Below are 72,089 nucleotides of genomic sequence, written 5' to 3'. Positions count from 1 at the left end.
CATCAATACTAACGAAAATTCACACACGAAAAAAAAAAAGTTTATGACACAGTTTTAAGGATAATTACTTTAAGAAAAGGTACCGCACAGGATAAGTACCGCACAGGACAAGACGGGCAGGCCGACCAGATTGCACAATCACGAGCGGCTTATCTCTACGACCGTCCTCATGGACTGACTGATAAGAACTGACTCATTATTATTTAGTAAATGAAATATTTTGGTACGAAGACTAAAAATACAGTTTTCCAAGATTATACGCAATTTCTTAAGGCGTTACAAAAAATTAAAAATAAATAAAATAAACATAATGTATCTAAATCGCTGGTTTGCTAATTATATACAGGGGAATATTTTCACAAACATTGGTTTCAAGAACGAAATGAATCTAAATAAAAATTCCTGAGACTTTAATAATACAGTAATATTTATTACTTCATAGGTTTCTGGCCTGAAAATACATATCTTAATATCTTAATCGGCCTTAGACAACGCAAATCAAACTGTGTGGCTTTATGAATCCACTCCGCATTAACGTAACAGATTTCACCAACTAATCATTTATTTTGCTATACAGTCTGTCTACGAGTGCAAGCTTGTATTATATAACAGTATTGTATTGTCTTTACAAGAAAAATAACAAAGCGTATGGCTGTTTACTTGTGTTTTATTGCGGTTCATTAAACAAGTGGTGGACTAAATGGCGAAACCACCATCTGCCAAATGACACAGTTAGTAGAGAAAATTTGCACTGCAATATTCAATGCGAAAGACCCGTTTAACAGCAGATTAGGACAGTAATGAGACATGCCCACCCTGTGAGACAGATAATTTGTTTCAATATACGTCAAGGTAGCAGACTGTTGCTTTCTTCTACATGTATTCTTCCTTGAACCCTTCTAATGTATCATGTAAAGAATAATTAGTTTTCAGTCAAGAATCTTTCATGACATATTCTATATTTAAAAATACCTTATTTCTGTCTTACAAACTAAATAGGGTAATATTTTTTTGAATATCGATGAAATAACCTATGAATTCCTATATAAATAGTTAGTGTTAACATATTCGGGTAAGGTGCTGCTTAATAGTACTGATCGAAGTGTTTTAATATTAATTTATCACTTAAGAATTTTTGTAAGAAATAGTTTTATAAACAAACAGAACGTCTCTCTCTCTCTCTTAGGTTATGGAAATAAAATAAAGCATTTGAGCAAATATATAAGGAACGTTTGAAATAAATCAAATTAAAATTTAGCAATTCGTTTTGTCTTGAATGCACAAATTTAAAAAGTAAAAAAATGTCAATCTGGAGTGCTTTACTTTCTTCATTCTTACTATAACAAGTATACTTTGGCAGGGAATTAAGTAGAAGATATTGGGAAACTACACATTTGTAAATAAAACAGGATTTTTCTGGATATTTTCCGTCGTTTAGTGATACAAAGTCATTACGTTTCGAGATCTGCAATCTGATCTCTTTTTCCGGTGAATAACTGACCCTGCACATTAGTACAATCTAGGTATCAGAAAAACATATCATACACATGGGTTGTGACATGTATAAGTCAGGAATCGTAGTGTTTCCTTCCTGGAGCTATATGCTACTGCAGACGCCGATGGGGGTGGCAGTGGAACGACTGGGGGTCAGATACTTGCTTGGGGGTGACATGTTGCTGGCCAGCCTCTACTACCTCCTCACCCCTCTGGCTGTCATCAACTATTGAGCTATGGGCTTCATTATCACCACTCCATCATGGGTGAGGGCTTGGAGAGTGTTCTCAATTTAAATATTCGTTATACCAGTGTATCATGTTGAATAAGTTGTAGAAAGTCACATCCTCTGCTCTAGATTTTGGAAACCCCAACGCAGTAGGTATCAGGAGAAATGAATCATCAATTTCACTAGTGTTCCTGGCATTTCTCTACCCCTGTTTGTCCATTAAGTTCATAGATGTGTGAATTTAAGTGACCAAAACCGGCTGCATTGACTGTAGTACCCCGATATTTTAGAATAGTAGTTCCTGCTGTAGATTGGACATTTAATTCACTAATGAAATAGAAAAGCGGTAATCAAAATATTCTGATAAAATAAATAAATGCAATAACATTTACTGGCACTCACGTTTCTATGTTAATGCTATTAAACCCTGTTACTTCCACAGACACCAAACAAATTAATCATTGCCTACCAATAGGATAATATTTTTCCAGCAATTCATCCTTACAGTTACATTAAGTTCTCTTCTACTCTTCTTTTTGACGAAACAAGAGTTGTGTAAACCATGAATTTGGTTTAGTAACAATGGACATGAAACAAACCAGAGACCGGAATTAAAATTAAAAGACAAAAGTAAACCCAAGGCGATATTATTAAACTGAATATTTGTCACCAGATTGGTTAAATTCGTTCACTAAATCAGATGGAAAGAGCCAGTGGTAAAAGTCATTTAAATATTACTAGATTAACCCAATCCACTTAATCTTTCCATCTTTGAAAACCTTTCGTTCTCTTTGTGAAGTGATTATTCCAGATGAAGAAGTATATTTTATTGTAATACTTTATAAACATAAACTATTCATTATTATTATAAACTAATTATAGATATACACTACCAAGATTAACTTACTGGACATTTATTTCTTAAGAAACCTAAGATATCGATTACGAAAATGTTAGTGGACATAGCTGTAGGGGCTTGTTTGAACATAGCTCTAGGTTTGTAACTTGTGCTTGTCTTCACTGTGATAATTGTGTTGACCTACTAATAACCAAGAATCAATACTGCAGACACCCGCGTATCCAAGCTTGAACGTGATTCTGGCCAAATGGACTCCTCTAAAGGGGAAACACAAATATAAGCAGGTATGTAACATTTTACTATACAAACCCAGTAGTTACAAGTTGTTTTATTGATTTCGTAACTTTATCTGAACAATCCATGCTTACACAATATATGGCCTATATAGTTTTTAGGTAAATACTATATTAAGGCAATATTCAATGTTTCTCATATGTGATCGAATTCTCAATGTATTAGTAAAATTCTATGAGGGTGAGTTTCACAGGGTATTTAATACGCAAGATATTTCGAATGTTCAAAGTAATCTACTGTACCAACGGAATGGCATTTATCTGCAAGCTTTCAAGCCAAATTAAATTAATAAAATACTTCATGTTAAGCTCATTAAAAATCACTCAAATGCTGGTCTAAGTATGTTCCATCGATTTTGGTTCTCCCATTACTGTATTTATGCTAAAATTAAAAAATCACAAGTAACTATGTATAATAAGTTTTTTTATGTTTTCTGATGTATAACTTAAAATTTATTATTGGTTTGAACATGCCTTTGCAGGTATTTTACCACTCACTAAAAATCCAAAATCCATCAAATCCAACTTAAATTGTTACATATCGGCCACGTTAAATATCCATATGTTCAAATACGTACTTATGTCGCTAGAAAATTGTACCGTCATAATTAATTGATTCCTTTTTCCTTTCCGCTCAACGAGGGGAGGAAATTCGTTAACCAAAGACCCCCTTAAATTCAAATTGGTAACAAAAGCTACCATTGTTATCATTGATCAATAAGTGTTCCACAAAACGTGTCCTGTCTTTATAATTATTGATTTATACCTCTTTCAGTTTATGTTTTAAATTTATTATTAAATTATTGATAATATATCTAATAAATTGTACATAATTTTGTTCATAAGAATAACTTATTAAAGCATAGTAAATGCACATTATTTTGTAAACCTAAATGAACATTAAATTACAGATTGTCTTGCGAAATGGGAACCATTCCAGTGTATTGGGCTTGTGAATAACGGATGGACAAGTACTAGCCAATTTTATTTGTCCGAGATTCTGTTTACATTTCAAGGAAAAATCCTAGAAACATTTTACAGGTTCAATTAATTAGAAACCACCTAATATACACATACGCAAATATATATATATATATATATATATGTTATGTATATATACGCATTAAAATTGCTGTTATATTTTGGACTTCTTAATGAGCGATGAGTGTGTGCTATCTTGTACTACTTAACGGGACTGGGTGAATGAAACGACTTTTTATGGATACAATAACGGCCGCGGGCGTAACGCTGACCGGAGCATCGAGGTGAAGGAGATGACTGAGGTATTTGCGGCGGTGGCAGGTTAAGGAGGGGGAGCGTCATCCCTTGGCCAATAGGATTTATTCTAACGATCACTTTTACCAACATATTACATACACCGACAATAATATACCACAGATATCACATCCCTCCCTTCTTAGTTAGAAACACAATTTTGTTACATTAAAAAACAATTACATAAATTCTTAAAGCACTTAACCTATAATACCCTTTTTTAATACAAAATGAGAAGAATATTGTTATATCAACTATTGGAATAAATTATAATAATAAAATATTGGAATAATTATAATAATAAAATATTGGAATAAAACACATTATAAATTCATTATCCGTAATACACTTCTAAACTACTATTACAAATCTAGCCTTGTAATTGGCTTTCGCTCTCGTTGAGGATACCTGCGAACAGGAGTGGAACGAGCAAGTGGTGAACGTTGAGTAATAGGACTGGAGTAGGTAGTGTGAGTATGAGAAGCGTTGGGTGACATAGCTGTACTGGGGCGGACAGAAATAGAATGCCGCGGCGCATCAGCTGTGCGGTTACTGCCTACTGGACTATCGTCTGCACAGTCAGAGCGCGCTGTCTGCTGGCTCTCAGCTGTTATTAACCTCAGCTGTTTGATCTGTCACTGGGAACAGTGTCGACTGCTATCAGCTGGTCAACATGACGCTTGTAAACAATACCAGACGCTAACCTCACTAAATACATTGTTGCACCTAGTTGTTTTACTACACATCCTTCTACCCATCGCTCTTGAGATCTACTGTAATCTCTTACTAACACAGTTTGGTTAATTGGTAAAATACGTGTTTTACTACCTCTAGCATAGAACTTTTGTTTACCTTGTTTTTCTTCAACAACCCTAGATACATTAGGTCTTAAAATGTCTAATTGGGTTCTAAGTGGTCTACCAAACATTAACATTGCTGGTGATTCATTTGTAGTCATATGAATTGAATTTCTATAGTCAAATAATATCCTACTTAAAGCTACTTGAATATTTACATTTTCTCTGAAAGCACATTTCAGTTTAGACTTGGCATAAGCCACTGAGTTTTCTGCTTGGCCATTACTTCTAGGGTAAAACGGGGGCACTAGTTGTATGTTTGATACCATTGTGTTTGAGGAAATTGTTAAACTCAATTGAACTGTACGGTGGACCGTTGTCACTATGCAAAGTGACTGGTATTCCGAACCTTGAAAACAACTCACGAAAATGACTAATAGTCTGACTAGCGGAAGTTGAAACTTGTCTCAAAAACTTCCAACCATTTTGTGTACGCATCTATGACAATTAAATACAATTTATTTCTTATAATAGAAATGATCTGCGTGTATTCTCTCGAATGGTTTACTAGGATAGTGCCAATGGGTGTAACTCACTTTTACTTGGATTCGGTCTTTCAAGAAGACAGGATGAACAACTGTTAGCAAGATTTTCAATATCTTTATCCAGATTTGGATACCACAGATAAGCTCTAGCTACTGCTTTCATTTTTGTTATTACCGAGATGAGAAGCATGGAGCTCGTTTAAAACATAATTACGTAAACTATTTGGAATTATTACTTTGTAACCCCACATCAATATACTCTGCTCAACAGCTATTTCCTCTCTCCTTACAAAGAACGGGTACAATTCTATATTGTCTTTAGGAATATGGCTTTGGCCATCCATACATAGCATAGCCTAAACACTTTTCTTAGTATTGGGTCTTTCTGGGTTTCAACTTTTTACTTGTTCACATGATACTGGCAAAGAACTCTCTTTTTACAAAATGTAAATAGGTCCCTAACCCTAGCAATTCAGAACTGTCTTCTGATTTTGACACTTTCAACGGTAATCTACTCAGAGCATCTGCGCTGTTGTCATCTGATTTAACATATTTTATGTCAAAGTTATAACCACTGAGGTACAAAGAGTAACGTTGAAGTCTACTTGCTTGCGAACACTGGCAAACCCTTTTTAGGTCCAAAAATACTGACTAATGGTTATGATCACTTCTTAACGTAAAGTGTCGTCCATACAAATACTGGTGAAAACGTTTAACACCAAAGACGCATGACAATGCCTCTTTGTCAATTTGAGAGTAGTTACGTTCTGCTTGATTTAACGTACGTGAAGCATAGCTTACCGGTCTTTCCTGTCCATTGCTATCTACAATACTTAATACAGCACCTATACCGTATGCACTAGCATCGGTCGTTAGTATTACTGGAGCTTGCGGATCATAGTGTGCTAACACTGGAGCTGTACACAATAGCTCCTTGATTTGCTTAAAGGATTTTACACATTCTTTATCAAAGGAAAATTCTACATCTTTTCTTAACAGATTGTACAATGGTCTTAGAACTGTTGATATATTTGGTACAAACTTGCCATAGTAAGTTGACTAACCCTACAAAGGATTTTTACTTCTGTTACATTCTTAGGTTCTGGAGCCTCTACAATAGCTTTTATTTTGGCTTCCGAGGTGTGCAGTCCGGTTTTGTCAATTGTAAATCCCAGGAACTCTATTTCAGAAGCAAAGAATTTACACTTGTCTTGTTTTACTGTAAAACCGACCCTTCGAAGTCGTTCACAAACTTCTCTAGTCTACTAAAATGAGTCTCATCATTTGGACCGGAAATGATGATATCGTCCAAAAAAACACTTCACACCTTGTAAGCCTTGTAGAGTTTGCTCTATTACTTTTTCAAAAATTCCTACTGCACTAGCTATTCCATAAGGAAGTCTTTTATAGGCAAACACCCCCTTGTGAGTTGAAATTGTACATAATTTCTGTGAAAACTCATCTAGTCTCAATTGCATATATGCTTGACTCAAATCAATTTTGCTGAACAATTCACCCTTTTGCATTTCTGCGAAAAGATCCTCTACTCTAGGTATTGGATAACGATCTATCTCTAGCTGAGAATTTAAATAAACGAAAGTCGCCACAAATTCTAATGCTGCCATCTTTCTTTGGTACTGGAACTATAGGAGATCCATACTCTGAACTACTTACAGGCATCAAAACATTAGCGTTTACTAGACGCTCTAACTCTTGCTCTACCTTAGCTTTTAATGTGAAAGGCAATGGTCTAGGACTAGTATATTTGGGTTTACTAATTTCCTTCAGCACCAGTCTGATAGGATCACGATTACACTGACCTAAACTCTTTAGAGAACACTTCTGGATACTCTGAAACTAACTTCTTTTACTAAGTTATTATATTTTTACATCATTGTCATTTTTAGCTACAAATAACTCTTCTTTATTCTTGAAAGAAATTTACAACCCCTAACTCCTTGATCCAATCTCTTCCCATGAGTGGATGTGCACCATTTTTAATTACAAATAAACTCAGGACTTTATTTTGACTTTCATACTTAACATTTACTTCTAATCTACCTATTGGAAGTATGGGTACATTAGTGTAAGAACTAAGCTTTACATCAGTAGGTAACAAGTTAAGGAACTTTAGATTCTCGTGATAAAAGGATTCACTGATTACGCTTACAGAAGCACCTGTGTCCCCAATTTCAAAAAAGATACTACTTTATTTTCAACAGTTACTTTAGTTTTCAAGGGATCAACTCTACTAGAGACTGTGGCTAATTCAAACAAATTACCAATACACTCTACTACATCTGTTTCATCGTCATTATTGTCTAGTACACTTTTGACAAAATGATTTTTTACCCTTATTGAAATTACCCTTATTGCTGTAATGAGAATAATTGTTGCCGGACTTACCCCTAGCCTGGGATCGGCATACCTTCTTTAAATGATTTGTTTTGCCGCATTTATGGCAAACACAACCGTAATATTTACACTGCTTACTGAAGTGACCTACGGTGCCACAACAGTTACACTTCACTACACTAGTGCTGCTGGACCGAGTGCGTGTGTGGTACTCGGCGTGGCTTGGTGGACGCGAAGCGTTTGGTGTGGTGACGCGAAGCGTTGTCTCTCCCGCTCGGCGCTGACTCAGGTCTGTTGTAGTGACGCTTAGCCGATGACGTTGCTAGCCGATGGACGCTGCGAACGGAGCTGGTGTCATGGCCGCCTGACGCCAACGATGCCGCGCTTTTTCTCTGCCATCTCGATCTGCGATGTCCAGTTGAACCGCCTTGTCGAAGGTCAAATTAGCTTCTGACAAAAGTCTTTGTTTAGTAGATTCTGAACGGATTCCACAAATAAGACGATCTCTCAAATAGTCATTTAGACTAGCACCGAACTCACAGTATTTAGATAAGTTTTTTAATTGAGCAATGTACTGAGCTACACTTTCACCGTCATGTTGGTTACGTAAACTGAACTTATATCTTTCACTTATAAAAGATGGAGTCGGATATAAATGGTCCTTAATTAGCTTCACTAAATCATCGTACGATTTTGTAGAAGGCTTATCGGGTGTACACAAATCCCTTAATAGCTTGAACGTTTTTACTCCTACCACTGTCAGCAAGGTACTCACTTTCTTAGAACGATCGATATCATTACAACTTAAAAATAGTTCAAACCTCTCTATGTACGAGTCCCACGTTTCTTCATTGGAGTCGAACTCACCCACGCTACCAATAATTCCCGTCATTTTCCTTGGTGCAATGTCACTGAATAACGAACTAATATCGAATTCGTACATTCACTTCCCTTCCTCCTAGGCTGAAACACTCACTTTGTTTACTGACGCCATTGAGATGCATGCGGTCGCTAACCCAATCGACGCTTACACGGTGCAGATCGCAATTGTAACAATAACTGCCGAACTGACCACTAAACACTCCGATTTTCTCGTCGCCACTTTGTGCTATCTTGTACTACTTAACGGGACTGGGTGAATGAAACGACTTTTTTATGGATACAATAACGGCCGCGGGCGTAACGCTGACCGGAGCATCGAGGTGAAGGAGATGACTGAGGTATTTGCGGCGGTGGCAGGTTAAGGAGGGGGAGCGTCATCCCTTGGCCAATAGGATTTATTCTACGATCACTTTTACCAACATATTACATACACCACAATAATATACCACAGATATCACAGAGTGGACTGATCCTGGGTAGCGCCAAGGGCAATTGGCCGGTCCTCTTCTACGTATACGGTGCCGTCAGCGTGGCTTGGCTCATCCTCTGGGCATTCTTCGGGTACGACGAGACGACCCCTCCACCCACCCTTTCATATCCGCCGAGGAGAGGGTCTACCTGAATAAATAAATTTATTCCAACAAATGTAAAGTACAATGTTTAAAAATAATTAACTTTTAAATTACCTGGTCACTTTTACAAAATGTGCCCAGGGTTACAAACGAAATTAAAAACAAAATAAAGTCCTTATCCAGTGAAACATGTTTCTTATCAGCCGAGCTGCATGGCATGCGCGTCAGACGCAGCTGACAGGGTTATCACTAAATTGAAGGCTAATCACTACACTGTACGCTGATAAAAACAAAAACAAACAACAATTATTTTGGTAGCCAGACCTGTAGGATTGCCTGCCACATTATGTCACTAAGGAAGAAGTAAGTTGTACCAATATCCTTTATATAACCTGTACGTAAGATGGGAATAAGACCCTTATACATAAAAAGAAAAACTAATTCGTTATTAATTTAATTATATTATCTCTTAAAATATTAAAGTTGCTGAATTTAAACTTTAAATCCTGAGGTACACGAAGATAAATATTCAATCAGTAGTAGTTTTGAACACAAAAAAGGTGTATTCATTAAATTCAATTAATTTATTCTTAAGAATTAATTGAAACTGACAGCCAATTCGAATCTGCCAAGACAGAAAATTAAATTTCCATGCATTATATATCGAACACATTTTACTAATGTTTAAGCAATAGTTGCCTTTTGCACAACTGTGGATATGAGAGCCACAAACTCCTCAACACATTTCTCTGAACTCCAAAATTTAATGTATTAACCATAAAAACGTGTAACCTCATGCATTTGCTCGAACTCAAAAAGTCTATATTCGTTTATAAATTTATTTTTTGACTCTTATATATATCAATATATATATATATATATATATATATATATATATATATATATATATATATATCACTTTGGCACTAACCTGATTAAATAAGATTGACTTGGCCCCATGGCTGAACATGGCGAAGTCACTGCCTCTGTGGGGAGTGGTGACCGCTCAGATCGGCCACGACTGGGGAATTATCACCATAGTGACCGAACTGCCGAGATACTGTATATGAAACAAGTGCTCCATTACGAAATTGATAAAGCTTTTAACTGAGAAAGTAATGACCTCAGGACCATAAAATTGTTATTTCCAATTCTAACTTAATACATTTTCTAGATGGATTTACCCATATTATATTTGAAATAAAATATTTAAATTTTTATGGTAAAATTGTGGTTGGCATAAAAATAAAGCATAATTCATAAGGTTCCTTCCCTATAAATTATTCAAATACAGTTCAACATGTACTCCACTGTTGAGAACACACTTCTCCATCCACTATCGGACATCTGCCACTGAGGCTTGCTGACACACAATTGGGTACTGACTCACCAAACACCCTGTAAATGCTGAACTGTATTTGAATAATTTATAGGGAAGGAAACTTATACATAAAGATTTCTTTTATGCCAGTTACAATAATTGTTCATCATACAAATCAAATATTTTATTTGAAATATAAAATGGGTATTGTTGTCCTAAACACACCCTAGTTTTAATTAATGATTATACTTTATTCTTCATAGATCGTTACTAATAGTTAACCAATTAAAAATAATTTTAAACTCCGTAACCATTGTTTATAGAATGAACATATCTTACTATAAATTCTTTATAATCGTGATACGAACTATTTTAACTTTGGACTCCAAGAGGTGTTTTCTATCGCTTCCAGAAAGGACTGTTAAATGCCATTCCTTACGTCGCCATGACTGTCGTTGCCGTGGTCTCCGGTTGGGTCAGTGACTGGATACTCCATAAGAACCTCATGTCCATCACCACTGTGAGGAAGATCTTTAACTCTATCTGTAAGTCCATAGACTGTATTTTTGTTAGTAGTAATATAAATGAAAAGCTCATTGTTTTCCGGACACCTAATTTTGTATCGTGGAACTTTGCTCCGCCCGCCGACAAGGATGTAACACTCAACTTAATTTCGTTCATGCTTAACTTTGTAAAAATAATCTTATTTCCCTGTAACTAAGAACTATGAAGAACCTTTAAAACTATAAATATTTATTTATCCATATGTGCATGTTAGGAAACTGATTTTAGTATTTTATCAAGGTATATTAAGTTATTTTGTAAACAATATTGTGATGCATTTCATGCTTTGACTATATTGTGACACAGACATATACCACGCACAAAACAGTAGAAGAGTGTAATAGCGTTTACGTTAAGTTATTTATGATTTGTTTCTCTTGTGACAAGAAGCTGAGAAATCGCACTAAAAGTACATTTGCATTGCTTCCGGAGTGACAGGATATTCTGGTTGAATAAGGTTTGGAGTAGGGCCGCGTTACGTCAAGATTAATTAAGAAGGATTTTGGGCAGACTTAAGTGACACATTGGTTTTTGCTGTACCCACTGTAGGTTCAACTGGAAGGTGTAAGCCAGCCAAAAGTAAACCCTAGTAGGTGATTTATGAGTTAGGAGCATTTTTTTAAGATAATAATAATAAATAAGATTAAAGTTCGTCTGAATATTGTACTGTAACAAATCATTAAAATAAATTAAGCAGTGGCAATGTTTTCTTAACTATAAAAGTTGGTCTATATGACCAACAACGATCACATTTTTCTATTCGTTCACACACACACACACACACACACACACACGGAAAGTTTTCTATTTCTACCACACAAACAATTTTTACTGCTCGCTCTCATATGCGTCTTGCAACGTATGTTCAGAAACCATCCAATAGTCGATATAAAGCACTCATTAAAAAAACCAAGTTGAATGTTCTTTTGCTATATTAAAACATGATATGAGTATTTCTCTTCAGTTATCGCTGAACATGCTTCCCTGAGTTCCATGCAACAATTAAGAGCTCCTCATTCTGACAGTTAGGTTACATGTGACAGTATATCAGCTGTTAAGTTGTCATAATATTGTACTTACCTTTTCACACATTTATTTAGTCTGCGATTTTCTCTTAGCCACCATGGTTTACTATTGGAGCAATGTAAATGTGTTCGCTGACGCTCATCCAAAACCGATGACATGCACCATCATCGAACTCTTTATCGAAATGAACCTTCATGAAAGTCTACAGGTTGGTTCGTTCTCGAGATATCGTTTGAATAGACAGAAATGAAATCTTTCCAACCTCTCGAATCTCCTGAGTATTTACTTACTATCATTTAGTAAATTATATAGGTTAACAGTGTATATGTGGTTATAAAACAACCAATTGCAATCCAGTGTTGGAGAAAGGAATAACGTGTGGATAAATTGTTCATATAAGCTAAAAAGAGTTGGTGAGAATCATTATATCAGTTTATTATCTTATGCTGATCTCTGCTAGTAAAATGCCATTCCTTTAGTTGTTTTTTTTTTTTCAGGATTCAATAATAACAAGAGAAAACTATGTTATACTTACTGTATAATGTAATGATATAACCTAGTAACTTCATTTTATTCTAATCCAACACTTTTATTCGATGGGCAAAAGAAACCACACGCACTTCTTGTGTGTTTAATAGATGTGTTCCTCATTTCTTTAATGATCACAGATGAGTGGTTCCGAAATGTAGTCTGAAAGAAAGTTTAAAACAATACAATTGTCTAAGCACTTGTGTAATACTTTTTACACGGAATAGTGACAGGATTCGCTACCGCTCAGCTAAAACGTTACTACTATTATATCCAAAATTCTAAATAAGACCAGATTTTTTAACTATTAAGTAGAGATGAATACAATAAATTCGATATTAGACTGTTACAATATGGGGAAAAAAGTGACCCAACTGTTGGGTTATGACAGGTTCATTGCCTCAGCACGCCATGCTTATTACTGAGAAATATTTTTTGATCAGTCCTTTCTACGCTAGTGGCATTTATAGGTACTTAACTTTTTTAAGATGGATCCAATTCCACTGGCAAATTTTTATTGACTGCCACGGGAATCGAACCCGTGTATAATTAAACAGAGCACCGAATGTACGTCCTACACGATCTTTTACCTTCCTAAATGAGATATAAGACAACGTGATCACTCCTAAACTGTTATTCCTATTCTTATCCTAACATAGTGTACATTAAAACGTTAATATTGATAGTAATGTGCGTCTCTCAACAACATTGTAGTTGACGACGCCTACTCGTATGTCTGGTGACAAGAGAGTAATGTAGGGCTCAACAGGTTTGGACACGTGTAAACATGAATCATGACAGTTCCACAGCTCACTGTAATGTTGGTAACACTTTGTGTGACGTTGTACATCGTTATTACAACCTCAACGTGTTTTAGATTTGTGCAAATGAATGCAATTGAGTAATTTAAAATACGGAATTGAATGAATGAAAGTTTATTTTACAGGTTTGATCAATATATTCTCAGAAATGTTTAAAGGACTACAAATCTGTAAAATTTTCACGTCCTTCTGCAACTTTGATCGCATTACTAATTATCTAGTTTTAAGCCTTTAACCACCAAAAGTGAAAATACAGTGTGCTCAAAAATTCATGTCACACGTTAAAATAACTTACAAAATAGTTTAAAAAAGTATATGCAGCACATGAATTAGATTAACATAGGTTTAAGGGGTACTTTAAATATTTTTAACTCAGTTTATCTGAGGTTAAGATGAGCACCATGAATTGCTCTGCAGACGTCCTAGAGAACATTGATCTGTCATATTCCGATCAGGACTTCTGGGAACTGATTCAATCGTAGCTTTGTTCATTGCTTTAAGCGTTCAATATGTATACGAACATTATGACGATGCACATTTCCGTAATGTAGCTTTGAATGGAGTTACTTAGAAAAATAGAATTTGTCTGAAAATTGCTAGCCAATAAAGGCATTTATATTTATTTATTTAAATGCTGCTCTCTCCGAGGGATTTTTATGAAACACTCGATAATACTCACGCTACACTAAAATCACAGTAATTACTAGTCACAAAATATACTGAACTGTCCTTTACAAATTTGTCATTATTGCCGTTTTTGTAAAATTATTACTAACTGATAATAATTAGGTAATTAAAGCAAATCTTAATAAACAACTGTTTTAATTTATATCTGTTTCATAGAATTGCGATCAACGATAATGAAGTTATAAGCAATAAAAGTGTGACATGACTTTTTAAACAAACTGTATTAATTTAATGGTTTGTGTAATAGAAGTATAAATGAATGTTATGAATTATTAACTTGTATTCTTATTTCATTTATAGCCTTATAATGTATAACTGATGTTCTTAGCAAGTCAGTCATACATTATAAAAAGGTTTATTGATAGGTTTTTTTATGAGGACTTCATACTAAAACTCACCGTGCTGTCTCATAGTCGGAAAGCTCAACCCCGAATCCAACAGCAGGATTCAAGGGATATATTACATTCAGGAAGGGCAAAACTGTTCCATATTCCACCGCTTCACGTCGCAGACCAAAGCTGTGGATATTATCTCCTATTAATAACCGAATCACCCATAACAGGAGTATTTCTAGTTATCAAGTATTATATTTCCAAATCGATAGAAAGTTTAGGATAGCAAAAATCGTACATATTAGGTCTTGGTAATCAATTCCACTTAAAAACTATCAATTCTGGCCTTTGTAATCTACTTACACGTTCTAAATCATTTCCGATTAAAAAGTTCAGATTTTCTTGCTGTGGTAAAAACAACACTCTATATATATATATATATATATATATATATATATATATATATATATATATATATAAACAACATGTACACTATATATATATATATAGTGTGAGTTAAAAAGTATGGATACACTCTGTCTAGTTTTGATGGATAAAGATGGAGGCATGGAACTCGAGACACTTAATTAAAAGTTAATTGAGGCAAAACATGAACAGACCCACTGCATCTGTTTTAAAAATGAACGCTGAGATGTGAATACTTAGTAATTTCTAAAGAACTTGCAACTGAAGTAAATAATTATAATTACTATTGAATAGAAAAGGTATTTGTCCATTTATAAGTGGTAGAGTGGGCTCAAACCAAACTTATGTGTGGTGAAACTAAATAATAACTGACATTATTAAATTGTAGGTACTAACTAGAAAGTAAATGGTATGTACGATTCAAACGTGTAAGTATATTTTCTCTTATTGGATAAAATACCTATTGAAGAATCCCAAGGTCATTTCAAAGATCCATTTAACGAGCTGTGTTCTATGTCTTACAGGCCTTTTGCCTGTGTTCCAATATCTTCAGTCATAAATTATGCGTACTTTCATACATTAGGCCTATATTAATTTTTCCTTCCATAATAAAAAATAAATTGAATACGGGACTCTATCGAACTCTCGAATATAAAGGAAACACCTCGATCTCTAAAATTCTAGATATATGAAAGTAGTGAATTTTTTAAAACTTTTTTTGAAAATTCAAGCAGCAGAAAATGCATTAAATTATAATTTTATAAAATACCGCAGTGTCATGCCTTGTATAGAGGCTTGTTGTCATTAGATATTTCTAAACGCCGTTAAACTAATGTGTATTATATGAATACGTAATGTATTTACGCAATGAATTTATTACTAACCCTGTAGAATTGCAGGCGTTAGCACAACCAATATATATAAGTGGTTTTATGAATCCGTGAAAGTTATTCATAACGGGGAATATACATTTTATGTTGTTTGCAAACTTTGTAATTAAGTCACAACGGAATAGAATATTAGAAAGGAAACCAGTTTTTGTACATAATAAAATATAGGCGTTCACTGAAAGCGTAAAAAGTGGTGATATCAGGTACAATGGCTTAACGGGACAAATATTCACAGTGTTATCGGCCTGAAAAGTATTTACTGCCGTTTTTCATGTCGAGGACCAAACAATGTTTATATCCCTTTCAGCTTAAGCTACACCATCTTCAACGTGAGATGCGTATCCTTATGGGCTGTGATTGTTACAATGTAACTTATTTGTATGATAGTAAGATAGACGAGGGGGAGAACGGTATGTCAGTTTATATCAGTATTTTGTATCAGGAACCTTACATTTACTATTATCGTTTGATACAATCTAACTGCCAGTATAAAAATGTCGTCCTCAGCTTTCATTTCCTATAGAAACATCGTCAGTGGACTTCCTCAAGTTTGTAGCCATGCCGTAAATGTGTGGCCTAATATTTACTCACAAATCTATTATAGCCTCATTTCAGAATATCTACTACGTGGATTTTTGTAGCGCAGGTTCGTTGATCTTGCACTCAACGGTTATTTGTTGGGAAATCACATTGTTTGAGGTATTTGCTGCATTTATAACAGCTGATGTAGCTGGGATATTATAAAAATTACATTCTGAGAAAACCAATTTTGGGTGTAATGCATTCAAAATTGTTGTTTCTTAATTTTATTTGTGTGGCAACTTTGTCGACCAAATATTTAACTCATTTCCTTAAAAAAATTAAGATCTTGGTTTAGTTTATCAACTAGAAAATGTTATCAATGAACTATGGCGTCAGCCGCAGTCAGCGTGGTAAAGAAGGTGTTTTAAAGAATAGGAGTGCCGAGGGCCGATCAGTCTAAGACGTTGGACTTTGGGTCTGAGTTAGAGAGATAGCGCAGGTTGAAATCCTGTCTGTGACCGTTGCCCTTTTTATCAGTACTATCGACCTTGCACTGAATCGAATATCCCTCTTAATCTGATTGGTAACATCCTGGCCAATGGCCCATGAGGACGGTCAGAATAAGACTTAAAACGAATTGGCCTACCATTAAAAATATTTAGAAAAAAGTTTAATATTTCGTTTAAGGAGTAAAAAACAAATTTTTTACTTTAATCAATTTTTTATCGAGAACAGTTAAAAACACTTTAAGTAGCTTTTAAAAACAAATTCTCTTTAAACTATCGTAAAAGGTCTCGTTATTATTCTAAAGTTTCAGTACAGGTAAACATTAGAGGAATTGCAATGGTCTATATCGGTAGATTTTCCGAGAAAAAAAATGCTTGTTTCAAATTCATCAAGCATTAGAGGTTATTATGGCTGATTAGGCCAAGGGCGGGAATTTGATCCAATCCCGTTTGAGCTTTTAGACTAATTATCTATACACTTGGTATATACCGAGCTTTGCATAGCTTTACATTAGCCGGTAATAAGATGATTTGATGTGCCTGCTCACGCAACACGCGTAATTAGGTGGTTGATTGAAGAGGATTATGCAGAGTGTTCATCAAGTCAACGATAACATTGACAGGGTTTATAAAGCATTCAATTACCAGTTTTAATTAGTAACAAAAATCACAGTCACCGAGATATCGAAACCTTTTTTCAAATCACAAAGAGTTATTTTAGATAATTCACGCACTACGGCTTCAACATTGGCATGTTTCGAACCATGTAACTTACATTATTACAATATTGGATGATCACTTTACCGCACTGAATTTTAGCTCTAAATCTTGAACTAACATATCTTGCGATTTAAAAATGCGTATACCCTATTACAAACTTCATATGTATTACATTTAAAGAGAGAATGTAAAATAACATTGGGGGAAAGGCGTACTTTTTATTGTTATGCGAATGTTATGCGAAATAATTCGAAGGCATTCGAAAATCGAAAACTTTTTTGAAAATCACAAAAACAGATATATTAGATATTTTACCCACTACTGCTTCAACATTGGGATGTTTGCCATTTTACATTAATACAATATTGGATGACCACTTTACCGCAAAGCTGAAACGGATTTTACTTTTTACATTTTAAGAATCCAATACTTTAATTCACATGACTTGTGATTTTAAAACTCATGTACTACATTACAAATTTCGTATTTCCTGCATTTAAATAGCGAATTTGAAAATAACATTACGAACAAGGCGTTGTTTTTATCGTTATGCAATAAATTCGAAAACGTTCGAAAATCAAACCGATTTGAGTTATTATCTTCCTAATCCTAATAATATTACAAATTCTCTATTTCCTTGGTTTTTTATTTTGCTTTTACGCGTACGAGTCATCTATTCAACCGATTGTACTGAAATTTTACATAGTCATTCTTAAGGTCTCTGATATAAGTATAAGCATATTAGTATTTCGAAAATCACTCCGGGCACGCCTCACTGGTCTTTAAACTAGAGACAAATCTAATCTTGGTGTCTAAAGTTGTCAAATATTAATTAAAATAGCATGCCTACTGTAATCTGTTCTGTTTAAACAATATGTTTTATTGTTTTAAATTTGTTTATATTTATAGTGATTACATTCTCTAAGGAATGACAACTATTTTCATGCAATCTTTTGATTTTAAAGATTAGGTAAGTACTCATTTACCTTACAAAATGCCTATAAACTTAAGATAATCAAAATTTGACACCGATGGCTTCTTTTGACAGAACAGCCGGCAAGAACTATGCTAGATGAAAGTTCCCTGGATTGTGATTTTGAACTAATGTACAAATTCCAGCTCTAAATGTTCTAAAATTTAAAAAGAATGTATTTTATAAATAAATAAATAAATACCTAAATAGTGTAATTTTTAATGCACTTTTAACTGTACCCTTTTACTAAATATTAAAGAATTAGAGATAAAAGACAAAGTTACTATTGAACTTTACCATCAATTTAAAGACTGTTAACAAACCCACTTTAGTTGTCCACTTTGTTGTGTTGTTTAGTTTGTTGTTCGAGATCATAAAACAAGGAAAAATGAACTATGCAAGAAAAAAATACTAAAACGTGTAAAATACAATGGCTATAAATATTTACTTCTTGAGCATTTTCTTGATTGTGGCAATAAGGCAAACTCAACATTGCGTCGGAAATATAATTCACTCAAACCAAGAGCCTTTGGATAACTGCTAGTAATTTATATTTAAAATAAAATATGTGTAATTCAGAAGTAGTCATTATCCTAAATTACCTGTAATTCTATTTTCTGTATATCGGCTAAATTAATTGTAAAATAACTATCTTTAAATATACGCCTAGGTACATGTTTATTGTTTATATGTATTTGCAAACATATTTCCATAAGAAACATTAATATGCTTTTAAATATTACAATAACAACATTAATAATTTATATTTATGTGTAATAATGGACTAGATATAGAGGATCTGGAATTACATTAAAATCAAACATTAATTAAACCGTAATAATATTAATTATCACAATTGTTAGAGAATTTTAATCCGGCTATAAATTGCAGAACACATTTATACAATTTATTATTAACTTTCTGACATGTCAGACGTTGCCCTGTTAAAAAATTAACAAATTTGTGGTTATTTTGTAAATGTTAGGAAGGCTTTTGTAAAAATGAGATTCGTGTTACAAATAATAATTATATTAAAAATTAATTTGACAATAGGAATTTCGTTTGAGGAGGTTTACATTAAGAAAAACGCTTAAACACTTTTACTGACTATCGACGTTACGCCGCTGAAATTCTCAAGGTATGTGATTGTTTTGTAATTTAATTGACTTGGAACTTTAATTATTTTATAAATTTTAAGTCATAATTGAATTAAGACAGGTTATGTAAGAAGCAGTTCCAACTTGAAATGAATTGTTTCCCAATGCTATATGCGTAAAAAGATTTTTCAGTTTCACCAGAAGAAAATTCCTTCAGTTCCATTATTGAAAACCTCATGTTTCGAAAACTAGATGTTTTCTTTGCTTATTTAAAATCGGATCGTCCGATCGTACTATTTTTTTTTCTATCGCAGTCATATTATTTCTCTCTGCACAACTATGGAATAAATGCATTAATTAAGTGAGCACACTCATACCTAAGAACTTCGTCGATATTATCAGACAAACGGGTTAAATTAATATCACTGCCACATTTGTGAATCAACGTAAGTTGCAAATGTGCATTTCATGTTATATGAATATGGTGTACAAATCAATCACATTCAATAAGAAGCATATTGAGATAGCCATCGAAAACAAAGTTCATCGAATAATTTTTTTAAAAAAGTTGTATGAAATATTTTTATATTATTTATATAATTTCTTTTAATCTCTGAGTATGTAGTTCAGATTATTGCTATCCTTTAACAAACGCGGTCATGTTCAGGTCTTCATGTGGAATTATTAACTATGGACTGTTGAGTTAAGGTATTGTGTTCATAAAAATCTCAGAGAACGTTCAGTATTCCTGAAGTACCCACAAGTTCTCACGATTGATTATGAAAACATGCAAATCGTCTGTACCAAATCTAGAGGACTCCTGTGGCCTAAAACAGAGAGGTTGTTCACAAATTTCCACGAGTAGTTACAAAAAGATTCTACTAAAGTTTATCTATAGGGTTCATGTGGGACTAAAATGTAGACTAAAATTGTTTGCAAATCTCCACCAGAGGTTACGAAAAAAAAGAATTTGAGTAGAGCGTATCTATTAAACTTTTAATTGTTATTCAAACACCGAATTTGATTTAAATTTTGATTAAAAGTGTCGCGGTTTTTCACTATACTTTGCAATTTCTCAGCGTGCATCTAAAAGTAAGACGAACTTTGTGTTAAAATATCCGTGTAAATGCGTTCTTTTTCATTATTTCTCGTACGCTATTTGGGTTTTAATTTGGCCGTCAATTTATTTTCATTTACTCGTAATATTAAAAGATTTATAGGCTCTTCTTAACGGTTTTTAATTGTCAAACTGTGAATAGTGTCCAGTAATCGATCCTACACTACAATAAAATGCTTCGAACTATTAGGATTATTGTTTTGATTTAAAGTGTGTGACAGGTAATTAATAACAGATGATGATGCAGATTGTTATAATAATGCACAAATTCATGCATAAATAAAACAGAAACACACATAGAAATAATACAATTTACTTACAATACTCATTTAATGTAGCTGTAATAATACAAATTATGCATATTCTTTGATTAATTATGAAAATAGTAATGTCTTTTTCAGTTTTTAACGGTTTTATATGACACCGAAATTCTTAAGAATTAATTTAAATGTTAATAGATTTGCGAATGTACTCTACTTTCAGTGATGGAACGAAGATTGAAATTAAATACTTTTAACTTTTTTAGTTAAACAGGTTTGAATTTACATCAAGCTGTTTCATTCATGTCATAAACAGTGATTTTCCATAAAGTTTAAGATGAAATGTTTGTTCGATAATTACTTATTAAACTTAGGTTGGTAGATGAACGCTGTAAAACTGCTTATTTTTATACAGATAACGCAGTGGTACATATAATAAGTCTGAACTGGCTATAGCACATTTAATAGTTGATAGTTGATACGGCATATCGTACAAAATAATGCAATAATGTTTGAATTAAAAAATATTTTTAATTTATTTAAATGTTATAGATTTAAAGCAATGTGGACTAGACCATTAAAAATATGAAAACCGCAAGCAAGAAACTAAAAAGGGGGTTTCTGTAATATGACTATCTTATTTTGATTAAAAAAATAACAACGATTACTAAGCTATACTTTGAAGGAAATATTAAATTTAAATATTTTAATTCGTAAAATAATCGTAATAATAATAGGGAATTAAAAGTTTGAGATGTATTTACTGAAATGGTTGGGTAAATTTCATTGTTTACTACTGAAAAAAATAATTACTGCAAAAAATAATCATAAAATATTGAGTTCTGAAGGGTGCCACAATATGTCTTCAGGCCATCCATATTAAAAACATCCTCACATTTCAATTTATCTATTTTTAGATTCGTTATTAACTGTCTTTTATATTCAAATTCTGAAGATACTTACCCGTAATATCTTTATTATATATAATTATGTTTTTAGTTATATTTTTTATTTCATCTTATTTAGATTATAAATAAATATGGAGAAATATCAAGAATTTGTTCATCTAAATTAAATAGAATACATCATTTAAATATATTCCTGTGTACGATGCTGTATGAACAGCTGCAATATTTTCTTTTGAATTTGAAAAATATTTTTGGAATTTAAATTTATAAATTATAAAATTATTAATAAATTTTGTTTGTAAAAATCATAAAACTATTTTAGAATGCTAAATCTTGAATATATCTAGTGTTTCTAAAACAAATTTAAATAGTAAGAGAATTTATTATTATTTCAACACCCCTTATCTAGTGACCGGCACAAAATTGTATATTGAAAAGAATTTTAAAGTTTATTCTGTACTATTCGAAAGTTTTGTTAATTATTTGGAGACAACTAATAAATACCATCAAATTATATTCAATTATGTGTCTAGTTCTTAAACATACTAGATAGCAGTTTTATTCCTTATAAGAGAGTCTGCTACGTCACCTCATATCGATACCTGCCGACACAGCTTCGAGACAGAATAATCTTAGTGCTGTGCTGCGAACTTGACATTAACTAGCACTAGGTTAACTCATCACTAGCAGCTGAAGGTATTGACGTCTCTTAAGTTTAAACAATCTATTTTGACTGTTGTGAAACATTTGATAAGTTACTTTATTATCTCTCACCGAATAATCTACAATTCTTGACAGTAACTTTCTTTCAGAAAACCTTTTATGAATGAAATAATTTATCGGTATTCAGATCAACAACTCAAACTGTATTGTAATTTAATTTTAAACACTAAAAAACTGTTTTAGTGAATACATTTTAAGGATATAACACAGAGCACAAAAGTTGACGGCATATGTTAAAAGATCATTCTTTGTAAGTCAAACATTAATGTTATAGAGAATCACAAGAAAACACGAACTTATAGTAAGCTGCATATTGAAAACCTGTTTAAAATTTTATTCTTGAATGTAAAATATATTTCGAGTTTAGCAACTAATTTTTCGACACTTAAAACAGAACGTGAACGTACTGGTATATTATTGCATTACAACAGACAATATATGTGATATAACTTACTTCCAATGCAATGAGTTTTGATTTAAAAGGTTTTTCACAATCTGATAATAAATTCCTAAAGTAATGATACTGAAGTCGAAAATGTGGGTATAATTCTTTGTCTACTGATTACTTTTCGAGCGGTTACATATAGTGGACTAATTTATAAACCTTCCAGATCTAATAATTATGTAGTCTAGTGACAGAGCAATGTAAACTAATTGGTTTTAGAATATTAGAAAACGATTTTCTACATTTTTAACCAATTAAAATTTCCAAAATGCCATTACTATTAACGTTTTAAAATTGTAAAATTTATCTGTAAAGTGTCGGTTTGAACCGATGAGTACAGTAATGAATCGAGCTTTGTCCTACAATCTGGCAGGATGAGATCAAAAGCCCAAAACAATCATCTAATTTATCAGCCATTGGGAAACAAGAGACAGGTCTGATTGCTGATACTGATTACTTATTTACGTTACCTGATTCTACAGGTCTGGGTAAAGCTTTGTATAACTTAATTTATATGAACTTGGAACCAGGTATAATCTTTAAATATATTTAATTCAGTTCACAGCAATATAAAAACAAAAACTAAAACAGTTGTGTTCAAAAAAGTCACTAATACTTTGCATGCTGTGTATTATATTTTTAATTTTTTTATTTAAAGATACGGTGTTGGTACATATCTATCAGAGATTTCATTCGTTAAGTTTGAAATATGGTAGCATTTAAGTTTGAAATGTAGGTGCAAACATGGATATTATAAGTTAAGCTGGATAATATTTAAAATCCTATTATGAATTCGAAAGTTTGTTAACTATGAGGTTTGGGTGTACGAGTTATATGGTATAAATATTTTCTTATTAAACGGAGGTCGTCCAACTAGAGCACGCTGCAACTGTTATGTTTCTTTAAACCTACTGTTTAAAGTTTTAATACTACTATGTCGCGACAATTATATTTACTGACTTCAATTTAATTTTAACATTCATCAACGAGTCATCGATAACATGAAAGGTGCTAAAAACAAACCAACTGAAAAGATATGCTGTTCATTAATGTGTCAGGAATGTTTCACTCAAAAATTGGTTATGATGTCGGAGTTTTAATATCAGTTCGTTTATTGAAGAGAGAGGTTTATTAAATCCTCTGCTCTCCCAGCGTGCTGAGTGCCCTTCCGTTATTGTAGGATGTTGAAAATAATTATTGTAAAATTCATACCACGAGCCCATAAAATTAAATGCTATGCCATATCACATTCGGAAACATTTATCTTATTTATTTGTTTATTAAAATATATTTCAAAATTATTAATTATATCCATTTAACTAGTATAAAGGGTGTTTATTGTGACAATCTTATATTACCTATCTCGTAATGCAGCAGTATATACTTAATACTATTAACTTATTTGTTTGTGAAGAAATTAGCCTAAATACCATTTTACATATTAGTATGAATTCAATTTCGGGTCAATTTTTATAAGTAAGATTAAAATATGCTCTTTATTCTTGGAGCAGAGAGCTAATTTCCACTGTAAATGCATATAACTTGGTTTATCTTGAAGTCGTTAGAGAAATTTGCATTAAGAAATAAATTTAGTAGTATATTTTCTAGGTGAAAATTATATTTTCTCAGATCATACTTTGTTAGCTAGACACAGTTACAACCAACTGTTAGATGTGTTATATCTCCGTAACTAACCATCTACAGACCATTAAAGTGGTGACATTTTCAGCCAGTTTATTTACATTTCTGACGGTGATATAAATATTCTTGATGTGTCTGATGTTGATACAAACATTATTTATATATCTGATGGTTATGTAACTATTGTTGATGACTGTGATTTAACTATTATTCATGTGTCTGACGGTGATATAAGTATTATTTATGTATCTGATGGTGATATACCTATTATTGATGTGTCTGACGATGATATAACTATTATTGATGTGCTGATGGTGGTATTACTATTATTTATTTTTCTGATGGTTATATACATATGTTTGATGTGTCTGATAGTGATATAACTATTGTAGTTGTGTCTTACAGTGATATAACAATTATTGTTGTGTCTGATGGCGATATAACAATTATTGATGTTTCTGACGGTGATATAACTATTATTGTTGTGTCTGACAATGATATAACTATTATTGATGTGTCTGTTAGTGATATAACTATATTGATGCGTTTGATGGTGATATAACTATTGTTAATGTGTCCCATAGTAATACAACTATTATTGTTATGTCTGACGATGATATAACTATTATTTTTGTGTCTGACAATGATATAACAATTATTGTTATGTCTGATGGCGATATATAACAATTATTTATGTTTCTGACAGTGATATAACTATTGATATTTCAGACGATGATATCACTTTTTATTGATATGCCTGAGGGAGATATAACTATTATTAATGTGTCTGTTAGTGATATAACTATATTGATGCGTTTGATGGTGATATAACTATTGTTAATGTGTCCCATAGTAATATAACTATTATTGTTGTGTCTGACGATGATATGACTATTATTGATGTGTCTGACAATGATATAACTATTATTGATGTTTCTGACAGTGATATAACTATTGTGATATTTCAGACGATGATATCACTTTTTTTGATATGCCTGAGGGAGATATAACTATTATTAATGTGTCTGTTAGTGATATAACTATATTGATGCGTTTGACGTTCATATAACTATTGTTTATGTGTCTCATAGTAATCTAACTACTATTGTTGTATCTAACGGTGATATAATTCTAAGAAAATATAATTCTTTTTTAATCCTGTTCATACCGTTCAATTTGGATACCAACCAAAATAAGCGTAGCTGTCCATTAATTGGTTTCTTAGGAATAATCCATCTATGAATTCCAAGAAATAGCAGGCTGTGTGCTTACACAGTGTACATTGGCTTTCGGCTTCTAGAAAATAAATATTGACAGATTTTAAATCTTTATTGTGTAATAACTAACACTTTATTGGAAGATATATACTGATATTTTTAAAAATGTATAAATCTATAGTTTAAATCCAGTTACAATAACCGTAGTGTTGGTTATATGAAAATACACCTGTTTCAAGATTAGATACAAGTTTTCTCTAAATCTCAAATCCACCAGATAGGATCAATATAGTATTTGCATTTTTATATTTAAATTAACCCACAATATTGCCTTCGGCACAAGACTGTAACAAGCACATACATTTTCCACAGCCCCTTGTATCAGAGGGCTGTAATATGGACAGATTCTCTTTACGAGGTCTCTGCTCTTGACCGGAGGCCATAAATACATGTATTGGGTTTTTCGTATTTCTGCTGTCTTGATTTTCTTAGATGCGACTGTGAGGTTAAACTTTTTGTACTATGAATATAAATAAAATAAATATATATATATATATATATATATATATATATATATATATATATATATATATATATATATATATATATATATATAAATATATAAATGCACGTCGTGCGAAAACGTGCATTGCTAACAACGGAGGACACTTTGAGCAACTATTATAGGTGATTATTACAGTTTTATAAAGGTAAATACATTTTATGTTAATATTCAGTCTAGAATAAATGATCAGCTGTTAGTCACAACCTAAACATTAGTTAATATTTTATGCAGATAAGAATATGCATTTTTGTGCGTCTGTTTTATTTTTAAATAAAGCTAAATTTCAATACCTATTATTAATTTTTTTCCTAAGTAATTCACATGAATCTTTTCAGAATTAAATGTTCTACAAATCTGTTTAAGAAAAAAATGACCTTTATTTAACATTTATGGAAGTAATCTTACGTTAAACACAAAAATGTGTTATTTCTTTGCACCAATTCTTGTGTTTTACGTAAGGTATCTCTGAAAGTATAGCATTTACAGCTCTGGGACGAATTGTAATAAATTTTTAAGATATAAAAACATAAAAAAACAATCGTATTTGTATCTTTGTAACTACCTTTAAACCATTTTTATACGGCCTGACTTCACCAAGGGTTCTGAAATCTGGGCGAAATCTTTCGCTAGGCGTAACTCGCTAACGAAGCGTTTTCGGGCATATGGTTATATGAACTTTTTTACTTGTTTTTAGCTATAGAATAAGCTCTCGAGAGATTGCCGTTTAGTTTTGAATCACCCTGTATATATATATATATATATATATATATATATATATATATATATTATAATAGATGGTCAATTTATAACGTAATCACAGACATGTGATTATGTTATAATCATGATTACGCTCATACTCGTCCATGCATACTTAACACGTAGGTAGCAAGTATTCCTTTAGTCGGAGAGTTTTCAAAAATAAATATTTTTTAACAAAAGTATTTGCTTTATTGGTTGTTTTCACGCCAAAGTTATTTTGAACGCTTAGAAGGTACTTATTTGAGTTATCTATCAATACTAATCAATATACGTTTTTTTGCCATCATCAGTAAGATCGTCAAAACAGTGAAAAATTCCCGATGGCGATCATTTTGAATACTAGTAGTTACCAGTGTCATAAATTTTGCACTAATAGTCTACTGTCCACTTGTGCATTCAAGTACAAAAGGAATTGCATCTAAATAAATTGCAAGGTTATAAGTAGCTTACAAGTCTTAAAACTCGGGTTCTCCTTGTTTTAAGAAAACATCTCCGTTGAGTATTTATTCATTGGAGGCACTAGGATTAATCACATGTCATTGTGCATGCTTTTTTGACGTGACAACGTCTTATAATTCGATGGAGCCGGCTGCACGCACCAAAAAACATGACGTCATTCGGCGTTACCTCGCTCTGAGGCGTTCCATTTAAAGCTTGAAGTGCAACATTTGTTCGACATGTGTCTCTCTCCTATTTGAGTGAGTTGGCTCCACGGAAGGAGCAAGTGATTGAGAGGTAATTCCTTTCCTGGGTGATACAGAAATGATCAAGAACCAGTTGATTAATATGTAAAAAATAGTTTCGGTTTCATTCACTGTCATCGCATTTAAAATGATAGACTTATCGCAAAGTTAAATAAAATTAAACGAAGATTTTCTTAGTGGTACCAAATTATCTGTACCACTCAACCTAAGATCATATATGTACAGTGATTTTAAAGTAGTTGAATACAGATACAGTAAATTATTACAGTGCAGGCATGGTGGTTGGCGTGTAGGAGAGTTAGTGCAAGAGAGGTAGTGAATATCACCGACCATAATTCCCCTTCGTCAATTCATGTTGAAAATTCAACTTTCATATTCACTTTCGCCTAATTTTGATAAAAATAATTTCAACAATACAAAAAAATGGTTTTTAGACTAAACCAATTCAAATTATTTTGTTTTGTCCAATCTTCTTATAAAATTACTTTACCACACCGTTTAGAGGGGAAGTCATTCATTAATGCCCACGCAAAACCAGGCCCACACTGTAACTTATACTTTAAGTAAATATTAGCAAATTAAATGTACCTCAAGTGAAATTCTATATATTGAAATTAATTCAAGAAAACTTAAAATACACGACGAAAAGCTAAGACACGTTCAGCAAAAAATTTAACATTTCTAAAAAAAGTTTATGTCTAAGAGTATAATAATATAATGAGAGATTGTGTGCGTCCAACGTCATCAAGGTGTAAATTAGCCTGTAATTAAACGTACTTTTACCAGTTTGGATTGTTTTCGTAATGCCTTTAAAACGCTTCTACGGACCGTAAAACTGCTACTTTATAAATCCGTGGCTTCATCTTACACTTAGCATGTTTTAAAAACGACTATGACACTTGGTCCATAACAGAATCCCTTACAACAATGAGAGGATTGTTTGGATGGAAGGGCAGGTTGGGGAAATATGTATAAATAAAATTTAGTTAAGAGACGAGGAAATCTCTATTCATAAAATGTTCAGACAAGTAGGCTGAGCTCCAGAGAGAGCTCAAGGTATTTAACGTTATCAAAGCCCTAAATCGAGGACTAATTTCCCGATCATTATACCACATCAAAGCTCCTCCCTGAGGACATGTTTTGATCTCGACTGTAATCTTCTCTTGAATCCTTGTGTATCTAATTTATCTAGATATTATAACATTTAAGCCTCAGTAAAACTTCAATCGCTTTACATATTTTTCCTAATAAATGTCTCACCTTGGTTACCTCTCAATATTGCTTTCAATACAATTTTATTATTGTAGCCTCTGAGCTGTAAAATATCGCAGATTTTACAGTAAATAGGAAACATGTTTCAATAAAGTTTAAACGCTTTACGTGAACTTGCAATTTTTAACAAATCTTGTGTATTTCCTCAATCCCCACCATATCGTTTTTTTAAAAATTTGTATCTACTTGTTTTATTTTGCACTAGTTTCTGTGAATAGTCACTTAAATTTCATAAAAAGGCGTAGTTGGTCCTGGTAAATTCTCAGAAAATAAAACTGAATACCACATGTTATTTTCTCCCCTATTTTATGTTTAGGGTAAAAGAAAACATGTTTCAAAATCACTCTAAATTCGGTCTAACTAATATACGCTTTGTTTAAACACAATGTTTCCCTGTAAACTACCCGATTGAATATAAATACTTTGATAATCAATTAAAGGTCCTAGCACTTGTAATTACAATGATGCTATTCTTTATATTCATGATACATATTGTGATAAATTTATGATTGATATTTATGAAAAAAACTGTTTTTATTTTATATATTCAGAACTATTGAAGTTGCCTTGAATAAAATTGTGCGTAATATTTCATAGAGAGAGGGTTACCATTAGATTTTTACATAATAGTATAGACATAAATTATAAATAACTATTGGAAGGTTTGTAAAAATCATATAAACGATTATCAATTAAACTTAAATGTATTTAATAAAGTACAGTAATTAAACTTATAATTTAAAAATGTGAATGATTTAAAAATTAAACTTTATTATGCCTTTTTGATATTAAAATTGAAAAATGTATAATTAAATAAGACATTTTTTATTACTCTTCAAAGTTAAATTAAATTAAAAATAAAACCTTATATTTTGAGAGCACTCTTTTCGTAATGAATAAGACAAACATTCTCATTTCGATCAAATGCTTATAAATACCTTGCAGACTATATCGCTTTCACTTTTAAATAATTAGCTAACCGTACAAGAGACATAAATAAACATCTAAAAGTGAATTGAATGTCCAAATTCCACTTTTAATGAAATAAATCACAAAAACTAAGTAACTAACATAAAGTATAAAAATCTAGATTGGATTACAGAATCAACGTTATAAATTAAAGGGAAATTAATCGCCAATCCTTTGAAAACTTTCAATTTATTAACGAATCCATTGCTGGTTTCATTGGATGTTAAAAATGCTTAAGTACCTGTGAAATTATTTGAATGTTCAAATATCTTTTCTGTACATCAAGGACTAATCGAGTTCATAAAAACCTCTTAATTCAAGATTTTTCTGGAATATGAACAAAACGATCGCTAGGCAATTGCACTTATTTACATAAATTCCCAAGCAGAATTATTTACTTCTAATATTTTTCTTTATTTTATATTCTGCGCCCAAACCAGAGAACAGAAATAAAACTTATTATGAACACTCCCAAAATTTGTAGAATATGCATCTAGAATAGTAATTATGTTATCCGATTCGTCCGACTACGAGGCTTTCTTAATTGCATGAGATTGACCCCAACTTGCATTAATGCAGTGTCTTGAAATCTAGAACCTCTTTGTTTAATGTTTATTGTTGACAAGTTAAGTGTACAACACACCACGTGTCGCGTAACAGGCTTTGATAAGGGTGCAAAATTTCAAATCTATGTTGTTAATTTCATTGTCTAAATGTCCTGCGGAGAACAGGAAGTCGTACAGAAAATTAATGTTTAAATCCAGATGGCAGACAAAGAAGAAACTGTGTCAGCTTACTGGGTGATAGGTTTCAATGACAGCTAAATTTTATTGTTGGACATACCCCGTCATAAAACTCATTACTGTCTAATGTAGAAAACAAATGTTATGAACATTTAAAATGGGGATATGAAACCTTTCTCAGGATATCTTGCGCCATGGTACATTCACATATTGTTCATTTTCTTAATTTTCATAGCAGTTTTAAATAATATAAGTTCCTTTAAGGTAGCTAGCGACATTACTACAACGCAAAAGTGCTCGGAAAGTCAAATATTTCGACTTTTAACATTGAATCCAGTTTATAATATTTTCTCCCAACTCTGTCAATGAAAGTGTAACTTGTTAAAATTTCATATTATTGTACATAGTTGGTATTTATTCAGTTATTTTCTCCTTACAAACATGGTTACCCATAAGAGTAATGTAAAGTACTCGCTAACTCTCAACCACATCCCAAGGGTTGACATACCTCAACATCGAACTCAGTGTTCCTTACATAGAAATGAAGTCGCATGCACAATAATTTCAAGTCTATAGGTTAGTTCTTTCTCAAGATATCGTGCAAACAGATAGACATACAGGAAGAAATTAAATTTGTCCCGCCTCTCGAATGATAGGCTTGGCTAACGCTCAGTTAACTTAGGGTCATTATAAATATAAATGGAATACTACGTTTAAAATAATATTAATCCATCCTTTTCTTCAGTTGTCAAAAACAACAGTTACCAAGAAATATCAATCATCTTTCTAAGTCCAATGTGGTAAAAAAGTTATTCTTCTTTTGATCTCTCTGGACTTTTAAAGTCTACGGCTTGTTTGTTTACGTACAACTTGTCGATTTGTCAATGTTGACATTGATAAGTTCATCAGCTTACATTCATTAGTTTAATTTACGTTTTTGTTTTAATCTTAGATCGGTTAAGATCCCATACATACCTTGAGTAGTTTTTATGTTGATAATTTATTGATTATATTTGCATAGCTCCAAAGATAAAACATGTTTATGTCACAACTGTTTTTCAAGATTGATAAAGAATGATTCATTTAAGTACACCGTTTTTGCATTAATCGAAGTTTAACATTAATACGAGGAGCTCGTACAAGGAAAATGATATAAATGAATATAATTCATGGAATATTGGAAAAAGGTTTAACGAAATACTTGAGACGTTCTGTACAACAGCTACAGAACGTGCGTTCCTCGCCCACACACAGAATAGCCTAACGCCTCCGCAGTTCGCCGCCCTTATCTCTCAATCCGCCTAAGGTACGGCTCACTGCGTCTCTGTAATCCATTAATGGCCCTCTCAAGAGATGTGCTCATTCAACCAAATCTAAGAATAGGGGTTTCAACTTAATGTATCGCACATCCCACTCAAGATCTTACTTCCCTGATTTACATCGGCAAAAATTCAATATCTTCAATAAATTAATATTTAGTCACAAGTACTTCTCGTGGTTGATACATTTTTCTTTTCTTTTTTTCTCATTTTAAGGAAAATAGTATATATGTTGTCAATTATTTATATGCATGGATTTTATGTACTGTATTAATGAAAAAGGATGGTTAAAACCAACACAAATAACATGAAATTTAATGGTATATTTTTCTATTTAATTTATAATAAAATTCTGATAAGAAAAGGATTTTTAAGGAAAATCAGATATCCTTTTAGGAGAATGTTTCAGCTACATACAAATTATGAGAGCAGTAACCACACCTCTCCTAATTTCAAAAGGTATCTTTGGTTGGATTTACAAATTTGTATGTCTGAGAAAATGGCTCTCTACATTGTGGCACAAATATTTCAATTATTTAATTTTCTTTGCAAGTTTTTGTTGCAGTCTGATTCGGAAACTTATATTTATCTTGTGATATCTTACGTTTTAGAGATTTCTGACCGGTTGCATTTGTGACACCTTTCTTACTTTGTTACTGCTAAGTACAGAAAGATTTCTAAAACCTTTTTTCTACTTCTCAAACTTGTAAGCAATTGAAACAACTGTTAATGCAGAATGGTATATATATATATAATATATTAGGGATAAAATTGGGGATAAAAATGCTTATCATTTCAAAAGTGAACCAATACTTTATATTCTTCTTCAAATCTGTACTCTGAGTTACCGGAATTCACAGTGATTTTGAAACGTTTTTTTCTCAGGGTATTTGTTATAGTTTGATGAATATATTGACGATGCAATATTTGAAGAAATATAAAGAATGTAGCAGCAACACAATTAAACGTGGTAACTACTGCATTTTCTAACTGGTTCCAACCAAACTTGGTTGTTGAATACTTATCTTGGTTTGGTGGTGAACTACCCTTTAAAAGAAAAACAGTTTTACAAGAAAGCGGACTTTAAGTTTCTTTTTTAATTTTATTTATTAAACTTACACATTTAAGTTGGAACGTTTAATTTTAAGCTTTTAATAATTTCAAGAAGCTTTTATTAGAGGACTTTTTTAACTTTATAAATTTTAAAACTGTTATAAAACGGTGGTTCTAAGTTTTAAAAAGTAATGCTTTACAATCTCAACTATTAAGCATTGCAAAGCAAATTTAAAGAGAATTTTAAGTTTCGAAATTCACGAGTCTTATAAATTAGTTTTTATTTTTACGTTTGTTTTTCTATCTCTTTGAGATTATGTTGAATCTGGGGTTTGATTCCTTTCATTGGCTTGAATAATTCTAACAATCAATACCTGTGATTCACATTTTATATTTTTCCATTCACTTGCAAACTACGCCCTATTTTTCAAATTCCTATAAGAGGGCTTTACTTTCAAACTTATATCTCCTTAAGAATCTTTCTCGCTTCTTCGATATACCCATGATCACTCCATCATTTATTCTATGACAATTTATTTTGTGCCAACAACTAATGTTTCACGGTCATTTTTCAAAATTTAAAATTGTTGTTTTGTTAGAACACATTAAAAACTTCTAAAAAAAATATGTAAATGCAGTAGTAGCACCAGTAATAATAATAATTTTAATTTAAAAACTGAATATATTTCTGTAGTGAATAACCATACCCCCATTTAGTTATTCAAAGCCCAGATGAAATATTGCAAAGACATAGCTTCCATTTTTTATTATCAAAATTAGTTTTAATTACCAAATTTGTACCCCCATTGGGCGACATTTGACTTATTTGGAATAAAACTTGGGTAATTGTGAGCTTAACGGCTGGAGTGGCAAAAGATGAGTTTCTAACCGTTATTAACCTATTGATATCGTCCTCCTGAACAAAATAATACAAGGTTGTACAACAATTAAAGTGGAACTACTCGTAATTTTCTCTCACGGAGTAATATTTCGTAGTTCTACGGGCCTCCTTGATCTTGTTAAGATCGTAAGTCTACGCCGTATTGATTGCTGCTTGACAAAAGAAACAAATATTGTAAATGTACTAAACCATAACTTTCTACTATCTTGCAAGAAAAGTAGTCCCCCATTTTACGTTCTAAAATTAGTTATTTGTCATTTTAATTCCATAAGACCTTATATTATTTGGTTAAGGAGGATGATTGCAATAGGTTAATAACGCAAATCTTGTTGGGTTTAAAAATACATTTTAAAATAATGCAAACAAATTGAGTCAAACGTTCTATGGAAAGGCCAACGTAACTACAACTTTCTATTTTCGTATGTACGTACTATGTACTTATATCTACGTGGTAACTTCCAGTCATACAAAAAACAGCTTTTCTCGATGTAAAAGGTATCACACGATTACATGATGAACTCATACTCTCACTATGAAAAAATACGATCAGCAATTAAAAAGTAATAAATTAATTGCCGAATATTACAAGTGCTTCCGTAATCCACAATCAAACGTGAAAATAATTTTCAAAACTAATTGACGGTATTAAAGTAACGCAACTTATCTATCCAAGGGACGTTTGTTGGTGCTGTACCGACCACATAACATTCAGATAAGCTATCGGGATCAGGCAACTCTGAAAATTACAGATAACAAGAAACACAGAACCCAAATTAACCACAAATTGACATTTACATTCCAATTATAAAAAAATATAGTTATTTCTGATTTATACCCCTTTAAGACCGAATATATTTTTCTTCAGAAGGACAAGTAGAACAGGTTAATAAAGTTGAAATTTAGATTGGCTACTCCGGCCGTCAACTGCACTGATGCCACATTTAGTATCAATTTTAACATAAGGGATTGTTAGGTTGATTGTTAGGGGGATTGTTAGGTTGATTGTTAGGGGGATTGTAGGGGGATTTAACTATAAAACTAGTTTATAGCTAATGATAAAATCAAAATTTGAGAAACATCTTCAACGTATACAACTGTATATTAAAGACAAATAACACCAAATGTAATATATATTTTTATTTCAAAAATAATGAAGAAAATCAGTTTAAAACAATATTTAGCGAAACATTATTAGTTAAAACATACCAATAAAGAGTTTCTATTACATGATCTTAGTTCAACATGAAATAAATTTCTCAAACTGAATGTAAAGTTATTGTGACTATTGAGTTAAAGTCCATTTCACCTTCCGCTTTGTGCAGCATCTAAAATCCGACATTGTTATAGATAGACTCCTGGAATGGAGTTCACATTTGTCTGAAGAGATCTACAAAAAGTCAGCGACAAAGAAGTTCAAAATTAACTCTTTGCATCTGTTTCTACATCAGAGACACCTAGGCTACTAAGGAGTTCAGTCAGGCTACCCAGCAGCTATTTTTGTATTCTAAATGGAGTCCTCGTCTATCTGAAGAGATGAAGAGGTATCCTTATTGTTTCGTTAGGAACACAATTGAGAGCATTACCATGTTGAAACACAATCCTAAATCACAGAGGATTTCACACGCTGCACTAAGCGGAAGGTGAAATGGAATTAAACTCGATATTCTCATTGAATCAACTCCTCCAACCACAGTTGTGTAATGTGTAGAGAACTCGGTTGCTCCACCGTAACTAGACACCGTAAAATTGTGTCTGAAACATCGTAGTGCTCTCAGTTTTTCACCTGATAGGTCAACGATAACACCTCTTCATCTCTTCAGACAGACGTGGGCTCCAGATACAGGTGTCAAATTTCACACGTAGTAATAAGCGTAGTAAAAATAGAACTTAACTAAATACTCGCCTTGAATCCACCCTTACTAACATTTCTACGTTATGTAGGCCTATAAATTATTATTTGGCTTCTTTTCCATTTAAATAAATTTGCAAATAATATAAAATTGTTATTAACCTCAAAATAATTTATAAATGTTGAATGTTAAATTATAACATTAATTTTAATACCGGCAAATGTACTAGGTAAAGTGGAGGTCAGATATTGACAAGCTCATGCATGTAATAGAAAAGCTTTTCATCCTTGATGGTAATCAATAAAACTCAATTGAAATAACCAAATTTAATTAACATTGACAGTATTTAATTACTTTATTCTCAAATTCGTTAAGTCATTCATAGGCAAAGATTATTAATTTACCAGCTGTGACACCGGTATTTTCAAATTTCATTTAGTTGTTAGTCAAACTTTTTTCCAAACTTATAAGTAACCCTTTTTATTCAAATTCCTCTCTCAAAAGAAATACTGTCGTAAATATTGGCCATTTTCCGTAAGGCTAGAAGAATTTAGTAAACACATTTTCATATCCTAATCAGTATTTCTGGTTTCAATCTACTGAAGAAAAATCAACTACATCTTCAAAAACTAATAATGTTAATTGGTAGAGCGTTAGGGAAGCCTATCAATTGTGTAGCTTGAAAATTTTTCATCCTGTTCGTTTGTCCCTACGATTTCACAATAACGAACTGAGCTACAAACTTGAAATTTTGCATGATGCGTCATTACCATACAGCAATGTTTAATTTTATGATGGCGCATGCCACTCATTCTATGGGATTTTACTCATCATAATGGACATTTTAACATTACTTTTATAGACAACAATGATGGTGAAATCGCTAAATAAATAAATGTGTAAGCAAACTTGGTCCAATCGGTGGCGTAGCTACCTTAGGTGGCTCCCGCGGAAGTTGGTGATGTCACCCCCTCGAAAGTAAAAAGTAATACATTTCATATGATAAAGGTCATGGATATAATATTGTGTTCTTTTTATCTATCACTGAGTAATAATACTCGTTTAACAATTCACGCCAGCCAAACACAACACACTTCACGAGACAAATGAGAAATGTTGCAACTGAAATGTCAAAGATCGCGAGTATGGGACGGGCAATCCCCCATGACAGCGACAGGATCTTTTGGGGGGAATCGCCGAATTATACATAGGGCTGAGCTAGTGCTAGTGAAGGAATCCCCGAAAAAGAAATTTTTTGCTGGCGATGTTTTTTGTACATTGTTCTTAAAGTTGAGATTCCGGGTGGGTGTCACCCCAAAAAAGGTAACACCCGGTGCGGCCCGCCCCCGTCCCCCCCCTCTTTGCTATGCCACTGGGTACAATCATAACATTTTAACATGTGACATAGTAACACATTTAACCATAAACTGGAATTTTGCATACACCCTCATTGAGTCTGCTTCACGACAAGTGATGTGGCTCCCTCCTTTACCTTGCTGGTTTGAACATAATTTGGCTACAAAGCACATATCCGTCCATTTTATCGCAAACATTACATTCTTCTCAATATCTCAAGAAAATATCGCCCAGCCGCTCAGTGCCATTAGAACCATTAACGGACATTATCCTTACTACTCTTCTCTTGCTATTCTTTAGTAAATAAACAAGAACCTTTCAGAAGACTCTTTGCTCATTTCAACTTATCTAGCGTTGATCAGCTATTGCACCGTGCATATGGAGTTGATCTATTCTTTTTGCACTGTAGTAACTTATTTACTTCCAAAAGTGTATTTAAGGTTGATTCTGTTGTGTGAATGTAAACCATTCTCATCACACCATCACTCTCACATTTCTTACCACGTTCTCATGAATTTAGTATGGACGTTCATACAAGAGAAATGCAAAGTCATCTTTGTTTTGGGGACCAGGTGGACCAAAAGGGGGCAGTGCCTCAGTGAGATGACAATCTTTTTCTATACTTTAACAATCGATACCTTTGTTATTAATTTGATTTTACCAAAAGTGAAATGGATTTTTATGAGATTAATTGATGTGATTGGTTTTCAACGCACTTTGGAAGGAATTTACCTAAACTGATATGAATGTTCTATATAACAAATATTGGCAAAGAAGAGCTCACTTTTTGAGCTGAGAAGGCAAAACCATTAAGCCAGAAACGTTTATATATATATATATATATATATATATATATATATATATATATATATATTAACTGTTTATTTACTTTCGTTTGTACTGTTTTCTTTTGATATTTTTTTATTTTATACCATTTATGCACCTGAAGACGGTTTTCACCGAAATATAGTGGCAATGTTTTAAAAACACTTTATTTTATTGGTACAGTAATTTAGTAAAAAATTATTATATATATATATATATATATATATATATATATATAAAGACGCCTTGGGTTTTTGATGGACTTTAACCAAAAAGGGAATAAACGTTCGTGGTTGGCGCTAATCGGGCCAAAGGCGGTGGAGTCTTAGTGCAAGGACCGTTGTAACACATTATAGACGTCTTGGAGTTAAATATACGACTATATTAACCCAAATAGAATGAAGGTTTTTAAAGACTGCGAAGGATAGTTTTTGGCATTTTTAGGCCTTGGGATCAAAACTATTGCATACACCATATATATATCCTCGATGAGCTATATCAACTTTCGGATTTTTATAATAGACTACTTGCTTTGCGAATTATTCTGTATTTTCAAAAAAAAAAAAAACTAAAGAAGAATAAAATTCCATATCTGCATGCTTTGTTTCATAAACTTTACGTCCATATAAATATTTTAAACTTTTTTATGTAAGTTAATTAAAACCAAAAAACACAGTTTTTTTTCCTCATATTGCGTAAAAAAATACGACCTAGAATTTTAATTACAAGAAGATTATTACACATAATTTGTTTACTATCAATTACTGATAACTTGTACTGTTTTATGTACTTAAATTTCATAACTAAAATAATACTAATCTGCGTAAACTGTTCCATGCCCTTTCTATTTCCTTTGTAGGTTTGATTAAACAGTTTATTTTTGCATTAGAATGGAAATAAATATAGAATAAACACAATTAGCTATGAGAATGCTTTCAATAAATTGTGGAAGTAAGTTATTTTGCAGTTTTAAGTTTAAACCATTCTTGCGCGGCGGACATCGTTCAGCGGTGAGGGCAGTGCCTTTAGTTCTAACTATATCCATTTTGGGAGAACGTAGGACATTGTGTAGGTTCAGTGTTTGCATTTTTTATCTTGTCGATTACATAAAAACATTAATGTGATTATTGTTTATAATTTTTTAGATCTCATCTATTATAATTTTCCATTTCCGTTCAATTTAAATAATCAAAAATGAAGAAAAATCATTCATTTTCATGTTTTTCATTTCAATAAATATTCAATAAATTCATTTAAATAATCCGTTGGCGTAACAATGTGTCAATGCAACAATATTATGTGTTCCTGTATTATTAAATCCATGTTGTATTATGAACAAATGTATATAAGTCCTGTGTGCCAGTTGCGTGTTTTAATTAAATTTTAACTTACACTTTCATAATTATTTGGCAAAATTTATATAAATTGTTGTTTCCTAAGTAGTTTGTATAGTAAATGTCTAGGAAGGAGTTTATCTTAAGTGCAAGAAGTTATTCTGAAAATGAAACAAAAACTAGATGTCCACAGAACTTATTTGCGCCTGTAAAAGAACCACATGTTGCTTAAATATTTCTGAAGGCACTGTAAACCGTGTTATAACAAAAGCTCATAGGAATAGGAAGCACTAAGAGTCATCACTAAAAGAAACTAAAGGCTGGAAAAAAACTTCTTAAAACAATATAATAAGGGGAAAAATATTGCGTACAATACATCGGTTTCGAGTAAAACGACGATCAGGAAATTACGTATGTACCTTGAAGAGAATGTAACTGATTTTCTTACATCAGCGAATCTTCGCTAGATTCGATAAATTTTTGTAACAATTTTGTTCTAATGAAACAATAGTCATTAGGGGAGCAAGAGCTGAGTTCCTAATTGGAGAATAAAACTCTTCGGGATTTAATAATATACGATTTATTGTCAGGGGAAAATTATACCAAAAACTCTGATTATTACAAACTGTAAAAAAATAACGGATTCCACTCAGAGGTATTTCCAATCTATCAGGTATGATTAAAAGAGCAATAATACCGGATGCAGGAAATGAAGAGGTTTTTTGGGGGGGAAGCAAAAAAAGTATTTTGCTGAAAAAACTATTCGTCCTCCGACTACCATGATGAAATGAACTCAAAATATTACGAAAACTGTTTTAGACAGGTTTTTAATATTCTTCCCGAGTATTCTGCAATGATAAGATATCAAGCAAGCCTCACACATGATACATTATGAAAGTATACACTCCTCAACCAATTGGTTAAAATATGATACCCCGTATGACTGCATGAGGGTGACCCAGATCCAATGTGCAGATCTCTCAAAGCCTATCTACCGAGATTTTAATATTAACTGATCCTTTCAAAAATTTTAATATTAAAGTTTGCTGCTTTTTACTTTATTCTTCAAATATCCCTGACATCAGTTTTGTTATTATAAAAATATTCCATTTAAGTGTATCTTGTTGTGGATCCCCTTACAGCAGAATTGTGGTTTATGAAGCAATATGAAACGGGATTTGGGGATTTATTCCAATGACCAATCACTGGAGATGATCGCCATCCAGTTAAGGGTGAAATATTCCTGTTAGTACTGGAGGTTCTATAATACAACTACCACTAACTGTAGGCGTTGGTTTGTAAAGGTTTTTTTGATTTTAATTAACGTGTCATTTCATATTCCAAATACAGCTAGTAACGGATAATAATTTTATCTTTTACATTTCATTGTAAATCAATAACTCTTTACAGAATTCAAAACTGCAAAACGCGTACAGTGAATGGCAATGGGACGAGGTCACGAATACGAAGAACTCACAAAGTGTGTTATCAAGCTCTAAGAGAGTTAAAGCCAGAGTTATCACTTGGTTATCACCCAAAGACAACATTAATAAACTAACAACGCTTCCAACTTTACGGCAAAAAGGCTGAGTTTCTCATTTTTGCTACCTGTATCTTTGTATTTAGGAGATCTGCCAAGAACTTCAATCAGCATTTGCTACGAAAAAGTAAGTTTGACTATGATGTAGAAAAAAAATAATAATAGAAAACGTAGTTTTTTTCAAATATGGCAAAACCACATTATTGAGAATATTTAGACGTTACTTATTTCGATTTCGCTTGTCTTTATATATTAAGTACCTAGAAAATATCACTATCGATTTTGTTTTACAATTCTTGATAATTTGTGATAAATCTAAGATATATTACTACTTAAGTCAGTGGCTTACAAATGTACTATCAATTGGAATGTGTTTGTTATAAAAACTTTGTTCTTAATGTGTGGTTTAAAATAAGATACAAGAATAATTTTAACCTTTTTTTAGTTATAGAATGAAGGAGGTATTAAACAGGTATTAATAAGGTATACAGTTCAACACATTTAATAGCAATTTATACCGATTTCTTCTTCAAATATAAATCTCTTAATATTAAATCAAAACAATAATACTAATTATCTTATTCCAGAGCTCTATCCGTCTTTCAATTTTAAGTTTAATAATGTAGATTTTCCACCAAATACTATCTAGATTGCATTGTCAATATTTTTTACTTTTTTCTTCTCTTGCCTTGGGAGCAATCCCGTGCAACCTTGTACTTCTCTTTACGTTCAACTTCTGTCACACAATAAGATAAATAATTATAATAAATTCATCAAAAGTCTATGTATTGTTAATAGGATGGTTTCAAATTACCTGCACTATATGTATTGTGTTATATATTAGAGGAATTTGTTAGAATTCTAATGGTATATGGATTGGACGTTATGGAATGTCTTATCTCCAGGGGCCTTTCAGTCATTTTCTATTCCAAAACGTGATACAGATGTAGAACATGACACCCGGGAAACGTATGTATATGTAGTGGGAATAAATTTTGATTTTATATATATATATATATATATATTTATTTATTTATTTATAATCCAAATTTATTCCCATATATATATATATATCATTTTTATAAGAAATATATTTAATTCTTTATATATTTGTATATAACTGAGTTACATTTATGCAACGTGATGAAATTAAAACTTGTATTATCTTGGAACAGGTCTCTTACGAACTCATAGACTGGTATTTGTAGGACTATGTGACCTGACATTCACTTATGTGACTGAAGGAGCAATTTAAATGGTGGGGGGGGGGGGGGGTGGGGGGGGGGGGGGGTGGGGGGGGGGGGGGGTGGGGGGGGGGGGGGGTGGGGGGGGGGGGGGGTGGGGGGGGGGGGGGGTAAATAAAGAAGTTAGTCAAGGCTATTGACACTGCTTACCACCTGGCGTTAAGAGACCGTTGCTCCGAAACCCGTTCCAGGCAAGACCGCGAAGACAACGCAGACATCTCCCAGGACGATTTCCCAGCCGAGTGTGCCGCAAACACCAAACCCTACACCCCAGGAGTCGAAAACCAAGAAAAGGCCTTTATCGACACCAAGCCCCGTTTCTGGTTAAGATATGGGAGTGCCTAAAAAACCGGCTAAAGAAAATGCTTGGGCTGTAGTGACTTGGAGAAGATCAATGAAGAAAGGGTTACGGGATCCGGTTGACATACCCATGGAAGCCGAAAAATCCCAAGGAAATGATGGTTCCAAGCATATGAATAGCCATCGTAAGACAAACAGGAGAAAACAAAGAACCAAGGTGGTCCTTGCTCAAACTCGCTGAAGATCGAACATATGCCGATCTCCTTAAGGAAATCAAGGCGAAAGTAAACCCGACGGCAACTGGCGTGGACATAAAGGCCATTAAACAGACGAGACAGGGAGGGGTACTTCTAGAAATGAGCCCCAAGTCAACAGACAGTGCAGCTTTTGCTGCTGCAATAAATACGGCCACTGAAAATATAGGCACAGTAAAAAACACTAACGCCAATGACGACGATATAGATTCTTGATCTAGATGGAGTCTCCACGGAAAATGACGTTCGTGAAGCGCTCAATCGAGACTTCACGACAAACTTAGAAATAAAACGTGTTAACTTGACCAAAGTTACACCGCGAGGACAACGAGCGGCTTTCTGCGAAATAGACGAGACCAGTGCAAAACAAGGACCTCGACAAAGCTCGCATAAAAATTGGATGGATTAACTGCCGTATTCGCCCAGTTGTCAAAGTGACCCGCTGTTTCAGATGCCTTGGACACCAAACACGGAACTGCGCAGGGCTAGATAGAAGTAAATGTTGCAATACGTGCGGCGGGGTTAACCTTAAGGCAGTTGACTGTACGGAGATGCCAAAATGCTTCCTATGTGCACTGGAAAAGGAAGATCAAAACAGCACATGCCATATTGCTGGCTCCAGGGCTTGTAAGGCATTCCGCACTGCGCTTTCCGAAGATACGAAAGAGCAGAAATGACAAGCGTATTACAAGGTAACCTGAATAGGTGCGCCTTGGCGCAAAAACTACTGTGCCAGCGCATCTTTGAAGACAAGATCGACATCTGCCTTATCTGCGAACAATACCTAAACATCCAAAGTAAGTCGTGGTTCGCTGATAATTCCGGTACGGCAGCAATCTGGATCACAAACCCTAAGAAGATTACCGTCGTTGACAAGGGCAGTGGAATGGGTTACGTCTGGATCAAAACCCCAACAACCTACTTTATAAGCGTCTATCTTTCGCCAAATGAGGGGATCGTTGTATTCCGTCAAAAACTGGCAAACGTAGAAAACACTATCCTTAAGCTTGGCGGGGAGGTCGTTGTCGGTGGCGAATTTAACGCTAAATCGGTCGAATGGGGTACAGACCTATCTGACACCCGAGGAAATGAAGTCGCGGACGTCGCAGCGAGGCTTGACCTTGTGGTGCTAAACACCGGGAACACCACAACCTTCCGAAGGCCGGGATACCGAGAATCCATCCTGGACATTACGCTGGCGACCGCAAGGACTGCCAAAATTATCAAAAACTGGAGGGTATCAGAAGAATACAGTCGCAGCGACCACCAGTATGTGACATTCGCCATAGGATTCGTACCTGGATCGACTTCGCTACGCAACTTTCACATGCGGAAAGTAGAACGCCAGGAAACTTGATCAAGATGCATTGCTAACGTCCCTTACACGGAGCATGGCTACTCTTCAGGTAAATCCTACTCCAAGTACTCGGAGGGAGACGGAGGAAATTGTGTCAAGAACAATGAAGGTGATTATCACTTCATGCAACGCTTCTATGCCACAACGAAAAGATCGGGGTGCTTACAAGCCGGCTTACTAGTGGACATCGGAGATAGCGGATCTTCGAAAAACATGTCACTTGCTACGTCGTCGAGCAACGAGAGCAGCGAAACATTCTCCCGACCAGGGTATTTACTCGAATGAGTATAAGCAGGCCAAAAGAGCTATGAATAAGGCCAATCAAATCAAGTAAAGCGGCATTGTGGAAGGAGATCTGCAACGACCTCAATAATGATCTCTGGGGGAAAGCGCACCAAATTGTCACAGTAAAGCTGCACCGGAAGCGCCGCAATCTCCTGCTGTAATGAACAGCATAGTGGCGGAGCTGATTCCTGAACACCCGCCGCGGGAGAAGAGACAGTATGTAGCAACCAGTAAAAAAACATCCTTCACCACCAAGGAATTGCAGGATGCGGCGAAGACCATCAAGATAGGGAAAGCGCCAGGCCCTGATGGCATTCCAGCCGCTGTGATCAAGATTGTAGCCCTGAAGTATCCACGCATACTTCTGAGTGCTTACAATGCATGCTTGGCTACTGGCACGTTCCCCACAGTCTGGAAGCGGCAGAGATTGGTTCTGCTAGATAAAGGGAAGGAAACCCCTATAACGCCTTCGTCGTTTAGACCACTCTGCATGCTGGATATAGCAGGAAAACTGCTTGAGAAGCTCATTCAAGGTAGGCTTTGCAACGACATCGATCGTGCCGGAGGTTATGCGACAAACAAACATGGCTTCCGAAAGGGAAGATCGACAATTGGCGCGATTCAGAAGGTAACGGAGACAGCTCGAGAGGCATGATCTGGGAGCCTCAAAGCTGGCAAGGAGTGTCTTCTCCTCACATTCGACGTAAAAAATGCTTTTAACAGTGCGAATTGGGAAGACATTTTGGACGCTTTAGAGCACAGATTTGTGGTGAAGCCAGAAAATCTGGGAGTGATCGACGACGACTACCTCGACAAGAGGAAGCTGATTGTGGAAACGACGGAGGGCCAGCGAGAACATTAAGTAACAGCCGGCGTGCCGCAAGGCTCAATTATGGGTGCTGACCTCTGGAACGCAGACTAGACGAGCTCTTGCGAATCTCGTTGCCGAAGCAAGTACAGCTCACGGCCTTTGCTGATGACGTTGCGGCTACGGTAGTGGTAGATAGTGCCGAAGAAGCAGAGTTTTTAATTCGGGAGACCACGGATGCCATTGAAACATGGCTTGAAAAACACCACCTGAAACTCGCCAAACAGAAGACAGAGATGGTCGTCTTGACTAGACAAAAATGGTTCCCAAAACCATTCACCATAGAAATAGAAGGCACAACTCTGACGTCAACAAGAGCTCTACGCTATTAAGGAGTAATGATTGATGAGAAGCTATCCTATCGCGAACACCTCGAAAGTGCATGCAAGAAAGCCAGCAAGACCGTATCCAACCTATCAAGGATCTTGGCCAACTCGATAGGACCACGAACCAGGAAAAGACGAGTCCTGCTTGAGGTAGTTCACTCTGTACTGCTTTTATGGAGCAGAAATATGGGTGGACGTCCTGAAGCAGAAAACATATCGGTGAAAGGTAGTAGCGGTGCAGCGGAGAGGCGCTCTCAGGGTTGCTTGCGCATACCGCACCGTCTCCGAAGCAGCAGTACTGGTGATTGCAGGAGCTGCGCCTATCGACTTATTGGCGTTTGAGAGAGCCAAGCTCTACGACGCTAAAGGAAATGGTGACAACTCCATGGAGGCAAAAACAAGAATAAAAAACGAGACGTAACAAGAGTGGCAGAAAAGATGGACGTCGGGGGACACAGGCAGATGAACGGAGCGCCTCATTCCGAACATCGATGTCTGGGTCTCTCGGAAGCACGGGGACACGGACTTCTTCCTGACCCAGTTATTGACGGGACACGGGCAGTTCAATGCTTATCTTTTCAAGATGGGCCTGCACACCACACCGACGTGCAAATACTGCCCTAACAAAATTGACAACGTCGAGCACACATTCTTCGAGTGTGCTCGGTGGATTGACTATAGAAGTACCACCGAAGAGATCATAGGCACCAGGCTCTCCCCCTCAAGCCTGGTGGCCTATATGATCAAAAAAAAAAAGAAAACTGGTCAGCTGTTGAAGCTTACGCACAGCGCATCCTGAAAGCTAAAATCGCAGAAAGGGACCAGTAACCTGGAGTAGCACGGACTGGATTGATGTAATGCTAACGCGGTTCCAATCCAGTCCCCCCCGTACCATATACGGTGGGAGGGGAGAGGAATGTTATTTTAGTGGGTAGGTCTGCCAGTCTGGCAGGAATCCTACACTACCCCCACGTATATCTGCCGGAAGATGGATGGTGGGGTTTAGCGATGGCGGTGTCTTTTGAAGATCTTTTTTCAGACCTCTATAAAAAAACACACACACACAGTATATATATATATATATATATATATATATATATATATTTATATATATATATATATATATTATACATATACAATTCTCTATAAATATACAATTTAAGTCACTTTCAAGCCAAATACTTTTGTGCTCTAAACATACAGTCTAGTATTTACATAGTTTAAATGTATTGTAATGTCTGTAATATTTATTTACAATTTATCAACGGTTAAAACTTTACTTGGTGTTTTAATTATTAAGTAGGCTGGTATGGGGACCTTCTCTAAAAATGCAACCCGGTTCAAACTATAAGGGGCTAAATGTTATCGTCTAAATAAATATAAAACATAAAATGCGATTGAAATATATATTAGAGCAGAATAAAAGACGAAACTGAAATCTTTGTTTGGGTTATGTAGGAAAAGTTTAAAAAAACCTAAAATCATGCGTTTGTTCATGTAAGAATCAAGAAGGTACAGATATATTATTTGAAAGGATATGTTATGCTCTCAAAACAAGTGTTTTATTAAATATAAATTAAAACAAAAACTTCGATTTTACGTCATAATTTTATTTTGAACTCACACCAAAAACTTGCAAGCCTACATCTCTGTTCTCGTTTTCATTAAAATGAAATGCTTCTATTTCCACAGTATGAATCCCAGTCCATTTGAAAGGAATACATTTTGGTCAGTATCAATCGGATCTCTATTCTACTGGATTTCTCAACACGCAGTACATCCTGGAGCGATGCAAAGGTTCATTGCAGTGTCTTCACTACAGAAAGCTAAGGGGTAAGGCTCTCGTATACGTTATTTACCCTTGATTTAGCTGTTGCTGCGTTTAAAACGGGGTATTTATCATTTTTATAACGCAGGACACAAACAATATTTATGGGTTTTCGTTATAATTTGTAATATACTCATGTTCCAGAGTTATGCTTTGGAGTTTCGTCGGCTTTGTCGTCATCAAAGTCGTTATCATACTGGAGGGACTGCTGCTGTATGCCACTTTCCATGATTGTGATCCATTGGCAACTAAGGTAATAATGAATAAATGTGAATTCAAGTATTATATTAATGATATTAGTCTTATTTATAGTTTAATTCGTTGTACACAATAAATATAATCGTTTATTTATTACATTTGTATGTCTTTTATCATAAATAAACATTCATGTATTGTAGTAAAAATTTAGTTGTGTAGAAAAAATGTTATACGCATTAACAGCTCATTCCCTATGTGGAATTAAATATACACCTTAAAAAAATAAAAATCCTGCTACTGAGTGATGTATAAAAATTTAGGTATTATCTGAGGGCTACTATTCTTGGAAGAATGTTTCTTACTGGGGACCGAAATATGTATTAAATAAAGACTTTATTTGACCGTGAAAAGTAAATTTCATTATAAAGATCGAGATTTGTTTAATGCTTCAAAAAAGGATGTTGGCAAAAAGGAGGCTCTAACTAATACTTGTAATTATGCAATATAAGCAGGTTTAGATTAGGCTATGATACATATGGTACTAGTAACACCATTTTCAAAGATAACCTTCACGAGGTTTCCCATGATCCGAGCTTGAATTTGGGTACTGCCTGGAGGGATGTGTTTCTTTTATTTCCAGAAGTGCGAGTTTTCATCTGAGGCACCACCCAAGCTCACACCTCAGATCACGTACCAGAGCGTCCAAATTTTCCAATGTCAGATCACATTGAACAATCTGGCACTCGATCTAAGGTCGGGAAAACACCACTCCGCCTTTCTGTCGAAAAAGCGACTCTCAAGATTGTACCTAAATTAAAATTCAGATCACGTAAGCGCTCGTTACATTTTTATATTTTTAATACCTCGTATTTGTATTTACCTACTTACTCATACAGCGTAATAGGGAATAGTAGATAGGGACAGAGTAACCTTCTTGTTGCCATCATCACTACCCATTTAGAGCAAAAACAGTTCGTCATAATGACATATAATTTTCACATTAATTTCAATAAATTATGTTATTTCTGATAATGTAGTTATTTTATATTCTAGGTAAGAAAACTCCTACAAACTTAGCGGTCTCCGAATAATCCCAAACTGCTAAAATATATCAGTTAATTAAAATGAAATAAATGTTTAAGTAGGATTTATATGATTGGGTTTCAAAGAATCTATGAAGCGGAAAAATTAAATCTTTACATAAGTGATAATAAATTTTAATTTCCATGAAACGACGTATCTAAAAGTATTCTTGTGTTCGAAAACAGATGGTAAAGAAGTCCGGACAGCTGCTGCCTTATTACGTAATACAAGTGGCAAAGGACTATCCTGGACTCACGGGACTTTTCATATCAGGGGTACTGAGTGCAGCGCTCAGGTTTGCTATCAAGATAAATCGTAATATTTAATAACGTAGATTAATTGTTCATGAAATTTTGAATGTTGTATTCGTCCAAAGGCAACTTTTTAACAATACTAAAACTCATTGCTTGTTCTCGCTAATATCAATTTTCACTTAAATTTTAATCTTTTATTGTTGAATTTTGTTTTTTGCAACTTTTGGTGTTATGCAAAAACATATCAAAATGCAAATTAACCTGCCCATCTACTTTTTACTTAAAAATAGAGATCTAGGTAATGAAATTCTACTCTATAGCATAAAAATACACTATTTGATCAATTTGCTTGTTGACTGTAGTGAGCAATTTTATTCCAAAAGAAACAGTTTCTGGAAGTGCAAACAGTTTTCTGCAACTTTTCTGTCTACAGATCATAGTTCTTTTAGTGTTTTTAGAGATAAAACAGTTTTTTAATTCGAATATTTTTCTAAGTACCTCTAATTTTATATATTAGACTTCAGTATATATACAAAGTATTGACATAGTTACACAAAAATTGTCTCATGCTTAATCTTGCACCTTACAATATTAACTGTAGGATACAAATTTTAACTTTTATTTTATGTTCATAATTTTAGCAATAACAGTTTCAATGTGTCAAACATTGGTTAAAAGGAAAGTAAAAAAAGGTTGCACTTTCATGTTAAACTGAATAAAGTAGGCTTTTTCATGATAAGCACCAGCACAAACTGTTGTTCGATATAAGTTGTGTGTGTTACAGTACCATGTCGGCGAAACTAAACACAGTCGCTGGAACTATCTATGAGGACTTTGTCAAATTCTTCTTGAAGGGAAAGAGGTTATCGGAGGCCAAACAAGCTTTCAGCCTCAAAGTTATCACCCTAATTCTTGGAATTATATCTATTTGTCTGGTTTTCGTCGTGGAAAAATTAGGAGCTTTGTACCAGGTTATCCAATTAATAGCAAAACCATGATTTGTAAGATAAATTTAAATTGTATATCAGCTTTAGTTTCGTTGTTAGATTGACTAATAAAATGTTTAATTTCTTTGGTTTTATAAATCACTATTTTAGTACATAGATTTCCAATATATTATTTTATCAATTCGTAACATCAATGTTTTATATGTCAAAATGACAATGCTATTTTGATAAAATAACAGTTAATGATTTTGAGTTTTATCTTAAGAAAGATATATTTCAATAATTTTATTCTACATATATTTAGGCTTATAACATACTGCTTGAGTGTAAGCCTATATAATTTTATATTTATTCTTCTAAATTGAAATATAACAGTAGTGTAAATTTAGTTTTACATAATTTTTGCCACTGGCTTTAGTTTTTGTCGAAACTACTCAAATTAAATAGTTTTTCAACAGTCTGATATTACTTATTATAGTACTTAAGTGTACACTGTTATTAAAATTGTATTTATTACTCAGTGACACTGATTGCGTTACAAATTAAAATAAAATGTTTACTTTAAAACCACTCTGATGCCAGTATTTTTAAAGAATTTTTGCCAAACATAGCATATATTTTCACTTGGTTGCAGATGGTGGTTACTTTAAATGGATTTACAAGTGGTTCTCTTGTGGGAATTTTCAGTTTGGGAATATTTTTTCCAAGAGCAAACTACAAGGTATTTATTGGACTTACCGTTAACCTAAATTATAAAAGTATAATATTTAAGCATTTTAAGTCATGGAATAATATATAGACTTGGTTTTAGATGTAAAGTATTCCATAATAATAGAGAAGTTTAAAAATACAACTATACGTGTTTTGTGCGAAAACCCTTTTGTACCAGAATTAATGAACCTTCATATCGAAAAAAAAAATGAGACATGTTTTTTTTAGTAACGGTATTTTTGAGCATACTCTACTGATGAATCATATATTAGTAGGCCATAATTAATGAAACTCAATGGCACAATACTTTTTCAAAAGTTAGCCAAATCTAATAAATAACACGTTTGAAAAACAAACATAAAAATGTCAAATATATCACAAACTAGACAATCATAAAAGCTAATAGAAGTCTATTAAACAACATGTTGCTTGGGATACTGCTACCTTATTAATGTTAATCATAAAATAATACGAATAAATGTGATCTGAAATAGCAATGAAAAATAAATAAATAGTTTTGATTATAAACGTCAGTTTAGTAATGTTTAAAGTAATGCATGGAAATCTCTTTTCTTTGATTTAATTTGTTACTATCACGGTAAAAATGTTTGATTTTTACAGCTAAGAAAATAACTATATACTTCTAATAAAACTCATTTTTTAACTCAAAACGAATCAATCCATACCCAAAAGTTTTAAACCAGCCTTAAAAGGGCATAATAGTATTTCATACAACAGGAGTTTCCAGAGATCAAAATATCCCAGAGATTGCAACCAATCTATTTCAATTATATAAACGTTGAATTATGCCAAATTTCTGGCGATCTAAAACTTGAGATTAAAAAATTTCAGACTGTAGGAACTTTTAAAGATATGTATTTTTTAGATGAACAAAAAAATTTGCTATTATTTCATTGTAACAGATTATTGATTAATAAAAAAAAGATATTTAATCCTTTGTTTTTGAACTGACTTCTTACTCCAAAAGGTCCATAATCACAAATATTTTTAATGTCACAGTCCGTGACTAAACCATTAATTTATTTTGTCCATTAAATTATACTGTCAGTTTAGTATAAACCAGTGACATGACAAAGTACAAACAGTACACATTTTCACTCTAAGACGTTTTTGACTTAGCTATATACCCTAACAAGATTATGTACCCTAGATCTGTTCTGTTGTAGGGCGCTATCGCTGGAGCCCTAACCAGCCTCGTTGTGATGTCAGGGATAATATCAGGGTCTCAGCTGTATATAGCACGTGGAATGTTGAGGTTCCCCGGCAAGTCCACAAGCGTCGAGGGGTGCCCTGCGGAGTTCATAGAAAATCTTGGCTTCAAGTGAGTAAACATTTGTGACAGTCAAAGTCTGCACATATTACGGAGCCTTATTTTATGAAAATAAAAATCACGAAAATTTAAATAAATTGCGGAAAGATAAGAGGGCAAGAAAGTAATAAAAAAATAACAATGGTACGAACAAGAATGTCCTGCTTTAATTCACTTTACATATAATATTTGTGGACTAATTGCCTTAACCTGCAGTCCCTAAAAATCTGGTGGTCAACGTTATCCTTCTACAAAATTTGATAGGATTCTCTCCCATCATTACAGCCATGATTGATGTAAGTAGCCGAGAAATTAGGCACAAGCTCAATAAGTGGCTTACCAACGAATCTAGTACGCAAATACAATCCTATCTTAATGTTTAACCACTAATAACATCTCTGAACACTTTTTAAAATACTTTTAAATTTTTTGAATTAACTTAGTTCATTAGTTTGATTAGTAATAATTTAGATGAGTAACAGTATAATCTATTGATGGCCTGGAATCTGGAATCCATTCCCGTTGAGTTATATAAATATATGGATTAGTAAATTTATGTCCCACGTAGCTTTGAAGGAAATTGTGAAAAATGTGTGTTTATCCTGAATACGTATTACAGCTACGTGTCCTGAATACTGAATAGTATAGTTAGCACATCAGCTTGTATATTGGACAAAAAACGCCCTGGACACAATTCGATGGTACTCCCAATAATATTTTCCGACACTCGATTGAAATACCCTGATATAGATAACACAAAACAATACAATGAATCCTCAGAGCAAAATATATATATGAGATTGTGCACTTCAAGCAGCAATGGCCTGAAACGAACTTTTAGTAACTCGTGCTTATTTCTATCAGTAGTTTACTGCTTAAATCCATTGATTCGTAAACTGCCTGTACCAGTGTATCGGCTCGTGTCCAAACTTACAAGGGAGTGGGCACACCGGTAGTGGCAGATCCGGCAGTTCCTCTCCTGTTCCAGTTGTCCTACAAGTATTTCACCGCCACTGGCTCTATAATAACGCTCCTGGTAGGTCTCCTTGTATCCTATCTCACGGATCCTCAGGGAGACACTTCACAGCTGGACCCTCGCCTGCTGGCTCCGTGTGTCAGGCGATTCCTCCCACCTAGGGAGAGGCCGAACCCGCAAGAAGAGCTCAAGCTAATGACCTATAATAATAAAAATGAAGATGCAGTTAAGTGTTCATGAATGAGGAATAAGTGTAAAATATAAACTTACTGTAGAGAGTAAGTAAATTAAGAGGATTTCGGATATTGGCCATGGTGTTATGTTACAAAAGTATAACACAACGTTTCGAGGATTGAAATCTATTACCTTCGTCAGGTGGAGGGTTATTAGTAGGACATACATAATAAAGAACAAAAAGGAGAAAAGGAAGGAAAGGAAAGGGTTCAAATAAACCCGAAAGCTGCTTGGAGTCTAATCCAGGCGTTGTCACTGCATAGGATAAAAGTCCTGAAAAGTGGTGACATGTCCTCAGGAGTTTTATCCTGTCCGGGAATAAACTCCAAGCTGCTTTCGGTATGTTTGAACCCTTTTCTTTTTCTCCTTTTCTCTTTTGTTTTCTTTATTTTTGATGTATTAATAATCCCCTCACCTGACGAAAAGTATAAACTTTAATTCTCTAAACTTTATGCTATACATTTTGTAATATATAATGATGGCGAATGTCCGAAATCGAGTTATCCTTTGAAGCCTTCAATCTTCAACAACAAACATTAAACAAAGTAACGTAAGGTATTCACAGTGTGCCATGATATAGTATTCTAAACACTTTAAGCTCTAATTATAAATAGCCTTTTTGTAACAATAATAAATTGTAATTTCGTAGATTTTGGATTATCAATATTTTCATCCAAAGATTTTAATAGTGGTAAATAATAATAGTTATATCCTAAGACGGCATTTTGTCAAGACAATGTAAATAAGTTTATAATAAAGCAATAAAAATAAGATTTATTAAAATAAAATTGTAAACTGTATTGAATTATTTTGACGTTCAAACCTAAATATTTTTGGTAATTGGGCACATTACGTAATACGAGAAATTCATATTCACACTAAGTGTGTGTAGATGTAGTTTTACGTTTAATGTATTTCAATTTGGTTTTATTTGCCAGCTTTGCAGATTTAGATTTAGATATGACTATTCATTGTTTTAACATTTATTTTTATATTGATGAAAATACGCATTGAAAATCCATACTAACAATGTTCAAACATTCATCTTTGTTGCATTTTTTAAATAAAGTAAAACTTGTATTCTTAATTATACTGTCTTGATATTAAATAAACGAGAGCTAAAGAATAATCGACTTACTCCATGTAGTTAGTAAACTTATACAACTTTAATCAATAGCTTTGTAAACTTGGATTCTTGCTTTTAAATTCTTATTTTTTTCTTCTGAGACAGATAAATACACACTTCCATATTTAGTTTGTATTGAAATGTAATCATAATGTCTAGTAAAATACTGCACTGTTAATTATTTATTTAATAATTACTGTTTTAATGGTGAAGAGTTACAAGATTTTTTAAATCTCACCCAGAATAAATTATGTTTTGAAATATCTAAATATTAAAAGAAATGTTTATCTCATATAATTTAGTAAAACCATTCTGATAAGAAAGAAACGTAATATATTACTCAGAAAACTAGTCAAAATTCGGAAAAGTTTTCTATAATTGGTAAAATTCATTCAGTAGCTTCACCTACTTTTCCAAGTATGAGCCAATAAAACAGGTAAGCACTAAGAATGAAAGCTAAATTATAAAATATTTATAAACACTAAAATAATAAAACGAATATATAAATATCTTTCACTGTCTAGATGCTCGACAGATAAAGTTTCTACTTATATGTGAAGTAAATAGGTAATAACAAGTGTGTATAACAATAAAATTTTTGTTTTGAATTTATTGCATGGTATGACCCAAATATGTTATATATCCACCCTTTAACAATGTTATGGAACACAAAATCATTGCTAAAATCGGGTTTCAGAAAATCAAAAGTTATCCTGTTGCCCAGTTGTGTCCCAAAACTCGCCTTGTACATAAGAAGACTCATGAGGAATCATAATGGTAATTCAAAATAATGCTAAATGTCATAAAAATTGCTATTAAAGAATTTTAAAACCCATTTCTTAGCGAGAACCTTATCAATAAGGCAAACGAACGTACAATGTTTTATGTAATTCTTTGTGTAGATTTGGATATTTCGTGATGAAACAGTCAGTGAATTTGGTTTATACGTATTTGTATGTGTGATTTTAACATACGTCTGTTTATGTTATAGGACAAGACTATTTATAATTGAGAAATTATTTATATGTATGAAAACTCACCTTGTGAGTGGTAATTTTATTTAATTTTTAAGGATGAATGAATATATTAATTTTAAATTCAATACAAAAGCCATACCATTGAGAGCTTTGAATTACTAATAAAACTGAATTCAACAGCGATGATGTTGAAAACTAATCGAGGCAACTATTATTGGTCTAGGAAAAGACAAGCTAGTTTGCATTTTAGACCATAAGAAAGAAAAAAAAAACATAAGAGAGAATTAGAAAATTGCACGAGTATTCATTTATATATAAGCATAACTGAGTTCTATGATGGTGCATGTCACATTTTGGGATTTGTCTGACCATTATGAAATAATTTGGCGATGGTCTTATGGATTACTAAGATAGCAACGATAAAATCGTATAATAAATACATTTTTGAATAAGCTGTGTATAATTCAAATTCAAATCTTTATTTCACAAAACGTTACATATTATTATAACAGTGCAATAGTAACAGGTGATATTGTGTACTATTATAAACTGTATTAATCATACAAGTAGTATTCGTCGATATAAATATTATTAAATGGAAGTGCTAGTATAAAAAGTACATTATTATTAGTCATACTGAATAAAAAAATATGCAACAGATAAAAGTAATTTGATATTATGGAATTAAATAATAAATATAAAATTCAGACAACTTAATAAACTTAACATAATATAATTAAACTTTTATCACTTTTATACTTTTATTTTACGTACAATGTACATTTCGGAATCATTGATTCCATCTTCAGGTACAAATAAGGTTAAGTTAAAATAAATAATTAAAATCAATTTGTCATGTGTTTTTTACTACCTTGGGTGGCTAAAATTTGTTGTATTTAATTTTATGTGAGATCATTCATTGTATATTGTTTAAAAGTCTATCGAATAATAAATTTTTTGTTAGAAAATCTTTGCCATTTAATAATATATTATGATTAATTTTGGCACTTTTGTAAATTTCAAAAATGTTCTAAAGTGGGATAATATGCGACTTTTTTTGCTTGTGTGTGTAAAATTTCAAGATTGTTTTCGATGTTAGTGTATGTATGGCCGGTGTTGTTTAAATGGTCTGCATATTTTGAATTTTGATGATGTTTTCAATGCTTTTATGTGTTCATTTAAATCTAATTTTGATGATCGGCCGGTTTGTCCAATATAGTTGGGATTGACAATCGTTGCAATTTAATTTGTATACTCCACTATTGTTGAATTTTGAAATTTTGATTTTGGTTTGTTGAATTGCTTTTGTTTTTGATTAAAAGTCCAAGGTTGTTCGATGTTTTGAATGCCAATTGATATCCTTGTTTATAAAATGATTTGTTAATTTTGTGACAATGTTTACCAAGGTAGTCTGATTGAATGTATTTGATATTTCTTTCTTCTTTCTTTTTGTAATTCTTCAATAATATATCAATCTTTGCTTGGTTTTATATCCATTATTTTGGGCTATGTATTTAATAATGTTTAATTCTTTATAAAAATCTTCATTTGTCATTGGAATTTTGTGTAATCTGTCGATCATTGATTTGAATGCAGCCATTTTTTGGTGATATGGGGTGATTCGATGAGGAAGGAATAACTAAATCTGTGTATGTTCGGTTTTCTGTAAATTTTGAAATTGTGTTTTTTGTTGATCTTGGTTATAGTCAAATCAAGGGTAGTTTATTGCATTATTTTCTTCAATTTCACTGGTAAAATTTAGATTATGATGGATTTGGTTTAAGTAGTTTTTGAATATGTCTATTTGTCTTTTATTTCCTTTGAATAGAACATATTATATCATCAACGTATCTGTAATAATAAAATTATTTGTGTTAGATGTTTGTTTTTATCGCTTAGTATGAATTTGTCTTCTATGTTGTCAAGGAATATATCAGCCAATAATCCGGATAGTGGTGATCCCATTTGGTAATCCTTCATGTTGTATGTAGTAATTGTTGTTAAATGTAAAGTAATTTTGTTTTAGAGTTACTTTTGTGAGTTCAAGTATTTCTTCAATTTCTTGTGTATTTAGAATGTTCTGTTCTGTTAAATTATTTTTAATTATAAGCATTGTTTCTTGGATTGGAACATTTGTGTATTAAATTTGTTATATCGAAGGATACAAACTTTACTATTGTTTGGTATATCTATATAATTAATTTTGTTTACTAGGTCAATGCTGTTTTTCAGTCTTATGTCAGTTTTAAATTTGTAATGTTCTTTAATTTTGCTGTCCAAGTATTTTGCTAAATTATAAGAAGGAGCATTTTGAAAATTTACTAATGGTCTTATTGGGTAGTTTTCTTTGTGAATTTTTGGCAAACCTTTGAGGATTGGTGCAAGAAGGCTTCATCATTTTTAATTCCTGTTTTTTGTTATTCGGAAAAATAACATTGTATTCATATACAATGAATGATCTCACATAAAATTAAATACAACAATTTAGCCACCAAGGTAGTAAAAAAACACATGACAAATTGATTTTAATTATTTATTTTAAACTTAACCTTATTTGGTACCTGAAGATGGAATCAATGATTCCGAAATGTACATTGTACGTAAAATAAAAGTATAAAAGTGATAAAAGTTTATTAATATTATGTTATTATTTTAAAAACACTTTTAGAGGCTACATCTCTAACTTAATAAACTTAACAATAACAATTAATTTAACAATACATTTAGCAATTATACACATCCATGAGGAGCTCACGGAGCCTCTTTCTGAAAATTGTTATTGATGGTTCGTTTTAAGGAATATTGGGAGTTTATTGAAAAGTTTTCTTCCCATATAGCTACGCGTTTTTTCGTAAGAAGATGTATTATCAAGTGGAAGGATCATATTATTTTTATGGCTTGTAAGGTAGGATGATTGAGTGTAAAAGCTTTGGGGGAAACCGAGAGGGTTCTGTTTTACAAATGATTGTGTTTGATAGATATATACTCGTATGCATGGGAGCGGAAGTATGTTTAATTTAAAAAAAGAGGTTTGCATGATGATCTGTTTGTGGCATTAGCAATAACACGAATTATTCTTTTTTGAATTTAAAAAAGTTTTTGACTAAGGTGTGAACATCCCGAAACATAATACCATAGAGAAGATGGGAATATACATAGGCATGATAAACCATCAAAATTACGTCCAGGTCTACGATTTTTGATAATGTGAGAATGGCATAGTGGGCTCTATTTAAGGCGTTTGAAAATCTTCTCACGTGAGCTCCCCAGGTGACACTGCCCTCGATGTGGAGGCCCAGAAACTTTCCTATCGGAGTAGTGTTGAGCAGCGGCTGGGGGTAGGAATCATCCGCCCTAGCACTTCTTTGATAGTTGGAATGAAAATTTATTGCGAACATCTTTTTTGTAATTATATGATATTTTTTACCCTATGAGATAAATGGATCCTAAGAATCTCCATGTACAATTTCAGTACAATCGGTCCAGTAGTTTTTACGAGATTGAGTAACACATACACACAAACACATATAGAGACATATAGGTATCATTGGATTTTTGTATACTGTATACAGTAAATACAATCTATAGATTGGAATGGGAAAGTATTTTGAACTGCATAATCTTTACCCATTATAGAAACATATACTGTTTGCGTATCGAAATGGAGGACATACGGTCTATGAGGAATAGAATGATTGAGTGAAATATTTGGTGATCCTTATCCAAATCCTCAATGAAGCTTATGTTTCTTTTGGAGGTTTAAATCTTCAGACCTTAATGAAACAAAACCAGATAAGATATGGGTTCTGTATTCCCCTAATAATAAGATACACTTACGAAAAAGCATGACATAACTGAATTCTGTATCAAATGATGTGTTAGAGCAGACTTATAAGGAAACTTTGATATAGTGACATATTTATAGTACTTATTGATACAGATTTCAAGTGGAAAAGTGTATAATAGCCAATGCATCTTAAATGCAAATTTTAATGTCAGCATTGGTGGATTTATGTATACAGATTTATAGGCTGTGCAATAATGAATAATTATAATTTTGAACGGTCATAATTTCGTGCAGTAGAATTTAATCTTGATATTACATTAGCTAAATGTGAAATAATCACGCAGTAGTAGTATCACTGTTGGGACTAGCAAGTTCAGACATGTTCAGTGTGTTTGGGTTCGAAGAATCTGGATTCCCGAGCCAAAGGATATTTGAATCCAAGTCTGCATGCAGTTAAAGTTGAAGAAAGTGTTGTGGTAGAAATAAAATAAAATCTTTAGTTGCTCGTGACAATTTCACACTGTGTGGAACACGTCATAATGAATTCTATCACGTCCAAACTTACATAATTTTTCATACATTCCAATCCCATTCATCCTTCACCAATCTCAACCCACTTCCAGCGCTGGAGTCAGTCATTGAACTGGACGGTCTCCCAGTTAAACGCCAGAAACTCGTCAACACTGTAGAATGCATTTGACAACAGGAAGCTATTAAGACGAGCTTTTGACGCCTTGAGCTATTGGGCGTTTTTCATAGAATTTGGCAATCTGTTGATGAAATGGACACCTGCCTGCGAAGGCAAGGTGTTCATTTAACACAAATTAAATATGTGCCCTCAAGGTTAGGGCACAGTTAGAAAAACAGAACAAAGATGTTTCTAAAATGTAGAGACTGGGCAAAGTCAACAGTTGCAAGTTTTTAATGCTGTCATGCACGACTCTCTGAAATTCAACTTTGCGATAATACGAAGTGCTTTTTTGCAATTTGAACACCCTCAGGAAATTATTGCCTGCGCAGGACCCCCACAACATCACTCCATAGAAAAGGTTAGAGTGAATTAGCCCATAATGGGCCGCAAAAAATACCTGACTGGGGCAATACCTAGCAAATGACCTCAAAACATGTATTCCTGAGGACAGTTTGGCACACAAATGGTCAATGTGATTATTCCATGTCAACCCTCGATCGAGGAGTATTCCAAGGAATTTTGAGGAGTAGACTACTTCCAATATGGAATCTGCCAACATAACGGCTGACCCACATTGGGAGTCCACTGGGCGTAGTGCGAAATTCAGCTCGTTGGATTTCGAAGAATTCGTTTGAAGGTTGAGGCTATTGAAATATTGGACACAATTGTTGATATCGACAAAGGGTTTTAGTTCCAAACCTTCTTGTGAGTTATCTCTGACACAGAGAGTCGTGTCATCAGCATACTGCACGATTTTACCATGCAGCAGCGATGAATGTACGTCGTTGACATATAACAGGAAAAGAATTGGACTGGATATAGAGCCCTGAGGAACGTATAACTCAGAAATAAATAATTAATGTTTGGTTTCATTACAAATATCATTTATCAGTCTCGTCTAAAAATATATTTCTTAAAATTAACCACGCTGTTTCACAGCAATTCAGAGATGGTCATATTTTATTATATCTTAAGAAAGTAACATTTTATTCTATTATTGATCTAGACCTAAGAGTGACATAGTTTTAAATCATGTTTTGGTCATTCTTTTAATTCTAGTAGTTACTATAACTTTCTCCATGTAAAAATGATTGTTTTTCAATTTAATCTTTGTTTATCATGTAATAATATAACAGGGGATATAAGGGGAGTTAGTAAATTTATTAATGAGCAGGAATCAATCATGGATGAAGAGGTCCTTATCAGTGCTTCTGACCAAGAACATAATTTTACTGCAAATGACAATAAAGGAAGGAAATTGGATTTGCAATGGTAAAACCATAAGTTATATAATGCAACCTATCGTTTCTCACGTTTAGGAATACAAACGACAGCCTGCAAAGAAGATTGCATTAATTTCATTGTGGAAGTAAACACCATCAGAGCAAATGTAAAATCTAGGAAAATGCAATGCAATTGAATGAACAAGTACATAAAAAGTGCTTTCTACACAAAATGTTATAAACCAATGTTTATAAAGCAAGTTAAACTAAACTGCTTGTGAGTTAAGTATTATGATATATATATATATATATATATATATATATATATACCTATAACGTAACGGTAATGATCGTAGTTGTGTTCACTGGCGAATATTTCATTGCCAATGGCATGCTCAAATTTCCTGGAAAAGTTACTAGTGTGAACGGCTGTCCTGCAGACTTACTCGCTAGCCTTTCTTTCAAGTAAGTAGTAAATAGTAGCCATTCGTTTGTTTACGTTACTATTAAAGGCCTAAGAAGAAATTTTATAAACACATTATCCTTCTAAAAATACTTCAATTATTAAATTATATTGCGTGTTAAAATATAGAACTCTTTTATAAACGCACATTGTTTAGGGGAATTTTAATTAAGGTATGAGTTACTAATACGAGTTTAACACACATTTATACTCTACAATATCTGCTTTTAGTCTAATCAAATTTAATACACCCTTCAGTTTCACACATTATATTGTTATATATTAATGTAATTCTAACAATATAACAATTGAAAAATTCTTTAGATCTTCGCAAACATTTATACGTTTGTTAAACATCTGATATAGTTTTAATTACAACATCTATTTCAAAGCTAAGGAATTGAATACAAAATCATCCTGGAGTTTTGTTATATTGACCAGGGTATAATTTAGATATTTGAGGATTGATTCCTATATACTAGAAATTCCAGGTATGATCATATCCTATCACTCAATAACGGGTTCGTGCAGAATCTGTCTCCAACCCATCCTCGATGAGACAGGATTAAATATAACCTATTCAGGTATCAGAATTGATCTTACCCGAAATTTTAAAATCGGTTTAAGATTTACTTCTGTTGTTCCAGCGCATCAGCACGGGTCCAGACTTATGTCGGCGTGGGATCTCCTGTAGTCGCTGATGCATCAGTGCCTCTCATCTTCCAGTTGTCCTACTGGTATTACATCACTCTGGGCACTCTGGTGGTTCTTCTGGTGGGCCTTCCGGTCTCCTACTTAACGGAGCCTGTGGACATGAAACACTTGGAACCAGCACTGTTCGCTCCATTCGTCCGTCAGTTTCTCCCCCAGAAACAGAACTTTCCTGTCAAACCTCAAGGAGAAGAATACAAGCTTGTACCCACAGATGTTTACTCCAAGGACATGGCCGAACCAGAAGCAGATAATAAAGAAATCCTTAGTTAATATATAATAATTTTAAATTTAAAAAACTTTGTACTTCCTTCCGTTACAGAATGTAAGGAGAAGTGCCTATTTATTTAGTTTGTTTTGGTGTTTATAAATACTAAACATTGTTTTGGACAATACCTAAAATCATTGGTTAAAATGTAAGTTTTTTTCACTTGGTCCTTGAAATATAATTTTATAGGCAGTAATATTCTTCCAGAGCACACTATACTACCTTTTTATTACAGTACAAAAACAAACACACGAAATTGTCACATCAAAATCAATATTCACCCAACTGTTTTTGCTACATAAATGAGTGTGAACTACTGACCCTACAGTTTACATATCGTTTATTATTTATGACATTGACTAAAAGGAAATGTAATATTTTCAGCCTCCACCGTCATCAAGAACACCTCACGTAAAAAGTAATGGCCTTATTCCATCTAAACATTTTACTTCTCAAAATAATATTAAGGAACCTGTATATATTCTCCACAACTAATATGTCAACTCAATTGTATCAATTTGTACAAATATCAACTGTTCAAACCTCCTGTCTCTAACATCTGTTATCATTTAAATAGAGAAATTTTGAACTGCCAAGGTCACTGTCAGAGCCTAGAAACCCAAGACAGTTAGAGAGGACGTCCACTAATAATGAATTATTATTTTTGAGGAATAACTTTACAGGTGAATACTCAATGAACATTGTTGTAACGTTAAATTCTTTCATAGTAGTAAACTGTTACAATTAATCCATTTACATATTATTTATCAAGCCACTTTCTATGCATCAAGGAAACATTATATGTCTTTCCTCTCTGCAAGAAGTCTGATTCAGAGCACCTACAGAAGGTCGTTAAACGTTACGGTAACAAGCCTACGTGTTTGTTTACCAACTTTGTTATTTATCTATACTTTTTTAATTAATATTTTCAACGGCGTATAAAATATATATGAACTCCACTGTTATTGCAATTATTGCAGCCGATAAACTAAATCTCCTGTAATCAGTTCATATCCTAAATAGTTTTATCTTTGGGCAATTCTTATTAAAATACTCTTAATAAATACTCATAAACTGTATATTTGAATAATAATAACGTACAATAAATAAAAAAAATATATTTTTATAGCATTTATATTGAAACAACCAATTTGCTTAGAGCAGTGTATCGACAAGGAACATTGCGCTTCTTGTTTACATAACAAATAGCGTTCTAAGCAATGTTGTGTTCGTTAAATTAACATCCCCAGATATTTATTTATCATTTGTGAAATAGAATACAACTATTTTAATAGTAATATTTATGTTTATTATACAAAATTACTGTTCGTAAATTAAATATTAACGTTAGACTGTTTCAATTATTTCAATTCGCGCTTTAAAACTCGGAGGATAATCGTTATTTTCTGCATAAGACTGAGTTTTAGGTTTTTAAATAGTGAGGTATTCTCGCTTTTTCAGAAAATAGGTAAAAAAAGTCGAATAAGCTCATGCCAGATTGTATTTCTATTTATAATAAACATTGGACGTTTCATGGTGCATATGGCGTTCTCTTTTAGGTCTTTTTGCTGGGACCTCTGAGCAGTGACAGCCAACTTAATGTAATTTTGTAAAGATTCTAACGTCGTCTGTGGAAACAACAGAATAATATACAGAACCACTTCAAGTGGTGAGTAAAAGTTTCATCTAGGCCTGCATAAATTGAGACGCAAATTAACTAGCACAAATTTAGTCGCTTATCTATTGAAGGTGTTTTGGACATTCCTTTTGTTCAATGTAATAATATACATTGAACTATTTTTCACTGAAAGGGTTGTGGCCTCTAGCAGATGTTTTCTGAAACCCCTGACTCTACCTCCACATAGCACTCTGACAAACGTACATGACGTATTAGGTGAACGAGAGACCTCTGTACAGAACGAAATCGATTTTGCGTTGTCCCAGACATCCAAGCGCAATCCACAAGATCCCGTCAAGAAATGTGGAAAATAGTACACTTATTTGCATAGAGAGCTTTCGGTTGTCAAATAAACCTTATATTTATTTCTTAAAATCATGTAGCCTCTTCGAATCTCAGCCTCTTCGTAAAAAAATATTCGAAAAAAAAAAAGCCGTCCTACCGAGGCGCTGTCTTCAACAACTGTCTGCCTGAAGAATTGAAGAAGCTACCAGTGAGAAACCTGAAGACATCACTGACGCAGTGGCTGCTGGACAGACCCTTCTACACCGTGCAAGAATTTCTAAACTGTAGGACTTAGGTGGGAAGGGTTAATTTAGCTAATTTAATATGAATTTCTAATTAAGCTCCATTTTACCTTTTTCTTAATGCAGAGAAATCTGATGCTTAACAGCAGACTTGAATCCTAGAACTTGGAAACATTTAGCCTAAAGAGATCGAAAAATTCGACGACGAAGAAGCTAAAAGAGCAGTTTACATTGCTTCGACATGAGAAAAACCTATATAAAAAATACAAAGTATAGTCTAATTTAGTGCGTTGGAAATCTCATTGTCCCGTCAGGTGCAAAATTAAGTGCACCACATGGTGTAACAAGATCTCCACACGTAACGTAGCCGTTGTAGAGAGTTGATTTAATATGAATGTCGATTTCAGCTCCAGTTAAATTTTCTCTAATGCAGCGTCTGGAATTTGATTATGTTACCGACTTGATTCCTAGAATCTGAATTTTGTAATCTAGATGTCTTTAATGTCGAAATGATGAAATTTTTATTCACACAGTTTTTGAGCTTCTTCGTAGTTATATGTTTTCTACTCTTAAGATTCCAGGAGTCAAGTCTGTACAAAATTACTAAGATCGGACAAGAATAAAAAGGTCTTAAACTTATTTTTTCTGTCTAGAATATTAATAAAAAGCGGCGGTTTTACAAGTTTTGTATGCTTTTTTAATGTCTGTAAATGGAGGGAAGGTTCCCCATTTTAAAGTTTCTTATCAGATTTATATTTGCTAAGATTACAATGGTAGCCCATTTAAAAAGCCACCATATAGAGCATCTTAATTGGCAAATAGTCTGTTAAATTAAATGTATGAGAACAATGAACTCAAACTTGATACTATGACAAACAAACAATATCATAACCTTGCCAGTTTTACTTTTGTTATCAGAATCTGAAAGGATAAAAAAGTTTTAGTAACAAAGTACACCTAATTTGTGTAGCTTCTTGATAAGGTACGTAAAAAATGACATAGGAATGGCTTGATCTCTAGGCTGGAAACTTTGTTTTTGTTCACTTAAGCTATCTTGAAGCACATTTTAACTAGCGATAGTCTTCTTTAAGCGTCATAATTGTTTATTGTTTAAGTATTTTTTAAAATTTAATCATATATACGTATATATGATATATATAATTTATATATATATATATATATATATATATTATATATATATATATATATATATATATATATGACTACATAAGGTTTTTGAAATCTCTTCCAATTATAATGTGCTTAGAAGAATGTTCTTCAAAAAGAACTGTATTGCATCATTTATGAATTTTGAGAAATTATAACTGAAGCTATTACAAATTAACATAGGCAGCACATGATGTTCTGACTCATAGTAAAAGTAAAGTATGAGAATTATAATTAATATTATCCAGCATTTGAGTCATTTAACTACTACAGTTAAAATATAAAGTGCAAATCTTCCAACGTCGTATTTTAGGATGTTTTCGAGAAGAATGCCTTAAATTTAACCGATGAAACTGTGTAGAATTGTCACCAATTATTTCATTGCATTACATATGTAGATATTCAGGATCGCGCTTGTAACCAGCTGAAACTAGGACAGAACTGTTTGAATCTCCATTTTGTATCCACACACATGTATGAGGGCTTTGTAGTGAACTAAACAATTTAAACCCCGTACAAACAATGATTTCGTGTATTTTTTATCTTAATACTAATAACTGTGTAATTTTATTGAATGAGAGCTCCCAATTTTTCAAGTAAAATGCGTTTTTGTGAATTCAGCCCCTTTTGCAAATAATCGTTGTGGGTTTCTTTGAATATGCAAATGACAACCCAGCCAGTAATGTCAAATGTCTCCAAGCCATTGTCACTGCTCCGTCAAACGATACACGGTCGATGTCTTGTCACCCTAGAGCCCTTGCCAAGTGGCCCTCTGTACTCCGCCAATGCATATCAATCAGCTGTTTACATGGTAATGAGGACTATACACCAGTCAGGACTGTAAGGTACTCGCCATTATTTCACGTCTTGCTTGACAATGCCTACTAAAACTAGCCTTGTGATTTAGGGGTGGATGGCGGAATAAAAGGATAGAAATAGGAAAACAAGAGAATACATATTACTAAATTAATAGATTAAAATTATGGTTTCTTAAATAAAAATAGTTTTCTAAAATTATTATATTTTTATATTTTAGTTCCTTAATTTTATTACTGTATTACTAATTTAATTGGTTCGCTTTATTTGTAATCTTTACTATTTTTGCTTATTAATTACTGTTTTTAGTGTGTACTAAATTTAAGAAATGATAGTCTTAACGGTTATTATCTTAAATAAATAACAATTCTTAACTAAATTGCAGTTTCTAACAGTTATAATATTATAGTGAATCGTATTGGTATTCTTCCATGCAGTTCCATATACCATATACATTATCAAGTTTTCGTTACGAGGAGCCAGGTGGTCCAACATCAGAACTTTGATGGTTACGATACGAGGTATCGTAAAAATAAGACGATAAGAACATCTCTTCCAACTGGTAATAGGTTTCTGAACGACCTATCTTAAGAAATTCGATACAAAATGTCGAAAGTAGGTTAAACACACCTCTTAGACCCTTTTTATTACCCCACCCTCTTTAAATTATAGTTTGTAAATACATAAACAATCACTCAAATCGAAAACTGCTTATGTCATTACCATATTTATTGCAATTATTGATTGACTAACAAACGTCGCACTCTAAAAAATGTTTACCAAATAGGAACGATGTATATATATATATATATATATATATATATAGAAATATATATATATATATATATATATATATATATAAACCTCTAAATAATTCCGACGTCTCTTTTGTTTCCGTCTAATTTAGACGAGTATTGAATTGATACAGACTGATAGTAAAGTTATAGACTGGCACTGCAACTCTGTTGTATTGAAATCAGTTGGGTGTGCATTGCTAAAAACTATCTGACGTGATTCATTGTCACTTGACAGCACAACGGCGCACCCGTTTGCCAGATAATGCGCATATATCAACCTGAATGGTCGGTATGATTGAACATTGGCTTTCAATCACGATTTAACCGGATTTTATCACTTTAATAGAGATATACGATTGTATGTGATAATATGGTTTATGCACATGTACACATTGTAAGTGTAACAATGTGTGAAGGTCTGTATGATTTAATGCTGGCTTTCAATCACAATTTAACTGGCCTTTATCACTTTATTAGAGATATACGATTTAATGTGATATTATGGTTTATACAAATGAACACACTGCAAGTGTAACAATGTGTGAAGGTATGTATGATTTAGTATTGGTTTTCAATCAAGATTTAACAGGCCTTTATCACTTTAATAGAGATATACGATTTAATGTGATAATATGGTTTATGCACATGTACACATTGTAAGTGTAACAATGTGTCTTGTCTGTATAATTTAATATTGGCTTTCAATCAAGATTTAACTAGATTGTATCACATTAATAGAGATATGCTATTGTATATGGTAATATGGTTTATGCACATTGACATATTGTGAATGTAACAATAGATATATTATTATAAACAAGTAATGTGATTTTCTAAAAAATTTTTGCTAATGGATAAATTTAAAAATTTCCCGCAATATTGCGTAAGCTTTGGGGAAACTAGTTTAAATATCCGAAAGTATGAAAAACTACTCTCCTCCCTGAATTCTTCATTTTATTTATGTTACTCCATTTCGACAAAGCTTCTAAACATTTTTCATTATTTGAGTTTTAGCGACTAAGAAATCACACTGATTAGCGATTTCCCAACTACACAGTTAATGTGTTAAGCAATCTTTTACCAGAAAAAAATCTTTAAACAATAATACTGAAGTAGTTTAAAATGTAAAAACTAATTTATGTTACAAAAATATTGTTTACAACGATTAAACTTAGCTTGATCTAAACCAAATTACACATTTTTAAAGGATTAATATTTTGTGTATATCGAACTATTGTGATCACTCTCGTAACAAAATATAATTGGACAATATTGTGGTTTTTGACACATCGTGAAACAGAAACTTCAGGCCATGAACGACAAAAATTTAAACTTTAACTAATTTAATTCTTTGGTTTTGAAAAGCAGGCCACATTGCTATACGATTGAACATTCTATACGACTGAATACGATAAGTATAGTAATTTTTAACTGCCTCCGTAATTTAACCTTCATCCGCAAATAGAGACAAATAATGACTTCGTTATACCGGATACAGTTAATAACCGGCTTTAAAAATTAATAATTATTAGTGGTCCATACATTTGTAATCAAGAATATATTGAATGAATATTAAATATACATATTTATACATTTAAGAATATATTGAATATTAATATCTTACAAATATGATACGTTTGTTGTTATATTTCAATATCAATACACACACAACCTATAATTTCACCTTAAAAACCATGCGTATATTATTATCTGAGCGTTAGTAAAACCTCAATGGATAATAATTGAAAATTGTTGTGGAATTGTATGAATTTCTATACAGGAAACATCGAATTCGTTGATCTGCACGTTAGTTCATTCATTTTTGGCCGAGCATTATCAAAAACCTTAAAATTAATCCTATAAGTAACCATGATGACATTGAGAAAATCATGAAATAAATAAATTTGTATATAAACTGAGTACAATAATACGAAATTTTAACATGTGACGAAGTAATGTACGTAGCGTAATACAATTATAGACTTGGAATTTCACATGCAACCTCAACTATTAGACAACACGTAATATGGCGTGGTTCTAACTTGGAATAACTGCAATAAACTCTATATATCGTTATTGAATTTCGTTCGTTTTCGTTGTATTTATGGTCGCTTGCAAACAATAGTAAAAATATATCATGCATTTTTTAATATTTTATGTAAGCAGGCTCTATCCTGATCTTCTATTAATACTAACAATTATAGCTTCTAAATATATGAAGCACTTCCGGTACTATAGAGATGAACCAGTTTTTCTAGTTCATGTTGTGTGAAAACTAGTTCTGAATAGTCATTATGTGTCAGTAAAAGGTCTAAATATTCCGGGGTTAAGTTTCTTAGTCGTGTATTGAGGTTAGCTTTACTTCTGACGATAAATTTGAAAAACATACTAAGAGAATGTGAGAATTTGACGTTATATGAGTAACCTTACGTGTATAGTGTGTCTATGTTTGAGCAACAAAATTGTGTTTAACTAGTCACTAATAAGTGTCTACATATTTAAATAGAACGAGTTAGTCACGAACTATACCATAGTATATAAAGACTATATACCGCAAGTTCAGGCCTAAAGATAAACCGATGCTTCAATGACCCTTGAGTATGATGACGGTCTGTTGTCGTTAGACTGTCGTTAACTCCAGATGTCATTAGACCAGCCCACCACTTGACCGTTCTTTAAGCCTTGCATTAACCTGGGCCTACAATATTTATAGAGATACTGCAAATCCTTGTTGTTACTTAATTTCATTGTGTCGGTTCTAACATAAAAATCCTAATAAAAGAGCATATTTGTTTATATATATTACGATGCAATCAATGATCGGAAAAAAAAACAAACTTAATATATCACGTTTATTTAATAAACATTTAAACTTCATGATGTTAAACTTTACTTAAACTTACTTTAATGATCCATCAATACTTTATGTTGACCAAATCATCAAGAATAGAGAGAAAAGAGCGACGATGCAACTAAAACGCAGACCCTTCCGAATCCCGGCACCAGCTGAATATAATAGTGTATATACTAATATTGTTTGTATTTGTTATCATTATTTATGGTTAATTTATGGTTTGGAAAATAAGTTTGGTTATAAACTAAAAAATACTGTAGGAAATTTACGAAGGCTAACACAGATTTATTTTTTAAACTTCTGGCACACGAAAATTGGTTAGATGTTTATCAAGCTACTGTTGAAACTAAATACAATGTTTTTTATTGTAAATTTGCTTATGCCTTTGAAACTAGCTTTCCCAAACTACTAACAATAGAAAAAAATAACAATGTTAAATGGATTTAAAATGATGTTAAAATTAAAAATGATGAAATTGTGAAACTTGAAAAGAATATAGATTGCTGAAAACCGAGATTTTAAAACAGAAAATTAAACAGTTAAAAATGGAAGTTAAATTGCGAATTAATGATGACAAAAAACTATTTTTGGATAGTAAAATAATGAATTCTATAAATAAATCAAAATCTACATGGCAAATTATAAAATCTGAAGTTGACAACACTACTAAAACAAATGAAAATATACATATTGTTGTAGAGGGCAAAACTGTATCAGAGCCAAACCTTGTCAGCAATATTTTTAATGATTTTTTTTGTAAATGCTGTAGATAATTTAGTAATTCCGAACCCCCAACCTAAAATTGTTAGTGAGTTGTCCTTTAAAACACAACATTCAAGAAGATTCACTTTTGAATCTGTTAATGAAGATGCAGTAAAAAAATTGTTATGGCTTTTAAAAATAAATTTTCGACTGGTATTGATGATATTCAATGGCTTTGGTAAAACAATCGTTCCCGCTCATTTCCAGGCCACTCACTCACATTATCAATTCATCATTAATTTCTGGTTTTTTCCCATGTCAATTAAAAATTGCTAAGGTAATACCTCTTCATAAAAAAGGAAACACAAATGACCCATCAAGTTTCAGACCTATATCATTGTTACCAGTATTCTCAAAAGTTTTTGAAAAAGTAGTTTATAATCAGCTTATGAAATATTTGGAACTAAATCAGTTACTTGATAATGAGCAACATGGTTTTCGACCAGGCAGATCCACAGCTACAGCAAGTGTTACATTTATTGAATCAATTATAGACTCAATTGACAGAAATGAAAAAGTTATTGGAATTTTTCTTGATCTTACCAAAGCATTCGACAGTGTGTCACATGATGGGTTGCTTAATGTCCTTAGTGATTTGAATATAAAAGGCAACGATTACAATTGGTTTAGGTCATATTTGAAGAATAGACAGCAGTGTACTCAAATTCAACACATTTTAAACTATGCTGGAAGTCAATATAATTACATTAGAACCTATTTTTCAAAATTTAAAATAGTAAAACATGGCGTTCCTCAAGGTTCTATCCTGGGCCCTCTTTTATTTCTCTGTTATTTAAAGGGGCTCCCTGGGACGGTTCCAGGTGGAGGCTCA

General features: G+C 32.9%; 2 protein-coding genes across 3 annotated transcripts; both read left to right on the top strand.

The window, feature by feature from the left end:
- Nucleotides 1-45,861: 45,861 nt before the first annotated feature.
- Nucleotides 45,862-46,648, top strand: LOC124355602. The gene is made up of 3 exons (XM_046806765.1): nucleotides 45,862-45,999; nucleotides 46,076-46,240; nucleotides 46,361-46,648. The coding sequence occupies exons 1-3, from the start codon at nucleotides 45,862-45,864 to the stop codon at nucleotides 46,646-46,648; spliced, it is 591 nt and encodes a 196-aa protein (XP_046662721.1).
- Nucleotides 46,649-47,527: 879 nt separating this feature from the next.
- LOC124353824 (sodium-coupled monocarboxylate transporter 1-like) lies at nucleotides 47,528-62,952 on the top strand. 2 transcript variants are annotated; one of them, XM_046803844.1, is made up of 7 exons: nucleotides 47,528-47,682; nucleotides 47,822-47,930; nucleotides 49,144-49,253; nucleotides 49,997-50,183; nucleotides 50,794-50,880; nucleotides 52,058-52,212; nucleotides 62,325-62,952. In XM_046803844.1, exons 1-7 carry the CDS (start codon nucleotides 47,543-47,545, stop codon nucleotides 62,659-62,661), a joined length of 1,125 nt encoding a protein of 374 aa, XP_046659800.1. In that variant the 5' UTR covers nucleotides 47,528-47,542; the 3' UTR covers nucleotides 62,662-62,952. The 2 variants fall into 2 exon arrangements, with proteins under 2 accessions (XP_046659800.1, XP_046659801.1); XM_046803845.1 differs by lacking the exon at nucleotides 62,325-62,952 and adding an exon at nucleotides 53,110-55,144.
- The last annotated feature ends 9,137 nt before the right edge of the window (nucleotides 62,953-72,089 follow it).

Source organism: Homalodisca vitripennis, chromosome 2 (genome assembly GCF_021130785.1).
Source record: "Homalodisca vitripennis isolate AUS2020 chromosome 2, UT_GWSS_2.1, whole genome shotgun sequence".
In the NCBI taxonomy this organism is placed as follows: Eukaryota; Metazoa; Arthropoda; class Insecta; order Hemiptera; family Cicadellidae; genus Homalodisca; species Homalodisca vitripennis.
Note: the sequence above shows the minus strand (reverse complement) of the source record. Positions and strands in the feature narration are given on the sequence as shown.

Bases quoted from the DNA above. Each gene is read 5' to 3' on its own strand.
- LOC124355602 (XM_046806765.1), top strand. From the start codon at position 45,862: ATGATTGATGAGAAGCTATCCTATCGCGAACACCTCGAAAGTGCATGC. The intron at 46,000-46,075 runs GTAGTTCACTCT...TATCGGTGAAAG, and splicing joins AAAGACGAGTCCTGCTTGAG to GTAGTAGCGGTGCAGCGGAG. The intron at 46,241-46,360 runs GCAAAAACAAGA...GTCTCTCGGAAG, and splicing joins ATGGTGACAACTCCATGGAG to CACGGGGACACGGACTTCTT.
- LOC124353824 (XM_046803844.1), top strand. From the start codon at position 47,543: ATGAATCCCAGTCCATTTGAAAGGAATACATTTTGGTCAGTATCAATC. The intron at 47,931-49,143 runs GTAATAATGAAT...GTTCGAAAACAG, and splicing joins GTGATCCATTGGCAACTAAG to ATGGTAAAGAAGTCCGGACA. The intron at 50,184-50,793 runs GTTATCCAATTA...ACTTGGTTGCAG, and splicing joins AATTAGGAGCTTTGTACCAG to ATGGTGGTTACTTTAAATGG.